This window comes from Rhinopithecus roxellana, chromosome 11 (assembly GCF_007565055.1).
Source record: "Rhinopithecus roxellana isolate Shanxi Qingling chromosome 11, ASM756505v1, whole genome shotgun sequence".
Classification (NCBI taxonomy): domain Eukaryota; kingdom Metazoa; phylum Chordata; class Mammalia; order Primates; family Cercopithecidae; genus Rhinopithecus; species Rhinopithecus roxellana.
This window is the reverse complement of record NC_044559.1, coordinates 33,292,178-33,353,676: the sequence shown is the minus strand read 5'-3', so window position 1 is coordinate 33,353,676 and position 61,499 is coordinate 33,292,178. Positions and strand designations below refer to the sequence as shown.

General features: G+C 44.2%; 2 protein-coding genes across 2 annotated transcripts in view; one reads left to right on the top strand and one right to left on the bottom strand.

Moving 5' to 3' along the window:
• The first annotated feature begins 2,497 nt into the window (after nucleotides 1-2,497).
• On the top strand, nucleotides 2,498-53,775 carry LOC104664442 (guanylate cyclase 2G-like). The gene is given in 25 exon segments (XM_010365934.1): nucleotides 2,498-2,847; nucleotides 2,849-2,879; nucleotides 4,973-5,309; nucleotides 7,323-7,432; nucleotides 9,582-9,671; nucleotides 9,674-9,769; nucleotides 11,789-11,954; nucleotides 14,635-14,795; nucleotides 16,463-16,571; nucleotides 17,268-17,464; nucleotides 19,046-19,096; nucleotides 19,098-19,184; nucleotides 21,402-21,485; nucleotides 22,197-22,262; nucleotides 22,264-22,302; nucleotides 22,821-22,892; nucleotides 30,717-30,872; nucleotides 33,508-33,682; nucleotides 46,206-46,383; nucleotides 48,174-48,314; nucleotides 49,171-49,363; nucleotides 51,180-51,357; nucleotides 52,507-52,627; nucleotides 53,553-53,583; nucleotides 53,671-53,775. Coding segments are annotated over 25 exon segments (3,324 nt in total).
• A 4,855-nt stretch (nucleotides 53,776-58,630) lies between these two features.
• Nucleotides 58,631-61,499, bottom strand: part of TECTB (tectorin beta) — a 19,592-nt gene continuing 16,723 nt past the window's right edge. The window contains exons 9-10 of the mRNA XM_010365919.2: nucleotides 59,848-59,880; nucleotides 58,631-58,722 (exon numbers count right to left, since the gene is read on the bottom strand). Of these exons, the coding sequence (XP_010364221.1) occupies nucleotides 58,673-58,722; nucleotides 59,848-59,880 (83 nt within the window). The 3' untranslated portion in view covers nucleotides 58,631-58,672. The remainder of the gene's footprint in view (nucleotides 58,723-59,847; nucleotides 59,881-61,499) is intronic.

Here is a 61,499-nt window from a genome sequence, read left to right as displayed (position 1 = left end):
TTTATTTATTTGTAATAAATCCCTCAAATTAGAATTTTGAGTCCAATATGCACACATTCTTAAAGTTTGGTGCACATTGAAGAACTGCTGTTAATGAACATTCCTACCGGCCAGTGTATGTCTGTTTCTCAAACTCACAACAACACTGAACACCATTGGTATTTTCTTCTGGTTTTGACCATGCTCACTTGTAAGCATTTAAGAATACAAAATCCTAGGCCGGGCACGGTGGCTCACGCCTGTAATCCCCAGCACTTTGGGAGGCCGAGGCGGGCGGATCACAAGGTCAGGAGATCAAGACCAACCTGGCTAACACGGTGAAACCCCGTCTCTACTAAAAATACAAAAAAATTAGCCGGGCTTGATGGCAGGAGCCTGTAGTCCCAGCTACTCAGGAGGCTGAGGCAGGAGAATGGCGTGAACCCGGGAGGCAGAGCTTGCAGTGAGCCGAGATCGCGCCACTGCACTCCAGCCTGGGGGACAGAGGGAGACTCCGTCTCAAAAAAAAAAAAAAAAAAAAAAAAAAAAAAGAATACAAAATCCTTGTACTTATTATGATTGCTATTAATTTGCATGCCTAGAGGCCTAACACTGTGCTGATGTTAGGCTCCAAAAAGGACACACACAGTCACCTGGCTCAAAGGTTCTCAGGACAAAGGCAATCTGTAAACACAAAGAATCAGAAATTACCCAGTGTGGGAATACAAATCAAAGAAAGGATACATATGGAAGGGGGGAGGGAACACAAAATGCATAGATAACATATTGTTCCCAGTGCCCTAGTTTTGAGATCGTGACGTGTGCAATGACACACTTATTAACAGAATTCCCTTATTGATTCCTAATAAATGTGAGGTGCCATTCTAAGTAATTATACAATCTCACAGTATCTTTATAACATCCCTCCAGGAGGGGTGTTACTCTGCTCATTTTGATATTCAGGAGACTGAGGCACAGATTTAACTGACTTGTCCAGGGTCATGTACACTGGTAAGCGTCTGAGCCAAAAAACATTCATGGGATTTTGCTTATGGTTCCAGTGAGTTTTTGGATTCAGATGATTTTGCAAATTGACCCCAAGCTGTCCAAGCAGAGGAGAGAGAGAAACTGCAGGTCAGGGAAGAAGCAGTTATGATGAATGTGGTTTGGAGAGAAGCAACCCCCCAATCCGTGGGTTTAGAAGTGACCCTCTGAGACAGGCCAAAGCTAAGGCTCCTTAATTCCATCCTGGGGGCTTGCTACTCAAGGAAGATAAGTAGAGAATAGCTATTGGCTCTTCTTTCCCTCTTCTCACTTCAGACTGCCAGGGGTTCTCATACTTCAGTCTACTTAGGGATATATGCAGACCTGTTAAACATGGATTCCCAGAGCAACCTCAAAACATTCTGGTTCAGAGGGTCTAGAGAGAAGCCCTGGAATCTGCATTTCTAACCATCAGGAGAGACTGATGTAGGTGGTCCTTAGATCAAGCCTTGAGACTCATAGCAAGTCGACTGTCCTCACATAATCCTGAGATGAATGTGAGATGCCAGCTCCTTCCCTGCCAGAGTAATCAGAAAGCAAGCCCACAGTTGGTGGGAATTCAACCCTTTATACTCATGTGGATTTTCCTGGCTAATAGCTGGGCCATCTTACTTGGGAGTAGCAATGGCTTCCCAAGGGTCCTGTCATCCCTGTGATATTTCAGACAATTAAGAGCTGCCCCCAGCTCCTTGCCCTGACCTGTGTAGAGGGAGGGTTAGTATTTCATGCATCAATAACCAATCTGTAGCACCCTAAAAGCCTGGGTGAGGGATACAGACTGTGCCAACTTGTCAGGAAACCTTATAGCCGTAAGCTTACTTGTTTCATAAAAATGTCCTAGAAGATGGAATCAGCAAGTGATAATTATTATCACTATTACTGGGATCATCGTCGTCATCAACACCATTGTCAAATCTAACATTGATGGACTGGCTCTCTTTGCCCAGATATTTTGCCAAGGGCTAGTCTTGTATGATCTCTTTTAGTCTTTACCATATCACTTAGGGGAAAACCTCATTACAGTTTTATCCCCGTTTTACAGAGCAGGAGAATAAGGCATAGAAAGGGGAAGTAATATGTCCTACGTCACTTAACTAATGTGTGATGGAGTCAGAATTCCAGCCCGGGCCATCTGACTCCATTTGAGTAGTTTCTGTGGTTCTTATTTTACTGGTGGAGAGGGACAGAGGGATCATGTGACTTGCCCAGGAACGTGAAGTTTGCCAGGGATATCACTGGATCCTACAGGATCCTACTGACTAGCTGCTTCGGCCTCCTTCTGCAAGGTTGCTGCTTCTAGATGGTATTAAGACAGACTCTGAAAAGGGAGAGTTTCGGTTAACTAATGGCACTGAATAGAAAGCAAGCTGTGATCCTCAGGGAACTCTACACTGTCATGTAAGTTCCTGGCAGGAGTAATCAGAAGGCTGAGCCTCTCACAGTTCTGCAGTGATACAGGTGTTAGATGCCATCCATGGCTCTCAAAACATGTCTTGAGGCCCCAGTTGAGTCTGGGCTCTGTTCAGGGATTGAATGCCAGGCTGACCACCCAACACTAGTTCTGATGCTCTTTGCCAGTGTGCTGGTGACTTGCCTTGAGGCTGCTAAACTCACTGTAGGCTTCCAGGAACCCTGGAACATCTCCCATCCATTCAGCATGCAAAGGTTGGGTGCAGGCCTCCAGATTGCCTTGGACAAGGTCAACTCAGAGCTAGTGGACCTTGGAAATTTCAGCTGGGAGTTCACTTACACCAACTCAGCCTGCAGCACCAAGGAGTCTCTTGCTATTTTCAACAACCAGGTCCAGAGAGAACAGATTTCTGCCGTTTGGACCAGCATGCCCAGAAGCAACTGAGGTAGAGCATATATAGCCTCTGGAAACTTTGAGTTTCCATTGGAAGGGGTGGCCTTCAAGATGATGGTACAGATTTGAATAATCTCCTGGCAAGGGTCACATTATTATAACCATAACGGTGTAGATCTTGAATACCATTTTTGAGACACAATTAAACTATATAATTAGAAGAGTTAACATTCTCTTTAAAGAAAGTCTTTTTCTCTCTTTCTTTCTTTCTCTTCTTCTTTTTTTTTTTTTTTTTTTGTTGTTGTTGTTGTTGTTGTTGAGACAGAGTCTCACTCTGTTGCCCAGGCTGGAGTGCAGTGGCTGGATCTCAGCTCACTGCAAGCTCTGCCTCCCGGGTTTACGCCATTCTCCTGCCTCAGCCTCCCAAGTAGCTGGGACTACAGGTGCCCGCCACCTTGCCCGGCTAGTTTTTTTTTGTATTTTTTTAGTAGAGATGGAGTTTTACTCTGTTAGCCAGGATGGTCTTGATCTCCTGACCTCGTGATCCGCCCGTCTCAGCCTCCCGAAGTGCTGGGATTACAGGCTTGAGCCACCGCGCCAGGCCTCTTTTTCTTCTTTCTTTCCTTCTTTCTTTCTTTCTTTTTTTTTTTTTTTTTGAGATGGAGTATGGCTCTGTTGTCCAGGCTGCAGTGCAGTGGCATGATTTCGGCTGACTGCAGCTTCTGCCTCCCAAGTTTAAGTGATTCTCCCACCTCAGCCTCCCAAGTAGCTGGGATTACAGGAGTGCCCCACCATGCTCAGCTAATTTTTGTATTTTTAATAGAGACAGGGTTTCACCATGTTGGCCAGGCTGGTCTCAAACTCCTGACCTCAGGTGATCCACCGGTCTCGGTCTCCTAAAGTGCTGGGATTACAGGCGTGAGCCACCATATCTGGCCAGAAAGCCTTTCAGATCAATAATTGTTCGTTCACCTACCCTCTTCCTCCTCTTGTTGATTGTTTGAATTTAATGCTGTTGCATATAGACTCTTATTGTTCACTCTCATGTTCCTAAGCTACAAGGCTTAGGAAATTAAGAAGAAACAAATGTTTGGTTTTAAATAGAAAACTATCAATTGTTTGAGTAGGCTTTTCTTTGGTGTGTATAATAAATTAATCAGTGAAAATACAAGTAAATGAGAAAGAATCAAGTATGGCAGACTACCTTACCTACAGCAAGAAAATGAGGGAAATGAATGACCTGTATTTGTTTGGTTGTTGGGATGAGCTTTGTTGGTGTCCTTGGGTGTCACGAAAAGTGTTGATGCAAAAGGTGAACAGGAAGGAGCAGCACAGGTCTTACTCTCAACAATATTGTAGAACTATCATTAGCTGGAGCTGCAGAACTAAGTTTACATTTAAATTTGAGCCAGTCTCTCCTGAAATTCCCCATCTGACACATTTCTATCTGTTCAAAGGCTACCTGTCTAAGAGTTAATACCAAATGTCATGGAGCCTTTCTTTATCCCTTCATCTCTGCCCTCCATATCCCTAATTCCCCAATCAAAACTAATTGTTTACTTCTTTAAATGCCTATAAATCTATTATCTATACATCTTAAAGAATATATTTCACTTTAAATCTATTTTTTATATACCTTGGTTCTTGTAATAAACCATGAGCTCCTTCAAGAGCAAGGTCTCCAAAGTTTTTTGTATGTGATAGGCCCCTAATTAAAATGAATGAGAAATGAATAAGGGAGAAATTAAGAAAGAATGAGAGGATGAGTAACTATGAGTGTGGGCCTTGGAACCATACTACCTGAATTCCAACCCTGCTCCACTATTTGCTAGCTATGTAACTTACATCTCTGTGTCTTCCTGTTTTATCTTAAAAAGGGGGTAATAATTACACCTAGAAATGTTGTGAAAGTTGAAATGATATATGGAAGCTCTTAGAGTGCTCAGCACATAGTGAGTGCTCAATTAATGCTCGCTTTTGTTATCTTTGTTCTCTGAGACTGACGTTGTCATCAACATTACAAAAGCGAGGGCCCAGTATGACCCATAGACTCACAGAATCTGAGGTTTATGCAGATGTCTTACACTGGGGTTTGCGTGTACATAAACTCAATTATGCAAAGACATCCTTTGGGTTATTTTCAAGGTTATCGGTTTGCTGGCCTCTGAGTGGAATATCTCCATGTTTGACTTTGTTGGACAAACCGAAAAGCTGTGTGACACCTGTGTGAAACTTGTGCCACCCAAGTAAGACATTGGTGACGTGCTCCAGAAAAGTCTCCAGTACCTGGGCTGGAAACACATTGGGATGTTTGGAGGCTACTCTGGGGCTTCCTCCTGGGATGGAGTGGATGAATTGTGGAGGGTTGTAGAGAATGAACTCAATTCCCATTTTATCATCACTGCCAGCATGAAATACACCAAAAATAGTTTAGTCTTTCTTCAAGAGCATCTTTGGAGGATATCATCAATTGCAGGGGTAAGTAGAAAAGTCTTCTGTTGCTTTTATTTGGAGAGAAAAATGGGACAAGCAGGTTATTTGAAAAAAAAAAAAAAAACTCTTCATTTTTCTCTGAGTGTAAAAGCAGTTGGAAACAAGGTACAAAATTAATAATATATAAAAGCAATTTCCTTTATTGCTTGACATCACTAACAAAAAAAAGTGGGTTTTTTTTTTTTGTTGTTGTTGTTTTTTGTTGTTTGTTTTTTGTTTTTTTGGTCTAAAGTAAAATCCCACATGCTACAGTGTTATGAAACACAGAGTAAGTTCTAGAAGCATCTTCCAGGTGGGCTGGGTCCTGGAGTTCACTATTTGTTTACAGTAGGGGCTCTGCAGACTGACAGACCTAGGTTTGAATCCAGTCTCTGACACTTTTAAACTGTGTCCTCCTTGGGTAAGTACCTTAATCTCTCTGTGTCTCAAGTATCTTATCTATAAAATGGAGACAACCATCCTACCTGTGTCATAGAAAGGGGAGGATTAAATAAGGTTACACCTCTAAAGTGCTTAGCACCATGTCTGGACAAGTAGTTGGTCAACATATGACAGCAATTATTTTTGTGGTGATATCTATAAGGCTCAACTTTCTAGCATGAATTAGTAACTGACTCATTTTTGTTCCTCAAATAAACTCTCTCCAGCCTTGAGACTTTAGGGTTTTCTACTCCCTTGGCCTAGGGTGTCACCTGCACCCACTCCACCCAGTGATGCTAATGTGGGACTCTCAGACACAAGTGGCTCTCACTTCTTTTTCTTCCACAGCCACCTCCCTGTGTCCCTGCTGAAGCTCTAATAAAGAGCTTGAAAGACCAACATACTGATCCAATGAGGCAATTATTATGTGGTCTGAGTCACACTCCACCCTACCCAGCACCTTCTTGAGGGTAGCTTCCTCTCATCCCTGCATCATTGCTGACTAGGTCCAGAGCCCACCTCCTCAGGGAGGCCTTCTCTAATGACTCGATGTGAACTTGCTTCCCCTCCCCACCCATTAGCATCACAGCATCCATTTCCAACCTCACTAATTAGAATCTTCAATGATCTCTTTAATTTGTTCACTTGTATGCTGTCTGTCTGATGGCTCGTTCACTGCTATGTCTGTGCCCAGCACAGTGCCTGACACAACATTGGAGCTCAGATAAATAGACTATAATTTACTTCATTTAAAAAATAAACTAGCCGGGTGTGGTGCCTCACGCCTGTAATCCCAGCACTTTGGGAGGCTGAGGCGGGCAGATCACTCGAGGCCAGGAATTGGAGACCAGCCTGGTCAACATGGTGAAATGCTGTCTCTACTAAAAATACAAAAATTAGCCAGGTGTGTGGTACACGCCTGTAATCCCAGCTATCCTGGAGGCTGAGACATGAGAATGGCTTGAACCCAGGAGGCAGAGGTTGCAGTGAGCCAAGATCATGCCACTGTACTCCATCCAGCCTGGCCAATAGAGCGAGACTCTGTCTCAAAAATAAATAAATAAAAAATAAAACCCACTACTTCATTTGTATATTCTGAAAATGAACAGTGATGTGATTAAATGGCAGAAAAGTACCATGGCCTACTCTGCCCTCCGGCCAGCCCAACTCAGAAAGTCCAAATGCCCTTGATTCTAGGTCCTTTGTGAACTCCTCTTAATTGAGGTGTGGCTGACAAGTCACAAGCCAGGTCTGCTGTTCTGATTTTTGAGCCAAAAAGAAGAAAAAACCTAGAGCACAGAAGTGATCTCAAACTTTTTTGACTTGTACATTGTGAGGAGGCTGCAGCAAAGACTTCAGTGCTATAGCTGCTAGTTTGTACACTGCAGGCTTGGTTAAAGAAGTAAAACCTCAGGGACTAGTTTAGGCATTCCTGTTTCCTAAAACATGCCCAAGGAAAGAAAAAGTTCATGTCTCTTTTACAGTGGCTTTAGGCTAGACTTAGAGAGAGTGAGAGCATGCGTGAGAGCACACACATACACGAGCATGTGCAACTGGCTGACTCTGATTTTCATTCTTATAGTTATCATCTTAATCTGCAGCTCACAGGATGCAAATATTATTCTGCTGGATGCAGAGAACCTGGGACTCAACACTGGAAAATTCATTTTCATCATTTTGCAGCAGTTGGAGGTGGGTCCCGTTGACCACTCAATGGCTCCGGTAATAAGAGGTAGCAAGTATGGAGTACCCGCTATGACCCGGATGTATCAGCCCACTGAGCACTCACTACAACCCTATGAGGTAGGCACTCTTGCGTCCTCATCTTAAAATTAGGAGACTAAGATGGAGCTGGAAGAACTTACCCAGAGTTCTTCTGCACCGCTAGTGAAAGGCTGAACCAGGCCTTGAACTAGGTCGGCTGGCTTGAGGGCCTGGTCCTCTGTACTCCGTATCAGACAACAGCGGTTGAGGAAGAACTGTCATTTCTACCGGGTAGCTAAGACCTTCCCAAGGGACTCTCAGACACAAGTGGCTCTCACTTGTTTTTCTTCCACAGCTACCTCCCCGTGTCCCTGTTGAAGCTCTAACAAAGGGCTGGAAAGACCAACATACTGATGCAATGAGGCAATTCTTAGGTGGTCTGATTCTTTTGGTAATGATGAGAATGGCTAAAAATACAATTGCTTCCTATGAGGACTGAGTTACACGGTTTACACACATGATTGCACTTAATATTCTCAATGGTTTTGCGAGGCAGTTATTAAATGCATTATTTATGTACCTATACCTTTTGTACTTGGTATTTCCAACAGCCTTGGAAAGTAGATATTATTAGCATTCCAACGTACAGGTAGGAAAGCCAAGGCTTAAATAATTAAGGTACCTTACCTAAGATCTCGGAGCTCCCAAGTGGCATAGCTAGTATTCCAGACTGAGCCTTTCAGACGCTGAGCTCATCCTACACAACTCTGCTTTCTGGAGGGTTTATGGAGTGCTGGGCCTCACTGTGAGTGCTTAATATAGTAAAGCTTATTTCAGCTCACAGCCACCCTATGGGGTAGATACTTTTATCATCCTCATTTTACAGGAGAGGAAACTGAGGTTCAGAGAGGTGCCAAAACTTGCCCAAGGCCATCCAACTAGTATGAGGGAGAGCTGGCATTCAAACCCAGGTGGTCTGGGCTCCTTTTCCACCTCTCATCAAGTGCACTGATGCATGGAAATAATGCCAGTAGTATCTGCCTCACAGGGCTATTGCGTCTGTGCTTGTAAGCATCTTACACAATAGGCATCTACAAAAGCCATTTGCCTTTTCCTATGGACACACTGCATTATTTTTCTAGCAGTTTTATCTTTCTAAAACAAGCTTTTTAAAATTATGATCACAAGAAGCTGAAATAGGACAGAAGAAAATAAAGGGAGATATGTAGTAATGTCCCAGATTTTTCCTTCTTTATCATGAAGTCTTTCAGATGCACAAAAACATCTCAGATTTCTTTGGATGGTGAGCTGGAATTCTAAAGGCACGCCAGACTTTCCAGAATACTCGCTTACCTGAGATTTCCATTGTGACCACTTCCCTTTCTCTTTACTTTTCCCCTCATCTCTGCCTTCAGGCAGATGAGGAGAGGAGAGGATGGACCACATTCAGTATTGGCAGGGAAACTTTTCAACTCCCCTGTTGCCTTCTCCCATACCTTGATGATCCAGTTCCAACTGGTGTGTAGTGGCAGAAAATAGAACTAAGAATACAACAATGTCCATGCAATTGAATTCATGCCACTTCATGAAAGAATAGCATAAATCTATTTTATAAAAGTATTCCCAGTATAGGTTTAGGTGGAAAAAAATCAAGCTGCAGAACATTATGGTATGATATCATCATATATATATGTTATGTGTGAGTGTGTGTGTGTGATGTCAAAACACATATGTATATATACACACACATATATATAATGAGTGGGTATATACTATTCATAATAGTAATAATATAGATTATAATGATGATAACAAAACATGCCACAAGTAAAAAAAAAAAAAAGCAAGAATCTATAGTCTCAAGCTTTTTAAGTTTTTGTAATAATTGTTAGTAGGTAAGCTTTCTGCATCTTAGCTGCTGTATCCACCAAGTACATTTTTACTTTTTTATTTGTGGCTTTCCTTCCACTGCTTATATGCCAGCTAGAGAACATGGACCTTGTATTGCAGGCCTTCTGGAATCACTGTGTTTCCAAGGATTAGAATGTAGTGGTTCAAATTAAACATTGCGTTACACACAGTTCCCTTGCCAAGGCATTTCCTACCAAATAACAACATTTATTTCATTACTTTTTAGGACCATTTTTGGAAGGAAGTACTGACAAATCAGAAAATGATGCACCTTCCAAAGATGTATGGGTCAGTGCTTCTCTCATTGCCCTCAGCTCCTACAGAGAAGGCCGTGGAGACGCAGGCTTTTGGAAACAAGTCTACCAAACACTGAGGAGGCCGCCTTTCCGCAGCACCATCTCCTCGGAGGAGCAGGTCTGATGCCGGGTCTTCCAGCTCAGTCTCCCTCCTCCCCTTCTTTGATGATATTTGCATTTGGCTTTTGCATTTCTCCCTCTTATTTCTCCTCATCTCTCCCCACCTCCCTTACACACATGCAGGTGCACACACACACGCACTTCCCCATCTTCCATGCCCAAAATAAACAGCAGTTTGATGCTCTCCTCCTGTGAATTTATACTTCAGAGGTCACTGGGTGAAAGGCCTTTGGACCAGAGGCCTATGCCCCCATCCTACTGCTGCTATTTGCTAACTGTAGGACCTTGTAGCGAATTGCTTAACCTCCCTATACCTTGGTCTCTTCATCTGTGAAACAGGACTCATGATGGCATCTAACTCCCAGGCTGTGGTGTTGTGTATTTAGTAACATTGTCCATGGAACTAGCAAAGCAGATATCTTCCTTTTTTGAGGGAAGGTCTTGCTGTGTCACCCAGGCTAGAGTGCAGTGGTGCAATCATGCTCACTACATCCTCGACTTCCTGGGCTCCAGCAATCCCCCCACTTCAGCCTCTCAAGTAGCTGGAAATACAGACACATGCCATCACGCCTTGATAATTAAAAAAAAATTTTTGTTTTTGTACAGATGTGATTTCTCTAGGTTGCTGAGGCAGCTCTTGAACTCCTGGGCTCAAGCAATCCTTCCACCCTGGCCTCCCAATGTGCTAGAATTATAGGCGTGAGCCACTGTGCCTGGCCGAGAACAGATATTAATGGCTACTCAGACCATGACAATTTCCTTCCCCAGGAGGATGCCAGGACCTAGACCCAGGATGGAGTGGTCACAGATGTGGAGCTAGGACAGGTCAGGGCCAACAGATGGGCTGGAACAGGGAGAAGATGGTCAGGAGGGAGAGGGTCTGCCTGTGGTAATCCCAGTATGTGTGTGATGAGGAGGCACAGTGTCTGGCTCCCACAGAGAATTTTTTGAAGAGAGACCTTTGTCCAGAGCTAGAGCTACTTCCAGTATGGGGCCAAGCTGAAGCCCTAAGGTGACCACAGGCCACTGATGACAAGGAGTTTGATTCGAAATGAGGGGGCCGATCCTGGATCCCAACATACAAGACAAGATAACCAATTAAAGAATATTTGAGGAGCAATCTACTAAGTGTCAGCTTTGTACCTGGTACTGTTGGGAGAATAGTGCCTGGCATTTAGTAGGCACTTGTATTTTCCTTGACTGATCAATAGAAGACATCATGTCCTGAAGACCTACTAAGGGTCAGGGACTGCAATGGATAGTTTACCTATTATGCCTTATTTAACTATTGTCACATTCAACCCAACAGCGGTTTTATCCTTTTTTTTTTTTTTTTTTTTTTTGAGATGGAGTCTCGCTCTGTCACCTAGGCTGAAGTGCAGTGGTGCAATCTCGGCTCACAGCAACCTCCGCCTCCCGGGTTCAAGTGATTCTCCTGCCTCAGCCTCCTGAGTAGCTGGGATTACAGGCACCCGCCACCACGCCCAGCTAATTTGTGTATTTTTAGTAAAGATGGGGTTTCACTATGTCAGGAGTTTCGCTGGTCTCAAACTCCTGACCTCGTGATCCGCCCGCTTTGGCCTCCCAAAGTGCTGGGATTACAGGCCTGAGCCACCGCACCTGGCCTATTCCCATTTTATAAAGCAGTGAGCTGAGATTCAGAGAGGTTATGGAACTTACCCATAGCCAGTAGGGAGCTGAGCTGGTCTAGTTCCAACGTGTACCCTCTTCCCCTGAAACCATGCTCCCTCCCACCTGAGGCCTGAAGGGCGTTCCTGAAGGATCAGGAGATCTAATTGGGAAACGCGGCATTCAGAAGGGAAATGAAGACCACGACGTCTGGGTTTCACAGCGCAGGCGCAGGCGTGTGCTGGGCCCTCTGCAGTGTGGAATGGGGGAGAAAGTACTGTGTGCCACTGTCAGCCGGACGAACAGAGAATCTTCCTAACTTAGTGCTGGACGGTGACTCAAGAGGCCACGAACCTCTTGAGACCCTGCTTTGCTTGTCTTATTGAAGGTGAGCCTTTACTCTGCCTACCTTCACGATGCCGTCCTGCTCTATGCTGAGACCGTGAAGCAGATGGTAAAGGCTGGAGGCGACTTCCAGGACGAGCGGCAGCTGGTCAGCGCTCTGAAGGCACCAGTCAGACCACCGTGCAGGGTAGGTGGCTTACTGCTGGGCGGTGTTCTAAACTCAGACCTGCGGCTCCGGTCGGTGGGGGCTTTGAAATCTTGGGCATGTAATTAAAGGCCTCTTTTAGGGCCTGCCTCGCACTGAACGCCAGAATTCATCTTTCCTGTGGGGATTCCAGTCTTCCTTCTGTAAGGGTAGTTGAGATTAAGACCTCCCAGTTCCCACAGTTCACTCATCCTTCTGGCCGGAGCCTGCCCAGACCAGGAGAGGAGGCTGCTGGGCACCTTATCCCCTTTTGGGAATTCTCCCCCTCAGTTCCATTGAAACCAAGTCCATCAAGAATAAAATTCAGAAATGTGAGAGCCGTCTCCCGGGGTCACTTCCCATCTGCAGCCTCTGTGATGGGGGCCCTGGCGCCACAGACTTCTAAAGATGGGTTGCAGTCTCATTCTTGCTTTCCTGGTGGGGATGAGTTCACTCCCTGGTGGGGAGTGAACTGCTTTCAAATCACACTCAGCTGACCAACTGCTTTGATCGTTCTTGTTCTAGTTTTCTCACCTGTAAGACAGGGATAACACCTGCTACCACATACAGAAATAATAATAACCGACATTTAGGGAGGGCTTACCTTACACTAGCCCAAGTGCTAAGAGCTTCTGAGTAGTACCTAACTGAATCCTCACACAGCCCATGAGGCAGGTACTGTTTCTATCTGTATTATTCAGGTGAGTAAACCGAGGTTACAGAGGTTATGTACCTTGTCTAAGGTCACAAAGTTATTAGATGGTGGAGCCAGGATTCAAAATCAAGCCTGCCTTCTCCAGGGCTCATGTTCTTTGCTATCCTGTAACATAGGCATAATGAGAATATGACATGCACCTGGCACAGAGTATGTGCTCATTAAATAGTAGGTTCTGTTTTTTTCTTTTTGAGACAGGGTCTTGCTCTGTCACCCAGGTTGGTCTTAAACTCCTGGGCTTAAGGGATCCTCCCACCTCGGTGTCTCAAAGTGCTGGGATCATAGATGTGAGCCACTGTGTCCAGCCAAATGGTCCCTATTTTTATACTTTATATTTTACATTTTTCTATTTCATAGAAGCAGGCCTCATTTACCCTGTTGATACCTTTTACAAGTGGAAATATTCACCAACTTCTCTCTCTTCTTTCAGACCCTAAAGCATTTGCTTAAAAAAGGAAGAGGTCACAAGGTGGGGGATCCTTCTTTCTGCTCTCAATTTAATCCTCTCTGCCAGATTAATTAATTCCTCTTTCCTGTGGTTTTAGAAATTATTCATGCTGGAATGAGGGAAGGGTGTGAAGAGCAGTGAGGCCGTTTAAGAGCCTGAGTCATCCCACTTTGGTTCTAGGGCCCGTGGACCCCTTTCAGGGACTCATGACCAAAGGGCCCTCCTCACCCCTCCAAACTGGCTTCTGTTCCTTTATGGGCTACAGGACTAGCCTTGGCAGAACTGGAGTATTTGTCTCTGTTTCCTCTGTTCATTTCTGCCACATGGTGGCATCCACTCCATGGGCCAGTGCCGCAGGGCTTTTGGACCATTCCAGAAGGAAGGCCTCCTCTAGGAGGCCGAATTAGGGAGCAGAACCCCCAAACCCCACTGGCTTTGGCTCCGTGAACGCAATGCACACCGAAAGCAGTGGCCCAGGTTGTCGCAGGAGCTCTGGCCTTTCCCGTGCAAACCTTGGGCTCAATACCCACATTCGGGATGCCCACGGATATGTACACAGAAAGGCAGTGTGGCATGCTGGAAAGAACACGGCACTTGGGGCCCGATAGGCCTGGGTTTGTGTGCCAGCTGTGCCTCTTCCTGGCCCTGGCAGGAAGACTCAAAGAGTGTGTGCCTCCAAGCTTTGCTTGTTGGGAACAGATAGATGATGGTGCCCCCTCTGAAGGGTTAATTAGGATTAGACATGGGACGTCAACACCATCGGCAGTGCTGGGCACTTATTAGGTGCTTTATCAGTGGTAATTTTGTGTCCTGTCCCCTGTGAGACAAAATCAGCAATAGGTCCTTTGTCAGAGCCTATGTACTAGTTTGGGGTGTGAAGGAGCTGTGCTTCAAGTGAAGCTGTGCTTCCGCGATCTCTGATGCATTACTTCAGGAGAGCACATCCTTAGAAATAACAAAGAGCACAGCAGGCCCTGCAAAGCGTCTGCACCAAACCTCTGCAAAGGGCCTGCAAAGCCTTCACACCAAGACCATGAGGGAAGGAGCTGCCATGAGAACAGAGATTGCAAACTTCTGCCCCAGGGCCTGGCAGCATGGAGGCGTGGGGTGGGTGGGGTCAGGGGAGGAAGATGGGAGGAACTGAAGGAAGCAGCTGTCCCTTGGCCCCAGACAACTGCTGACATGTTGTCACATCTGATTGTTCAAAGGAAGCATAAATCTGAGGTTTTAAGTGAGATTAACTGGAAACAAACTTTTTTTTAAAGTGCTGAACAGGCTTCCCCAGTGTGGGCCTGAGAAAATACACCTGCCTGCCCAATGTGGCCCTTTAGCCCTAACAGGATGCCATCTCTCAACTGTCTTTTTCCCTTTGCTGGTCCCCGTTGACCCTGTCTCAGATTCACTGAAAAGGCAGAAACCGTGTCTGGTTTTCAATGGCTGTTGGGGAAGGGGGTTCTGTTGATTTGAGTTGGGGCAGGCTGGCATTTTGAGCCACATGCTGCTCTCCCTCTCCTGACCTTGTGCAATCTCCTCTCTTTCTAGGAATCACCAGCCCTGTGTTTGTGGATGCCCAGGGAGAAAGGCACATCGATTACTCTGTCTATGCCCTACAGAAGTCTGAAGATGGGCCCCTTTTTCTTCCTTTTCTTCATTATGACAGCTATCAGAAAGTAATCAGGTACTGGCAGGACATTTCTGCAAGTGTAGATTGCTCTACAGAGAGACATAGGAAGAGGAAGGCCCTGGGAAGGCCAGCTTGGGATCCAGTCCCTGGAATCCCCCAAGTAGCCTGGTGCTCTTAGAACTCATGAAGATAGCCGGGCGCGGTGGCTCAAGCCTGTAATCCCAGCACTTTGGGAGGCCGAGGCGGGTGGATCACGAGGTCAGGAGATCGAGACCATCCTGGCTAACACGGTGAAACCCCCGTCTCTACTAAAAATACAAAAAACTAGCCGGGCGCGGTGGCGGGCGCCTGTAGTCCCAGCTATTCGGAGGCTGAGGCGGGAGAATGGCGGGAAACCGGGAAACGGAGCTTGCAGTGAGCCGAGATCGCACCACTGCACTCCAGCCTTGGTGACACAGCGAGACTCCGTCTCAAAAAAAAAAAAAAAAAAAAAACATGAAGATAGACTTTGGGCCTTTAAGGTGATTTTATTCCCTTGACTGAGGATATGGCTTGACCGTTTCAGATTTCAATGTAGAACAGAGTACCCACTAACTGCACCTCCACCAGGGCCTGGTTCTCCTCTGGTGTTCCAACCAGTGGTCCCATTGGCCATGGTCTAGGCCAGAGGCCCTGGGCCCAGAGGGAGTGGTGGAGCACAGCATCCTCAAAGGGATGGGTTTGCAGTCCCCGAAACGGCTCACCTAGACATCCTAACTCCCAGACACGTTTGGACACCAGCAACCAGAACACCATCCTGGGTTCCCAGAACCCAGGAATCCCTGGGGGAAAAAAAAAAACGCAGCTCTTTTTTTGTTCTTTCAGCTACAAATCAATGAGAAAACTAAAAGGAAACCTAAAATGTAATTCAATTTCCACTCACCCCCACTGCTACTACCTCCAATCCAGATTCAACTTGAGGCTTTTTTTAATTTTTAGACAGTCTTGCTCTGTTGCCCAGGCTGGAGTGTAGTGGCACAATCTTGGCTCATTGCAACCACTGCCTCCCAACATCAAGTGATTCTCCTGCCTCAGCCTCCCGAGTAGCTGATATTGCAGGTGCGCACCACTGCGCCCAGCTAATTTTTGTATTTTTAGTAGAAACGGGGTTTCACCATGTTGGTCAGGCTGGTCTTGAACTCCTCACCTCAGGTGATCTGCCCACCTCAGCCTCCCAAAGTGCTGGGATTACAGGTATGAGCCACTGCGCCCAGCCAACTTGAGGCTTTTTTCTCCCCTTCTCTTATGGAATTTTAATGGACCAAAATGGGCCAGGAAACAAAGTAACCATAGCAAACTGGGTCCTTAGTATTGTGGGAACAGGCACACTCCACATAGAAGGAGATGTTTTGTTCTGTGAAATGTCAAGCTGCTATATAACAAGATTTCTCTACACCAAACACAGGCGAAAGTCCCAGCAGCATCAACTTGGCATGTCATCTTTTAAGCCAAAACAGACACGGTTTAAGTCAAAAGATTGAGGAAGCTATTTCAACGGCAAAAAGATATTGCCTTCCTTGAATGAGATTACTTGAAAGCTGGATTTGAAGAGCCTAGGAGAGTTGGGCAAACTGGACAGAAGTTTGAATTGACAGACCAGGGCCTGAGTTTTGCAAATAACATGCATTTTTCCGTTGTCCATGCTATACATGAGGTAGAGTCAAATAGAATCAATTGAGCTGACACTGACCTTTATTTTTTTTAAAGACTACAAGGAATTTCTCCAATATGGCCTGGACCCCTGGCTCCCTTCCTGAAGACAGATCTGGCTGTGGATTTTATAATGAGCTCTGTGAAACTGAGCCTGCTTTGATGGGTGAGTGTGGCTGCTTGGAGAAGGTAGCAGGGAAAGACTTTCTATAGTAGGGTCTCTCTATGGCCGGCAGCACTGTTGACATTTTCGGCCAGATAATTTTTGTGTATGGGGAGCCTGGCATTTCAAGTCACACGTTCCTGTATATTATGTTTAGCAGCATCCCTGGCCTCTACCCACAGATGCCTGTAGCAGCCCTCTAGCTGGAACAAAGAGAAATGTCTCCAGATATGGCCAGATATCCCGTAGGAAGCAAAATGACCTTCCTCCCCTGCGGAGAATCACTGCTGTAAGGGAAACTGGTGCCTGAGATTCGAGTCTCAGGAACTTTACCTCTAGGGAGGTTGAAAGAGTCTGGGCAGAGGAGTGTGCCCCAGTGGTTAGGAGTCCAGCCCTGGAATTAGATGGATCATGCCTGAAGAACCACCCTAAGGAGAACACACAGTAAATGTTCAGGAAACACTGGTGGTGGAGTTAGAAGTCATCATTATTATTTCCCTGCAGTGGAACTTTCTATACAAAGTGGGAGGTGAATGCAGTTCCAATGGGAACTAGGGTGGTAGTCGGGGAAAAATTCCTGGAAGAGACAAGTCAGAGTAGACTTCATGTGTCCTAACCCAGACCTTCTGGAGGACAGCCTTTGAGGAGCCTGCTTGGCAGGGCCCAGCTGGGCAGGGATGTACATGCTACTGCTCTTAGGCAAGGCCTGGGTAATATGCCTCTACCCTCCGGGCGTGACTGCTGTGGTTCTCACAATGATGATCCTGATTCCTGTCTTGGGGGCTGCCATCATAGGTCTGATTTTAAGGATGCAGAGGGGAAAACTGCAGAGGCAAAACAAAGACATCTGGTGGCAAATCAATTTTGACGATATCATCATTCTTCCCCAGAACAAGGTGAGGCCACATATGACCCAGACGTCCCCTTTCCTGGTCACTGCTGGAGATTTGTGGAAGGTGCCTCATCTAGGAGCTTATAAGAGCAAGAGGCTAATTTATAAAGTGAATACTTCATGAAGAGTCTCCAGGCCTGAGTTCTGGTTCTGGTTCTAGGCCTCCCACTTGCTTGCTCAATCTGAGAATGTCATTTTACCTCCCCAAGACTCAGTTTCTAAACACTTGCAAATGATTGACAGTCTCTAAAGTTCCCTTTGCTCTGTTACTCTGTGGGTGAGAACTGTAGATACTGTTCAGATATTAAAGCTGTCTCCTGGGGAGGATTTAGTTATTTTACTTTTAGTTTTGTTTTTTTTTTTTTTTTTTGAGATGGAGTTTCGCTCTTGTTGCCCAGGCTGGAGTGCAATGGCACGATCTCGGCTCTCACTCCAACCTCTGCCTCCAGAGTTCAAGCGATGCTCCTGCCTCAGCCTCCCGAGTAGCTGGGATTACAAGGTGCCTCTAACCACGCCCAGCTAAGTTTTTGTATTTTTTTTTTTTTTAGTAGAGATGGGGTTTCACCATGTTGGTCAGGCTGGTCTTGAACTCCTGACCTCAGGTGATCCACCTGCCTCAGCCTCCCAAAGTGCAGGGATTACAGGCATGAGCCATCATGCCCGGCCGGATTTAGTTATTTTCAAAACCACATTAACTCCTTTAATCAATTGATGACTAATACAGTAATGTTCATTTGCTTGGCCATTAACTACAGGCCAAGCATCATACAAGGCATGGGGATATTCCACAAATGAGATGCCTCCAGAGGGAGGCAAGTGTCAGAGAGGTGTTTCCACAGTGAGACGGAAGCCCTGCAGATAGAGGGACTAAAGGTCTCAGCATCTGGGAGACTTTGGAGAGGAGGGGACATTTGAAAAGAGTGAGTTTGCAAGTGGTGAAAAAAAGTGAAGTCACACAGGATATAACGAGATGTGTGATCCTCAGGGCTGGGAAACTTGGCTGGTACCAAGTCAGGGAGGCTTCAACATGCTAAGAGCAGTTGACTGCGATTTATTAGTAACTCATCTCCAAATGTCACTGGGGATTCAGAGACTTACTCTTTCCTCTTCCACCAAAGCAGCTCTGCTTTAATCTACCTCATTTCTACATGAGGGTTCCAGATAAGATTCTCCTTGAAAACAAGATTCCTATGCTTTGAAGATGTTTTCTAGGTGTTGGGAGACACCGAGGGTATTAAACAGAGACAACCTGGTTAGACGTTCCTTAAGAAAATGACTCTAACTCCAGGCCACACATCTAATTAAGTGCCACAGCCAGAACTTGAGTCTGGGCAGTCTGACCTCAGAGCCTTCCCTCTTAACCTACACCTCCATGGTGGTACAGATGCCATAGAGGGCATGGAGGATGGGACGGTGCTGTCTTAGAGTGATGCACGTAGCAGGTCAGAAAGATCAGGGTTCAAATCCTGACTCTCTTATTATTAACTGTCTAACCTTAGCACTCGGCTTCCTCTTCTATAAAATGCATTCCCTTTAGTAGTTGACCTTGCTACTGAGAGTGACCAAATCATTTCCTGTTTTACAGCCACCCCAGAGAGGCACACCTGTGTCAAGAGGCATCAACAGTAACTCATCTAAGTGTGATGATTTCTGTGGACCTCAGCTCTTTTGTCAAGAGCCAGCAGGGGGAAGAACTCTTCTATGCCCCAATAGGGCTTTATCAGGTATTTCTGAGGCCAGGTGGTTGCCTATAGATCTTAGTGTATCTCTGTCCTGTTCTCTGCATCATTTCTGCCAGGCGGGGCATTCTGAATAGGAGAACGTTCTCTAAGCAAAAGCCAAGGTGGTCTTGTGACTCCAGACTAGTGCTTCCCAAACTTTAATGTGTGGAAGGATCACCTGGGGCTCTTATTAAAATGCAGATTCTGGGTCGATAGGTCTGGTGTGGCGCCTGAGAGTCTGCATTTTAAAGAATCCTCTAGGTGATTCCCAAGCTGGCTTCTAGATTAGACTTAGCTTTGTCCGATACAGCCTTCTGTGATGATGGAAATGTCGCAGATCTGCACTGTCCAATAAGGTGGCCACTAGCCTCCTGTGATTACTGAACATTAGTGTGTCTGGGCAACTGAATTTTAAATTTTATTTAATGTTAATTAATTTAAATTTAAATAGCCCCATGTGGCTAGTGGCTCCCTGAATGGACAGTGCAGTCCTAGAGTGTGGATTATTTCATCCTTGTTACTTTGGCATGGATGAATCAGTCGTGGGGCCTGGTGCTTCTGTGGTATAGACAGTGACTGCTGCTGCAGCCTGGAACATAATTCCCGCTTGTCCTTTCTCACCTTCTCTCCTACACCCAGACCATGATTGCTGCCTGTACCTAGCAATCCTTCCAAAATTCAAGTCCCTTTGGGGGAAGAGTATGTACGAAATTGTATTTATTCTTTAAAATGGGGGTCCCAGAGAGTAAGGGCAGAAAGCTCTGAGCAAGGGAAGAATTGTTCATTGCTCTAAATTGGGGTTAGAAAAGGCTAGAGCCAAATTATCCCCTATGCAATGAAACTTGATTTTTTAAATGTTTGCTTACTTGAGTTCTGAAACTACAAAAACCTCCTGGGATATTACCAAATACCTCAGGGACCACCATCCATACAAAACTCTATGTGGTGGTCACGCGGCCACATAAAGAAGGAAGTAGCAACACATAGCATATCACTGTTTGATTGATCTTCCGAAAATATGTCTCCTCTTTCCTCTATCAAACCCCATCACTGGATTCCCCACCTCTGTTGCCTGCATGATAGTGCCCAAACTCTTTAATAAAGGACTCAAGCCTCTTAACTCGCTAGTCCCTACCTATTTTTCTAATCTTTTTTCCCCCCTGCCTTAAATCCTGTGCTCACCCAATTGGTCTTGCTGATTTTGCCATGTATGTTTCACCTTCTGACGATGCCACTCCCCTTCCACCCAACCCATGTGGAACCTTCTTATCCTTCAAGGTTCAGCCTAATCATCACCCCTCCAAGAATCCTTTTCTTCATCCCCCAGGCATTCTTTCCTCCATGCCCCTCCCATCACAGTCCTGAGTCCTTTGCCATTGCCCTCATACGAAACATGAAAGATCTTTGGTTGATATTTATCTTCTCTTATGGCTTACCTTCTCTTGGGTCCAGATTCTATGCCTTTTTCTATCCAGCTCTTACCACATTATGATATGTTTTTGTGATGCCTGATTAAGTGACTCTCTAAAAGCAGACTCCATAGGCAATACAAATAAAATATGCCATTTACTGAAAATTTAATATGTACCAGGCCTTGAGTTACCAGTGGTATTTTAACTGATTTAATGCTCAGAAAACCTTATGAGATGGATGTGTTTTTTTAAAAAAAACTTATTTTAGGTTTGGTGTTATTTTCAATCCCATTTTACAGATGAGAAAATAAAGGCTTAGAGAAGTTAAGAACAACTCAAGCTTGTTCAGGTAGTAAATGGTAGCACTGGGCTTAGAATCAGGCAACTGACTCCAAACCTACACTTATCACTGTAACTCACTATTTCCTCTGAATGATAATGGGATATTATTATATAATAGAAAGTGCATAGTCTTGGAGTCAGACTTTCAAGTTCTGGCTGTACTACCTACAAATATGCAACTTGGGCAACTTTCGTAACCTCAACAATCCCATCTGGAAATGGGCCAATCATACCTACCTTGCAGGGCTGTGATGCCAGTTAAAGGAGATCTTACGTGTTAAGCAGCTAGCTCAGTGCCTGGCCGTGCACAGGGTCACCAAAGGGTTTTTTTTGGGCAGTGAGGAGCTTGATGATTGGCTCCTAGGTGGCTTTCTTTCCAGTTTTCTTGCTCCCCTCCCTAGCCCTAAGTGGAGCTTTTTCTGGTTCATCCTGAGTTAAGAACATTCCACTTTTTCTCTGATTCTAGGGAAACCACATGGCCATCTGCTATGGTGGTCACCAAGCAGAAGCCTGGGTTAGGAAGCTGACTGTGTTACAGGAAATACAGCTGGTGAGGCCCCCTGCCCAGGGTCAGTGGAGAGACAAAGCAGTGATGCTCTCTGCCCCTCCTCTGCCAGCTCCCTGGTCCCAAAGGAGCAGAGACGGGAGGCTGCTTCCCTTAACGTGACCTACCTCTTCCTCCCCTCGACAGCCCAGGCTTTGAATCTCAGACCCCTGGCCTCTCCCAGGCACCTGAAGCCTGGGATCACTCCTACCTCTGTTTCTTCCCCATCATTCTTCCTGGCCTTGATTCTGGTCCTTCATCCTCTATGTCTGTGATGGCTGCTTGCCTGCCTGCCATCCTTGAACCTGGTCCTTGGAGTGAGTCAGGTTCATGGGCCTGACTTCCTGCTCCTTCTCTGTGATCTGCTGTGGGCCCCACACTGGCACTGACAGCCATAAGCATAGAAGCAGGGCTGAGTCCAGTTACTGTGACGTGGTTGAGTTAATCCCCATGGCTGAGGTTAGACTTTGATCATTCCTCTGATTTATTTGCTGGAGACAGACTTCCTGGGTTTACCTCCCAGCTCTGCCATTTATAGGCATTACTTTACTTTACCCTTCAGTGCCAGTTCCCTCATCTGTAAAATGGGATCTGTAACAGTTCTTATCTAACAAGGTCTTTATAAGAATTGACTGAAAATATGCAAAGCACACAGCATGGTCCTGGACATAGAGACACACTCTATACATGAGCTATTGTAACCATGATCATTTCCAGATGGGTGAATTAAGGCATGAGAACATTGTTCCCTTCTTTGGTATTTGTGCCAAACCACCTAACATTCTGCATTGTCACTCAGTATTGCAAAAAAGGAAGTCCTAAGGTAAGGAAAACAGTAAAGTGTACCTTAGGTTTGATTAGTGATAGATAATAAAGAAGTTTCTCAGTGACCTCTGCTATTCATCCAAGGCCAGTTCCTCTCTGGTCTAATTGCAAGACCTGAATTGTCTTGTCAGGCTGCCTTCTGGGAATCAAATTAGCCAAGTGTCTGCTTCTTTTGTTCTGGGGGGAAACTGAGCTTGGTTTCTTCTCTTAAGATGTTATGGCTACTCTTGAACTGTGTTCCTGGGCCCATCCTATTATGGTATGTGATGATAGCTTTCTGTCAGGAACAAGGAAGTGTTTGTTAAACTCGAGACTGCGTGCATTCTCAATATTGAATCAGGTTAGGGTATCTCCTGGGAAGATTTCCAGTTATTAGGTGTAAAGTCTTCCGCCCCACATTGTGTTAGCTCTGGCCAAAAATATAAGCTATGTTACAGTCAAATCTGTTCAATCATTAAAGCTCACTGTGCTTCATGTTGAGTCACTAGGAATCTTTTGAATAACTGTGTTTTTCAGGATGTTTTGAGAAACTCGCATCATGAAATAGATTGGATATTCAAACTCTCATTTGCATATGACATAGTCAATGTGAGTATAACATAAACTTACCAAAGAATAAATGCGATAGTATTTTTGAGTTGCTCTGTCTTGAATTTAATTGAACTGTAATTCTTCTTGAAAATGTTGGACCTCTTCAGATCTCCTCTTCAAGGTGATTCCAGCTCTAAAATCTATCATTTCTATCCGATTTTTTCTTTTCTTCTTCCCTGATTGCAAATAAATATAGAGAGAGGAAAGTATTTTACACTAAAGTTGGAATGGATGCTAAGTTTACCCAATCAGAAAAGAGCAGAATATTTACATTGTAGGGTAGAACTTTCTATCTCAAAGAGCATCTCATCACTAGATTATAAATCGGGCTGGGGGAGGTGATTCCTGAGATTATTCCCTGCTCTCTAGCCCCTGATTTCTTTCCCTAGGAAATGGGGATGCCACATTAACCACAAAGCTGCTGACCTAAGAGGTGGGCCAGAGATGCTGATCAGAGGAGGTAGAATCTTTGCTTTGGCCCAGGGGGCTATGGTGGCTGCAAAGAAGAAGGGAATAATAGTAACACTAAAATATATAGAGTGCCTACTTTGGGCCAGGCACTTTCCAGTACTTTGTATATATTAATTTATTGAATTCTCACAAAAACATAAGGTAGATCTATTGTTACTTCTATTTTACAGATTAAAGAAACACAAAGCACAGAAAGTTCCTATGACCTTCCTGAAGTCTCATAGCTATGAAATAGTGGAGCTGGGATTCAAACCCAGCCATTTTCAAGTCCTATACCCTTAACCCACTGTACCATACTGCCTCTCAGTAGGAAGCACGAGAGCTTGCTTTTGTGTTTTAACACAGGGAGAAGTCAGTCTCACATCTAGAAGCCCATTAGGGGCTGGGGAGGGGTAATTCAGAGGGAGCTGGAGAGAGACCAATTCCTGCTTGTGGCCAGGAAAGCATTGGAAATGCTGAGAGGTGGCAGCTGGATCCAAAGCCCAAGGTGACACTGTCTTGAAAGGCCATGCCCTAGGTATGCCGCTGATGATGAGGGATGGAGAGGGCAGGAGTGGGAGGAGATTTGCTATGGGACGAGCCATGTCAGTGTGGACCAGCATCCTGAGGCTGCTCTCTCCCACCTGCGCTAAATCCAGCTGTTCTTTCTTAAGCTTGCTGCCTGTACTTTTACCACCAGGACAAAGCCAGTGACCTGGGAGTCAGTCTGGTGAGGAAACCTCTCAGTCATGGGCAGCACAGTGAAGGATGGTGGTCCACTGCTAGTCAGTAGTCCAACCGTCAATCAACCAACAGACTCCTGTGGGGAAGACTCACCTGGGTGTTGAGAGGGCAAAAAGAATGAAACACAGGCTGTGCCCTCCTGGATTAATGGGCCACCGACTTATTGAGTGATTTTGCCAAGACACTGCCCCTCTCTAGACCTCGACCTCCACATAGATAGAATGAATGAGCTTGGCCCAATTGAAGTCTAAGGGCTTTCCTTCAACAAGGATTTTATTGCTTTTTGTTTCTAGGGAGCTGAGTCCTATAGCTCTGTGAGACTTTGATTTCCTAGGCTTTAGCAGGAAGCCAGCAGATTGTTGTCAAGCAAAGTTGATAAACAGAAGCGTCTCTGTGATTGGGTCTTCACTGGCAACTGTGGACCACCACTGTTATTATTTCATTAAAATTTTATTGAGCATCTGTTAAGAGTTTATCCTACTCTGGTCACTTTTGTAGGAAGAAAGGACTTGTTTCCAGCTTTGAATGGCTTAAAATCTACGGAAAAATAAAACAGTCTGGAGATGTACATATACAATTCTTTAAGTGGCAGTGGTTGTAAACTGGGAGGATGTGACATGGCATCTTTCCCTACCCTGGAATATTCTCTCCTTCCCTTCACCCACTTTTCCCTTCTCTTCCCACCAAGCATAGAGAAGTATTCTGGACTCCAATTATCTGCCTCCTGCCCCCATCAAAATAGCCTACATCATTTATTTTGGAAGTGAAGAGTAAGCTAGTAAGTTCTCACCAAGCCATGAATGACTAACAGATTTGACCTCTTTAGTGTAGGCATCAGATTTCAAGAAGCATTAACCCAAAAGTTTCTCTGGAAAAACGCTATGGCAGGTGGGCATGGCACTTTGAAGGGGAAGAGCTCCCTGGTGGTCATCACCTACTCTAGCTCACTGAGTCTACCCTCTACTCTGTGCCAGGAAAACAGAGGACAGCTTGGCATTTTTGCTTTGGCAGGATCATTACCTCCTGAGACGAGTGTGCACATTCTGGGATCATGTAGGGTCACTACTGATGACACAATAGGCTAGGTCAAGGCACAGGTAGGACCTTTGAGGTTAATTACTCTGCCAATGTTCTTTGAAGGGGGATTGCAAGTAACAGAAAATGTAATGTTCTCTTAGAGCCTTCCCATGAGTCTGGGCATTGGGCCAAGCTCCATGAGGGCGATTGTACTTTGGAAACAAGTCTCTCGATGTCTATTTGATCAGCACCTCCTCTATATCAGGTACCAGAGGGACTCTAGGATGCCATAGACATTTCAAAGTAACAAACATATATTGATTGAGTGCCTAATTTGGATCAGACCCGATTCTGGGCATAGGAGGCACAGACGAATGAACCTCATTGTCCTGTCCCCAAAAAGTTCAACCCAGTTGGGCAAGCCTGGGAAGGAGTTTGTAGAGTATAATACTCTCCTTGAGTTACAAATAGGGCTTCATGTCTAAGTAAGAGAAGTCTCGATGGATTAAGAGGATGAAGGATAGTTCAGTATAGAAGTTGTCTTTGGAGTTTGAACCCTTACTGCCACTTATTGGCCAGGTGACCTTAACAACCCTGGGCCTCATATTTCCTGTGTGTAAATATAACATCAGTACCTGACTCATAGGGTTGCGTGAGGCCTAATGTATGCAAAATGCTTAGTGCCATGCCCTGCCTGTAACAGGCGTCCAGGAAATGTTGATTGTTAGTAGCAGCAGTAGTATTATCATGATCATAGATAATTCTATTACTGGTATTAAAAGAAGTACATTTTCTTGTTTTAATTTCCCCAACACTCTTATGGGATAAGTCTGCACTGTCCAAATATGATAGCCACCAGCCACATGTGAATAATGAGCACTGCAATTGTAGCTAGTTCAATTTGAGATGTGCTATAAAGTTTATACTGGATTTTGTAGACTTAGCAAAAATAATAAAATATAAAATATCTTGCTAATATATTTATGTTGGTTACTTGCTGAAATAAGATTTTTCAATGCATTGGGTTAAATAAAACATTATAAAATGCACTTCACCTGTTTGGTTTATAACACGGCTGCTGAAAATGTAAAAATACACATGTGGCTTGTATTATGTTTCTATTGGACAGTGATCTCAATAATTAACAATGAACTCCATTATTAATTCATTTTTAGCTCCAATCATAGTAATATTGGAGTAACATGATCTCCATTTCCAAGAGGGAAAAAGTGAGGCTTAGTGAGGTGAAGTCACCTGCCCAGCTGATAAGACACAGATTGGGATTTGTAGCCAGTCTGTCTCCAAAGGCTGTGTTTGCTCTTCTATGTGATCCTTCCTCCCTGCTAAGTACCAGAGAGTACAGATTTGGGCCCAGAGGTAGGAGCCCTGTCTGCCACCCAGGAATTTCCAGTAGGGCAAGAAATGTAGCTAACAGACAGATGATTGAACTGATACTGGCGGGCTAGGGGAGGTCCCCAAATGCTGGTGGGACCTCAACCCCAGCCAGTGTGAAAGCTCCTAACACCATTGTGAGAAGGAATTCAAGGATAAATCAGAAAATAGTGCAAGTATGGAGATGTACTGCAAAGTGAAAAGTGCACACTCAGGAAAGGGGGGTGCGGGCGGACTCAAGAAAGAGGTGCGCAATGGGATTTGAGGCTTCTACCTTCTTGAGTTTCTTTAACCAAGGGGTAGAATATTCATGAGGATTCCTGGAAAAAGGTGGAGATTTCTGGGAACTGCGGTGCTACCCATTTTTACATCAAATATGGCTATTCCTGGAACTGTTGTGGCACCGGTGGGTGTGTGACCTAGTATGTTAATGAGCTTATAATAAGGTCCCAGGTGAAACTTAGGCCAAATCCAGCATCATGTTGGGTCCAGTTGGTCTTAGCCTGCTTGGCCCACACCCTGTTCTTTTCAGGCTCTTATCAGCCCTGAAAATAATAGCTTATGCAGCTATTTCAATTCCTTTTTGCTAGCCATGTGTAACAGACCTGGAATTTTCTGTTCTCCTGCGGTCACCCTGTGTTATTCCTGTCTCAGAGCTGCCAAAAGTGTATAAAATCTGACATGTAAATAATAAATCCTTTCGTAGCTCTATCTGCTCTGTGACAATATACATAAAAATCATACATTTCCATCAAGATAGAAAATAAAGACATGCGTGCCATCTCTTAGAGAGGAATGCACACCCAGGATTCCAAGCATCCCTCAGCATGTTGTTTTCACCCTAATGGAAGGAGTTTTGCTAAAATCCTGGAATGTAAAATCATTGACTGTAAAATATCTCATACTTGAGGTAGGCCTGGAACTAGCAAGGGCAGGAGGAAAGCAGAAAAAACCTTGTGTGTATCAGGGATGTTCTGTTGAATGGAGAGGTCTCCTGCTGGAATCAGAGGGAACTCTGGATGAGACACAGGTCTCACCGGACTTCAAGCTTGGACCTTAGCCTATTGGAGCCTCCCTGGGGAAGTCCCAGAGGCAACCCCAGCCAGGCCCCTCCAGGTCCAGTTGAGTGGGCGGCAATTTCAAAACGTGATTCAACGTTACCATCTAAAAACAAATAAGGCACTTTGATAAAGGAACATGGGGTAGGGGGTGGAGAGTGATTGGGGCAGGGCTGGGGGCATGTATCCATTCTCCTGGATGTTTTCTGTATTATCCCATATTTCTTTTTTGTTGTCATTATTTGTTTTTTGAAACAGAGCCTCACTTTATTGCTCAGGCTGGAGTGCAGTGGCGGGATCTAGGCTCACTGCAACCTCCGCCTTCTGGGTTCAAGTGATTCTCATGCCTCAGCCTCCAGAGCAGCTGGGATTACAGGCACCCACCACCATGTCCAGCTAATTTTTATATTTTTAGTAGAGACGGGGTTTCACCATGTTGGTCAGGCTGGTCCTGAACTCCTGACCTCAAGTGATCCACCTGCCTCGGCCTCCCAGAATGCTGGGATTACAGGCATGAGCCACTGCGCCCAGCCAACTTGAGGCTTTTTTTTTTTTTTTTTTTTTTTTTTTTGAGACGAAGTCTCACTCTGTAGCCCAGGCTGGAGTGCAATGGCACAATCTCAGGTCACTGCAACCTCCACCTCCTGGGTTCAAGCAATTCTCCCTCAGCCTCCTGAGTAGCTGGGATTATAGATGTGTGCCACCATGCCAGGGTAATTTTTGTATTTTTAGGAAAGACAGGGTTTCACCATGTTGGTCAGGCTGGTCTCGAACTCCTGACCTCATGATCCACCCACCTTAGCCTCCCAGAGTGCTGGGATTACAGGCATGAGCCACCATGCCTGGCTCCTATCCCATATTTCTAATGCAATGTTGGCCTCAGGGCTCTGGCTCAGGTGGGATAGTGACTTGGCCTGTCAAGCACTACTGGAGGAAGAGGTGCCCCCCTGTGCTGGTGAAGCTGGTTGTTGTCTGGGGTAAATATCTGAGGTTCGTGGTATCACGCCAAGGAAATCGAGTACTCAGACACACCAGAAGTGGGTTTAGGAGCACAGGTTTAATAGGCAAAAGAAAGAGAAAGGAGAATAGCTCTTCTATGCGAGAGAGGGGGTCCACAGTGAAGTGCACCAGATTTTATAGACTGGCTTGAGGAGGCGGTGTCTGATTTACATAGGGCCGAAAGATTGGTTGGACCAGGTGTGACGTTTACGTAGCCAGCGATGAAGCTGGCTGCCCCACCTTAATCTTCTATTATGCAAATGAAGTCTTTGCCCACCTGGCACCATGTTGCCTGCTCCTTACTGTATACGTGGTTTACAAGGAAAAGGGACCACGGAGCCCCTATCTGAACAAGGCTACTCCCTAGATAGCCCCTTTCCTGTTAGCACAGCTGCAGGCATTCACCCATGCAAGCTTCTAGCCTGGCTTTCTATGTCTGCAGCTCTATTCTACAGGCTGCTTTTTGTTAGAAAAGAAAATGATTTGGGGGCTGTCATGTGTGTCCATATAGAAGACCACCTAAATACGCTTTGTGTGAGCAGCAAGGCTGTTTATTCACTTGGGTGTAAGTGGGCTGAGTCCGAAAAGAGAGTCAGTGAAGGGAGATAGGAGAGGGGCAGCTTTATAGGACTGGGGTAGGCAGTGGAAAGTTACAGTTAGAGGTGGTTATCTATTGTTAGCAGGGGAGGGGGTCACAAGGTGTATGGTGGGGAGATCATAAGACTCATTGTCCAGAAGAAGAAAGTCACGGGGTCGATTCATCAGCCGGGGCAGGCTATGAACAAGTCATAATGGTAGAATGTCATAAGGTGGGTTAATTAGTTAAGGCAGGAACTGGCTGTTTCACTTCTTTGTGGTTTTTCAGCTACTCCAGACTTCTTGGCTCCTACAGGCCATCTTGGCTCCTGCAGGCCATCTGGACGTATATGTGCAGGTCACAGGGGTTACAATGGCTGAGCTTTGGCTCAGAGGCCTGACAGGGGCTGCTTTTCATTTAAAGGAAAACCGTACCGAGGACTCCCATACACTCACTAAGTGTCTAAATAATTTCTTCATCAACTCTTTTTTTTTTTTTTTTTTTTTTTTTTGAGAAGGAGTCCCGCTCTGTCGCCCAGGCTGGAGCGCAGTGGTGCCATCTCAGATCACTGCAAGCTCCGCCCCCCAGGTTTTTTTTTTTTTTTTTTTTTGAGACGGAGTCTCACTTTGTTGCCCAGGCTGGAGTGCAGTGGCACGATCTTGGCTCACTGCAACCTCTGCCTCCTGAGTTCAAGTGATTCTACTGCCTCAGCCTCCCGAGTAGCTAGGATTACAGGTGTCTGGCATGTAAAAATTAGCCACCATGCCTGGCTAATTTTTGTAGTTTTAGTAGAGATGGGGTTTCACCGTATTTGTCAGGCTGGTCTTGAACTTCTGACCTTGTGATCCACCCGCCTCGGTCTCCTATAAACTGCTGAGATTCCAAGCATGAGACATCATGCCCAGCCTCTTTATAACTCTTATGTCACTGGTGCCCAAGAGGCCCAAGACCCTGTCCCTGGGTTCGCCTCTCTGTTCAGGATGTTCCCCCCACCCCATTCCTCTTCAGGACCTCCTCATAGCCCCTCCCACACATGACTTCACTGCCCCTTCTCAGCTAGGTTGTGTAATTGTGTAATTACACATTAGAGTTGTGTAGTTGTGCAGGGGGAGTATGTGCTTTGACCGTCCTTCCTCCCTCTTCCCTCCTCCCCCTTTTTCTCTCCCATCACCCAGGGCACAGGGAACAGGAAAATCTAGTGGTTTAGAAGCAAGGCTTCTAACCCAGTCCCACCTGGGTTTATATCCCGGCTCTGGTCCTGACTTCTTGTGAGCAATTTAACACTACAGATTTACTCCTCCTAGCCTGATCACTAGGATGTATTTATTTTAAGCTGGCCTGGCCTTCTTGGCTTCACACTGAGGAGCTGGAAATAGTTTTCTCCATTTTGGGTGTCCCAGCCCCAGTTGACTCCAGGGACAAGGAGCTATGCTGGTGGCTCCTGAACAAATGAACACAGAGATGGGCACATCCCCTGCCCAGGCCTCTCTGTCTGTGTTTCTGCCCATCTGTCTCTGCCTTGGTTCCTTCCAGCAGTGTTATCAGCACCCGGTCTCCCTCATTTGCTCATTTTCACCCTTGCAGGGCATGCTCTTCCTCCATAGGAGCTTCCTGGGCTCCCACGACAACCTGAAACCTTCCAACTGCCTGGTGGATGATCGGTTGCAGGTGAAGCTGTCAGGATTCGGGCTGTGGGAACTCAAGTGTGGCCGGACATACAGAACATATGATGAGACAGTGGTTGATTTTGCACCCACTAGCTTTGGCAGCATGGCCAGAGGTTCCTAGCTCCACCTTTGCTTCCTGATGCTCATCTGTGCAGGTATCCACACGTGGGCCTTCCTCTGGAGCTCTTGATATCTGGCTGTTCTGTTCACCTGAGGAGAACGAGAAAAAAAAAAAAAAAAATAGTCTCTGCAGGTGGCACCAGTTCGTAGGGTGATGTCTGGGTTTGGAGACTGGTTCTCGTCCTAGCTTAGTTGGGCCACCTGGAGCAACGATTGCCCGTCTCTTTAATTCTCTTTGTTCCTTCCCACATTTATCCTATGTTCTCAGCTTAGAACATAAGATTTGTCAGACATTTTAGAGATAATCGAGTTCTATAGTTCTGTCTTCTAGGTGCCTGGTCCCACCACCCCCGACCAACTGTCAACTGAATCAGAATATCTGAAGATGGGGTCTTGGCCTCTGAATTGTTTTTTAAATGCTCCCAAGAAATTCTGTGCATCTGAAGACAAAACCACTGCCTCAAGTCCACTTTTCCCTTCCATATGTGCCAAGTGGGGTTCAATGACTCTTCCTACCTGTCCGGTTAATTGAATGCCCTGGATTGTTACCTCTGCATGTATCCTGGGCTCCTTTGAGACCAATGTTCTTAGCCCCGATCCACTTTTTGCTGGAGCAGCATGTCACCAGCAGCTTTTTTGTGTCAATTTGGGAGGTTTCTATAACATATGATGGGATGATGTCTTACAGAAAGACAAGGGGGATGGGAGTGGTGGCTTATGCCTGAAATCCCAGCACTTTGGGAGGCTAAGGTAGGAGGATTGCTTCAGTCCAGGAGTTTGATACCAGCCTGGGGAACATAGTGAGACTTCCCCCCAATACCTATACTTAAAGAAAAATTAGCTGGTGTGGTGACATGTGAGGCTGAGGTAGGAGGATCACTTGAGCCTGGGAGGTCGAGGCTGCAGTGAGCTGTGATTGTGCCACTGCACTCCAGCCTTTAGAGACCCTGTCAAAAAAAAAAAAAAAAAAAAAAAAAAAGACAAGGGGAGAAATTTTGTTTTTATTATTAATTAAGTAATTAATTAATTATGGGACAGAGCCTCACTCTGTTGCCCAGGCTGGAGTGCAGTGGTGCAATCTTGACTCATTGCAAACTCTGTCTCCTGGGTTCAAGCAATTCTCATGCCTCAGCCTCCCATGTAGCTGGGGATTACAGGCATACACCATCACGCCTGACTAATTTCTGTAATTTTAATGGAGACGGGATTTCGTCATGTTGGCCAGGCCAGTCTTGAATTCCTGACCTCAGGTGATTTGCTGTCCTCGGCATCCCAAAGTGCTGGGATTATAAGCGTGAGCCACCACGCCCGACTGAGACCTGCTAGCAGCTGTCCTAGTTCCCCTTCCACATCCTCTAATATTTATCTTTTCTTTTGATGACTGTGACCTATAATGACATAAGCCTTTAGACTTCACTGCAAAAAAAGGTGTGTGAAATATCTAGAATAGACAGATACATCTATAGAGACAGAATGCAGGTTGGTGGTGGTTACCAGGGGTTGGGGGTCGGGAGAACAGGGAGAAACTGCTTCATGAGTAAGGAGTTTACTTTGGAGTGATGGAAATGTTTTGGAGCTAGATAGAGGTGGTGGTTGCACAACATTATGAATGTGCTAAATGCCACCGAATTGTTCATTTAAAATGGTTATTTTATTTTATTTTATTTTATTTTTTTTGAGATGAAGTCTTGATCTGTTGCCCAGGCTGGAGGGCAGTGGTGCGATCTCGACTCACTGTAACCTCTGCCTCCTGGGTTCTAGTGATTCTCCTGCCTCAGTCCCCCGAGTAGCTGGGAGTACAGATGTGCTCCACCATGCCTGGCTAATTTTTGTATTTTTATTTATTTTTATTATTTATTTATTAGAGACAGAGTTTTGCTCTTGTTGCACAGACTGGAGTGCAATGGCGTGATCTTGGCTCACCACAACCTCTGCCACCTGGGTTCAAGCGATTCTCCTGCCTCAACCTCCCAAGGTGCTGGGATTACAGGCATGCGCCACCATGCCCGGCTAATTTTGTAATTTTAGGAGAGACGGGATGTCTCCGTGTTGGTCAGACTTGTCTTGAACTCCTGACCTCAGGTGAACCTCCTGCTTTGGCCACTCAAAGTGCTGGGATTATAGACATGAGCCACCATGCCCAGCAATTTTTGTATTTTTAATAGATGAGGGGTTTCACCATGTTGGCCAGGCTGGTCTGGAACCCCTGACCTCAATTTATCCTCCCGCCTCGGCCTCCCAAAGTGCTGGGATTACAGGTGTGAAGTGCACCCAGCCTAAAATGGTTAATTTTATGTTCTATGAATCATACCACAATTGTTTTTAAAAATAAAGGCAATACAGAGAAGGAACATGAACATGAAAACCAGCTGTAATTTTAGTCTTGAGTAAACCACGATTAACATGTTAGTGCACATCCTTCCTGCTGATTTTCTCCATATTCACACACACGGACCCCTATTTGCTCTTCAAATCAGACATCATTGGGGCTGATGGCTCAGGGCTGGATGCCTTCCTTTCTCCTATGCCCCCACGGATGAAGGGGTGGCTTTTCCAGTTTTGACCAGCAGCACCCTCACTCCATGCAGACATCCCATTGCTTGGCAGAGCTCTACTGGACTGCTCTGGAGCTGCTGCGGCTCCCGGAGGTGCCCTGGTCAGGTACCCCACAAGAAGATGTTTATAGCTTCACCATTCTGATGAGGGAGCTGATCCACCACTGGGACCATGGGCCCTCTGATGACCTCCATGAGGCACCGGATGGTAAAGCGGGAGAACCTACTTGGGAAGTTTTGGTTGTGTGGGCTAGCTTTGAAATGCTGGTTTTTAAAATTAATTGTTTTATTAATTTACAATTTATTCCATTATTTTTTGTTGAAAAATTCATGTTCTTTCCCTCGCATTTAAATTAGAGAATGAATTCCATTTTGGTTACCAAAAAAATCAAGGGACCCCAAATTATATAACTTATTGTATTACAGCAGCCAGAGGGATCCTATTAGAAAATGAGGCAGATTATGTCACTTCTCTATCAGAATCCTCCCTTGGCTTCCGATCTGAGGAGTGAAAACTAAGCCCTCCTCATGGCCAACAAGACCATCAAAGGCCTTGAAACCGTGTAACCTCTGTGGCCTTCTGGATTAGTTTCCTAGGGGGGCATAACAGTGACCACAAGCTTGGTGGCTTGAAACACCGATGTTTATTCTCTGGTGGTTCTAGAGGCCAGATGTCTAAAGTCAAAGCGTTGTCAAGGCTCTGCTCCCTCCGGAAGCTCTAGGGAAGGTTCCATTCTCTGCCTCTTCCAGCTGCTGGTGGCTGCCCCAGCATTCCTGGGTTTGTGGCCACATGGCCTCAACCTCCGGCTCTGTCTTCACATTGTCTCCTCCTCTGTATACTTATCCTGGCTGTGCCGCTTATGAGGACATTTGTCATTGGATTTGGGGCCCACCCCTATAATTCAAGATGACCTCCTCAACCTGAGATCCTTAATTCTATTTGCATATTTGGTTTATATCCCCTTTCCCAAATAAGGAAACATTTGTAGATTCTGGGGGTTAGGATTTGGACATTTCCCTTTAGGAACCACGATTCAGCCCACTATACCTTCCTACTGTCATCTCTTATGGCTCACTCCTTTCAGTCATGCTGGCCACTTTCATACGTTTCCAACATAGACAAATCCATAGAGACAGAATGCAGGTTGGTGGTGGTTACCAGGGGTTGGGGGTTGGGAGAACAGGGAGAAACTGCTTCATGAGCAAGGGGTTTACTTTGGAGTGATGGAAATGTTTCTACCACTCCGGACACATTTCTACCCCAGACCCTTTGTGTGTACTGTTCCCTCTCCCTGGGCACCTCTCGCCTCATATTCCTATGTACACATCTGCCCTATTCTTTCTTAAGGGCTTACAACATTTTTCATTGTGAGAATATGCCATAAATGGTACCTTGATACACATTTTGGAAGTTGCTGCAATGAGCAGCTCTATATCTTTGCACACATGGGTGAATGTTTCTTCAGGCTAGATTTGTAGCCATGAAATTGAGAAGATAAATACATTTTATTTTTTTTTTTTCAATCTATAGCATCTTATTTAATTGCTTCTCACTGTATAACAAAAGTACAGCTAATAAAAACGTTTGTGGGGAGTCCCTTGAAGACTGTAAAAATTATATGTTCTCTCAGTGGTTTTGGGATCTCTCTTTTTTTTTTTTTTTTTTTTTAATTTATTTATTTATTTTTTTTATTATACTTTAAGTTCTAGGGTACATGTGCATAACGTGCAGGTTTGTTACATATGTATACTTATGCCATGTTGGTGTGCTGCACCCATCAACTCGTCAGCACCCATCAATTCATCATTTATATCTTGTATAACTCCCCAATGCAAGCCCTCCCTCCTCCCCCCTCCCCCCTCCCCATGATAGGCCCCAGTGCGTGATGTTCCCCTTCCCGAGTCCAAGTGATCTCATTGTTCAGTTCCCATCTATGAGTGAGAACATGCGGTGTTTGGTTTTCTGTTCTTGTGATAGTTTGCTAAGAATGATGGTTTCCAGCTGCATCCATGTCCCTACAAAGGACGCAAACTCATCCTTTTTTATGGCTGCATAGTATTCCATGGTGTATATGTGCCACATTTTCTTAATCCAGTCTGTCACAGATGGACATTTGGGTTGATTCCAAGTCTTTGCTATTGTGAATAGTGCCGCAATAAACATACGTGTACATGTGTCTTTGTAGTAGAATAATTTGTAATCCTTTGGGTATATACCCAGTAGTGGGATGGCTGGGTCATATGGTACATCTAGTTCTAGATCCTTGAGGAATTGCCATACTGTTTTCCATAATGGTTGAACTAGTTTACAATCCCACCAACAGTGTAAAAGTGTTCCTATTTCTCCACATCCTCTCCAACACCTGTTGTTTCCTGACTTCTTAATGATTGCCATTCTAACTGGTGTGAGATGGTATCTCATTGTGGTTTTGATTTGCATTTCTCTGATGGCGAGTGATGATGAGCATTTTTTCATGTGTCTGTTGGCTGTATGAATATCTTCTTTTGAGAAATGTCTGTTCATATCCTTTCCCCACTTTTTGATGGGGTTGTTTGTTTTTTTCTCGTATATTTGTTTGAGTTCTTTGTAGATTCTGGATATTAGCCCTTTGTCAGATGAGTAGGTTGCAAAAATTTTCTCCCATTCTGTAGGTTGCCTGTTCACTCTGATGGTAGTTTCTTTTGCTGTGCAAAAGCTCTTTAGTTTAATTAGATCCCATTTGTCAATTTTGGCTTTTGCTGCCATTGCTTTTGGTGTTTTAGACATGAAGTCCTTGCCCATGCCTATGTCCTGAATGGTACTACCTAGATTTTCTTCTAGGGTTTTTATGGTATTAGGTCTAACATTTAAGTCTCTAATCGATCTTGAATTAATCTTCGTATAAGGGGTAAGGAAAGGATCCAGTTTCAGCTTTCTACTTATGGCTAGCCAATTTTCCCAGCACCATTTATTAAATAGGGAATCCTTTCCCCATTTCTTGTTTCTCTCAGGTTTGTCAAAGATCAGATGGCTGTAGATGTGTGGTATTATTTCTGAGGACTCTGTTCTGTTCCATTGATCTATATCTCTGTTTTGGTACCAGTACCATGCTGTTTTGGTTACTGTAGCCTTGTAGTATAGTTTGAAGTCAGGTAGCGTGACGCCTCCAGCTTTGTCCTTTTGACTTAGGATTGTCTTGGCAATGCGGGCCCTTTTTTGGTTCCATATGAACTTTAAAGCAGTTTTTTCCAATTCTGTGAAGAAACTCATTGGTAGCTTGATGGGGATGGCATTGAATCTATAAATAACCTTGGGGAGTATGGCCATTTTCACGATATTGATTCTTCCTATCCATGAGCATGGTATGTTCTTCCATTTGTTTGTGTCCTCTTTTATTTCACTGAGCAGTGGTTTGTAGTTCTCCTTGAAGAGGTCCTTTACATCCCTTGTAAGCTGGATTCCTAGGTATTTGATTCTCTTTGAAGCAATTGTGAATGGAAGTTCATTCCTGATTTGGCTCTCTGCTTGTCTGTTACTGGTGTATAAGAATGCTTGTGATTTTTGCACATTAATTTTGTATCCTGAGACTTTGCTGAAGTTGCTTATCAGCTTAAGGAGATTTTGGGCTGAGACGATGGGGTTTTCTAAATATACAATCATGTCATCTGCAAACAGGGACAATTTGACTTCTTCTTTTCCTAACTGGATACCCTTGATTTCTTTCTCTTGCCTGATTGCCCTAGCCAGAACTTCCAACACGATGTTGAATAGGAGTGGTGAGAGAGGGCATCCCTGTCTTGTGCCAGTTTTCAAAGGGAATTTTTCCAGTTTTTGCCCATTCAGTATGATATTGGCTGTGGGTTTGTCATAAATAGCTCTTATTATTTTGAGGTACGTTCCATCAATACCGAATTTATTGAGCGTTTTTAGCATGAAGGGCTGTTGAATTTTGTCAAAAGCCTTTTCTGCATCTATTGAGACAATCATGTGGTTCTTGTCTTTGGTTCTGTTTATATGCTGGATTACGTTTATTGATTTGCGAATGTTGAACCAGCCTTGCATCCCAGGGATGAAGCCCACTTGATCATGGTGGATAAGCTTTTTGATGTGCTGCTGAATCCGGTTTGCCAGTATTTTATTGAGAATTTTTGCATCAATGTTCATCAGGGATATTGGTCTAAAATTCTCTTTTTTTGATGTGTCTCTGCCAGGCTTTGGTATCAGGATGATGTTGGCCTCATAAAATGAGTTAGGGAGGATTCCCTCTTTTTCTATTGATTGGAATAGTTTCAGAAGGAATGGTACCAGCTCCTCCTTGTACCTCTGGTAGAATTCAGCTGTGAATCCATCTGGTCCTGGACTTTTTTTGGTGGGTAGGCTATTAATTGTTGCCTCAATTTCAGAGCCTACTATTGGTCTATTCAGGGATTCAACTTCTTCCTGGTTTAGCCTTGGGAGAGTGTAAGTGTCCAGGAATTTATCCATTTCTTCTAGATTTTCTAGTTGATTTGCGTAGAGGCGTTTATAGTATTCTCTGATGGTAGTTTGTATTTCTGTGGGGTCAGTGGTGATATCCCCTTTATCATTTTTTATTGCATCTATTTGATTCCTCTCTCTTTTCTTCTTTATTAGCCTTGCTAGCGGTCTGTCAATTTTGTTGATCTTTTCAAAAAACCAACTCCTGGATTCATTGATTTTTTGGAGGGTTTTTTGTGTCTCTATCTCCTTCAGTTCGGCTCTGATCTTAGTTATTTCTTGCCTTCTGCTAGCTTTTGAATGTGTTTGCTCTTGCCTCTCTAGTTCTTTTAATTGGGATGTTAGAGTGTCAATTTTAGATCTTTCCTGCTTTCTCTTGTGGGCATTTAGTGCTATAAATTTCCCTCTACACACTGCTTTAAATGTGTCCCAGAGATTCTGGTATGTTGTATCTTTGTTCTCATTGGTTTCAAAGAACATCTTTATTTCCGCTTTCATTTCGTTATGTACCCAGTAGTCATTCAGGAGCAGGTTGTTCAGTTTCCATGTAGTTGAGCGGTTTTGATTGAGTTTCTTAGTCCTGAGTTCTAGTTTGATTGCACTGTGGTCTGAGAGACAGTTTGTTATAATTTCTGTTCTTTTACATTTGCTGAGGAGTGCTTTACTTCCAATTATGTGGTCAATTTTGGAATAAGTGCGATGTGGTGCTGAGAAGAATGTATACTCTGTTGATTTGGGGTGGAGAGTTCTATAGATGTCTATTAGGTCCGCTTGGTGCAGAGATGAGTTCAATTCCTGGATATCCTTGTTAACTTTCTGTCTCGTTGATCTGTCTAATGTTGACAGCGGAGTGTTGAAGTCTCCCATTATTATTGTATGGGAGTCTAAGTCTCTTTGTAAGTCTCTAAGGACTTGCTTTATGAATCTGGGTGCTCCTGTATTGGGGGCATATATATTTAGGAGAGTTAGCTCTTCCTGATGAATTGATCCCTTTACCATTATGTAATGGCCTTCTTTGTCTCTTTTGATCTTTGATGGTTTAAAGTCTGTTTTATCAGAGACAAGGATTGCAACCCCTGCTTTTTTTTGTTCTCCATTTGCTTGGTAGATCTTCCTCCATCCCTTTATTTTGAGTCTATGTGTGTCTCTGCATGTGAGATGGGTCTCCTGAATACAGCAGACTGATGGGTCTTGACTCTTTATCCAGTTTGCCAGTCTGTGTCTTTTAATTGGAGCATTTAGTCCATTAACATTTAAGGTTAATATTGTTATGTGTGAACTTGATCCTGCCATTATGATATTAACTGGTTATTTTGCTCGTTAGTCGATGCAGTTTCTTCCTAGCCTCGATGGTCTTTACATTTTGGCATGTTTTTGTGATGGCTGGTACCGGTTGTTCCTTTCCATGTTTAGTGCTTCCTTCAGGGTCTCTTGTAAGGCAGGCCTGGTGGTGACAAAATCTCTAAGCATTTGCTTATCTGTAAAGGATTTTATTTCTCCTTCACTTATGAAACTTAGTTTGGCTGGATATGAAATTCTGGGTTGAAAATTCTTTTCTTTAAGAACGTTGAATATTGGCCCCCACTCTCTTCTGGCTTGTAGAGTTTCTGCCGAGAGATCTGCTGTTAGTCTGATGGGCTTCCCTTTGTGGGTTACCCGACCTTTCTCTCTGGCTGCCCTTAAGATTTTTTCCTTCATTTCAACTTTGGTGAATCTGGCAATGATGTGTCTTGGAGTTGCTCTTCTGGAGGAGTATCTTTGTGGCGTTCTCTGTATTTCCTGAATTTGAATGTTGTCCTGCCCTACTAGGTTGGGGAAGTTCTCCTGGATGATATCCTGAAGAGTGTTTTCCAACTTGGTTCCATTTTCCCCCTCACTTTCAGGCACCCCAATCAGACGTAGATTTGGTCTTTTTACGTAATCCCATACTTCTTGCAGGCTTTGCTCATTTCTTTTTCTTCTTTTTTCTTTTGGTTTCTCTTCTCGCTTCATTTCATTCATTTGATCTTCAATCGCTGATACTCTTTCTTCCAGTTGATCGAGTCGGTTACTGAAGCTTGTGCATTTGTCACGTATTTCTCGTGTCATGGTTTTCATCTCTGTCATTTCGTTTATGATCTTCTCTGCATTAATTAGTCTAGCTGTCAATTCTTCCACTCTTTTTTCAAGATTTTTAGTTTCTTTGCGCTGGGTACGTAATTCCTCCTTTAGCTCTGATAAGTTTGATGGACTGAAGCCTCCTTCTCTCCTCTCGTCCAAGTCATTCTCTGACCAGCTTTGATCCGTTGCTGGCGATGGGCTGCGCTCTTTTGCAGGGGGAGATGTGCTCTTATTTTTTGAATTTCCAGCTTTTCTGCCCTGCTTCTTCCCCATCTTTGTGGTTTTATCTGTCTCTGGTCTTTGATGGTGGTGACGTACTGATGGGGTTTTGGTATAGGTGTCCTTCCTGTTTGATAGTTTTCCTTCTGACAGTCAGAAGGACTGTCTGTTGGTCTGTTGGAGATTGCTTGAGGTCCACTTCAGACCCTGTTTGCCTGGGTATCAGCAGCAGAGGTTGCCGAAGATAGAATATTGCTGAACAGCGAGTGTACCTGTCTGATTCTTCCTTTGGAAGTTTCCTCTCAGGGGTGTACTCCACCCTGTGAGGTGTGGGGTGTCAGACTGCCCCTAGTGGGGGATTTCTCCCAGCTAGGCTACTCAGGGGTCAGAGATACACCTGAGCAGGCAGTCTGTCCGTTCTCAGATCTCAACCTCCACGTTGGGAGATCCACGGCTCTCCCCAAAGCTGTCAGACAGAGTCGTTCGCGTCTGCACCGGCTCCCGCTACTTCCCCTGTTGGTCTTCAGCTGTGCGCTGTCCCCATAGGTGGAGACTACAGAGACAGGCAGGCTTCCTTGAGCTGCTGTGAGCTCCACCCAGTTCGAGCTTCCCAGCGGCTTTGTTTACCTACTTAAGCCTCAGCAATGGCGGGCGCCCCTCCCCCAGCCTCGCTGCTGCCTTGCGGATAGATCGCTGCAGACTGCTGTGTTAGCAGTGAGGGAGCCTTCGTGGGCGTGGGACCCTCCCGGCCAGGATTGGGATATATTCTCCTGGTGTGCCTGCATGCTTACAGCGCAGTATTGGGGTGGGAGTTACCCGATTTTCCAGGTGTTGTGTGTCTCAGTTCCCCTGGCTAGGAAAACGGATCCCCTTCCCCCTTGCGCTTCCAGGTGAGGCGATGCCTCGCCCTGCTTCAGCTCTCACTGGTCAGGCTGCAGCAGCTGACCAGCACCGATTGTCCGGCACTCCCTAGTGAGATGACCCCAGTACCTCAGTTGAAAATGCAGAAATCACCGGTCTTCTGTGTCGCTCGCGCTGGGAGTTGGAGACTGGAGCTGTTCCTATTCGGCCATCTTGCTCCGCCCCCCGATAAATACATTTTAAATATATTTAAAATCCATGATAAATGCTGTTCAGTTGTCCACTTACAAAGGATATTTTCAGACTTTTTTTTTTGGCTGGATTGTTTCTTAACGGCTGATGCCTGGATCTCAGCCCGAGATTCTGATATCATTGGTTTGGGGTGCTGCCTCAGTGTCAGGGTTTCAAAGCTCCTGGCGTGATTTTAATATGTAGCAGCTCAGGCTGCTTGGAGAGAAGATACCAGTGTGTGTGTGCACACATGTGAGTGTGAGTTTCTAAGTAAACTCAACCCACTTTCTCTCTTGATTTTTTTTTTCTTGCTTTGCCTACCATTTCTAGGCTATCCTCAGTGGCCTATCTCAAACCTCAGCTTTAGATCATTATCTATTACCTGGAGACTTTTTGAGTCAGGAGCCCATTGTGAGGATATGCAATTGCTCTTAGACCAGATTCCAGTTTCTAATTTCCAGCTAAATAAAGCAGAGGTGAGATTAATCCAAAAACGGTAACTCAAAATCCAAGTGCATCTAATTTTGGCATCAAGCACACACACAAATATTCCCAGACTGAGCCCAGGCAGGAGCCCACCCACAGTCCTTCAGCCTCATCACCGCCTAGTTTTGCCAGTTGGGTTCTGTAAGGGAAGATACTGTGGACAATCAGTGTATTTCCCCTTCATTGTTGAGCTCACAAAATTAACTGAGAGCTGGCTACATGGGACTATGTATTCACAGGACTGCAACCAGGAAGAGTACAGTATATACCTAATTTATGGGCAAACGCTTCTTCAATTAACTTCTGACGCTTTCCTACAAACAAAGCTTGTCCTGGGAACGGAGTAGCTATTGATTCTCTGGGCACGCAAGACTATGGTTCTCAAACCGTGGCGGGCATCAGAATCACCGGGAGGTGGTTAAAACACAACATTGTTGGGTTCCACACTTGGGGTTTCTGACTCAGGAGGTCTGGGGTGAGGCCTGAGAATGTGTGTTTCCATCACCCTCCCAGGTGATGCTGATAAAGCCACAGCTTGAGAGGCACTGACCTTGGTCCTTGTGGTCCTTGGACCAGCAGCATCAGCATCAGTTGGAAACATGTCAGAAATGCACATTTTCAGGCCCCACTCCTGAGGAATTGGTCCAGAAATCTGTGTTTCAGCAAGCTCCCCAACGATTCTGATGCACATTGCCAAAGCAAATGAGCAACAGTGCTAACATATCTAGTAGACAGTTAAAGATTATAGGATGGAAACAGCTGGCTAGAAGTTACTAGGTAATTCACACATGTTCTCTGAAGTGCAGACCCGTGGGTTTGAATTTGCTCTCGAAGTCCTGTATCATTTTTCTGATTCTTTCATTTCTTAGAGCTAAACACAGAAAGCAGAAGATGCCATAGTAATTCAGTCACTGCTTTTGAAGCCATTGCTGTCTCATGTCTCAAAATGTACTTCATTTGGGAAGTAAAACACAGTTTTCCAGAGTATTTTTTTTTGGGATGGAATCTCTGTCACCCAGGCTGGAGTGTGATGGTGTGATCTCGGCTCACTGCAACCTCCACCTCCCGGGTTCAAGCGATTCTCCTGCCTCGGCCTCCTGAGTAGCTAGGACTACAGGCATCCACCACCATGCTTGGCTAATTTTTATATTTTTAGTAGAGATGGGGGTTTGCCATGTTGCTAGGCTGGTCTCAAACTCTTGACCTCAAGTGATCCCCCCTGCCTTGGGTTCCCAAAGTGCTGGGATTACAGGTGTGAGCCACTGTGCCTGGCTCCTAGAGTGCTTTTTAATGCACATACTTTCAGAATAGTTTTAGGCGTTAAACATGTACACTTAAACAAGATAACATTTTATGCACAGTTTTGTAACCTGTATTTTTTTTATTATATTAAACTAACAGTCATATATTATTCAGATTTCCTAGTTCTGGCCTAACGTCCTTTTTCTGTCTCTGAACCCCACCCAGGGTACCACATTACACTTGGTCATCATGTCTCCTTAAGCTTCTCTGGGAAAATTTCTCAGACTTTATTTTCAATGACCTTGACACTTCTGAGGAGTACTGGTCAGATATTTTGTAGAAGTTCTTTCATGTGGAATTTGTCTGATTTGTTTTTCTTTTCTCGTGGTTTGGCGTTTGTGTGTTTTGAAGGATGACTGTACAGGTAACTTGTCCTTTTCATTGATTATTGCTGTTGATGTTAACCTTGATCACTTGGCTGGGGAAGTGTTTGTCAATTTCTCCACCATAAAGTTACTCTGATTCCTCCCTTCCATACTTAGTCTAGGACTAAGTGAGGAGTTAGGCTGGGCGTGGTGGCTCACGCCTGTAATCCCAACATTGTGGGAGGCCAAGGAGGGAGGATCGCTTGAGTCCAGGAGTTTGAGAGCAACCTGGGCATACAGGGAGACTCAGTCTTTACAAAAATACAAAAATTACCCGAGTGTGGCAGCGTCCCAGCAGCTACTCTGGAAGCTGAGGCGCAAAGATTGCTTGAGCCCAGGAGGCAGAGTAAAGATCCTGCCACTGCACTCCAGCCTGGGTGGCAGAGACCCTGTCTCAAAAAAAGAGAGAAAAAAAGAAGAAAAAAGGTGGGGATTCAGGCTCCACCTCTTTGAGGAGGGAGTATTTGGAATTATTCTCCGTGGGAGATTTGTCTACTCTGCCCATTCATTTATTTCTTCAAGTACTTATGTCAGCATGAACTCATGGATATTTATTTTACTTTGGGTTATAACTGAATATCACTTTATTTATTTTGTAGCTTAAATTGTTCCCATTTTGGCCATTCAGTTTCAGGTGGCTTCTGTGTCTCTTTGACGTGTAGCCATCACTGTGGTGTTTTGTCTTGTTTCTGCATATTTCCTTACTTTCTGGTAAGACAAGAAAGTCTCATTTTGCATATCCCCTGCCCCAGTGCTAGAAGCAACCAATTCTCTCCAACAAGCCCTGGCTTCTTTTGTTGGAGAAAGGTATTAGAAAGTTAGAGCTGACACTAGATGTGCTCATTGCTACCGGGGGGTTGTTACTTATGGGCCCTCTCGGTGGACAGAGTAAGGAAATATGTATGTGTACTAGCCCATATATATACATATCTCTATAATTACACATGCACACATACACATATATCTGCATCTACATTAAACTAAACATGAGTTCCCATTGACGTCTCTAAACGTAACTCATCACCATCATGGTTCATTGCAGTCTTCCCATTACTTTTCTGTAAATTCCAACATTGAGATCCTGGCTCCCACCATCCACCACCCATGTACTTTGTTCAATCCCCATATGTGTGTTCAGTGATTTCAGACTTGTTAATCTGCATCCCCATGAGAAACAGTTTTACCAACTAGAGTACGATGATTATGAACAGTTCCTTTTGTCTTTAGTCTTAAAGTCTCTAGTCATTTCAGAAGCGATGTAGGTCAGCATTCTTTCTCACTCATCCCATTCAGTAAGATTATGCCACATATTTGTAACACTGATAGATTCTTTTATTGCTGTCTGCATTCTGTCTTGGGGTTGCATAATTTCCCAATTGGTATATTTTAAAGTTTGCTTTCCTTATGGCTTACTTTTGTGCTATAAAACTCTATGGGTTTTGGCAAATATATAGTGTAATCTATCCACCACTGTAGTATCCTACAGAAAACTTTCCTCATCCTAAAAGTATCCTCGGCATTTCGTGTAGTCAATGCTCTCTGCTCCCCAAACTCTTGGCAACCACTGATCTGTTTTCTGTCTCTAACATTTTGTCTTTTCTAGAATGTATATTTCCTTACTTTCTGGGAAAACAAGAAAGTCTCATTTTGCGTATCTCCTGCCCCAGTGCTAGATAGAAGCAGTCAATTCTCCAAGAAGCCATGACTTCTTTTGTTGGATAAAGGTATTAGAAAGTAAGAGAATCACAAGGTCAGGAAATCAAGACCATCCTGGCCAACATGGTGAAACCCCGTCTGTACTAAAAGTACAAAAATTGGCTGGGCATGGTGGCACACGCCTTAGTCCCGGCTACTGGGGAAGCTGAGGCAGGAGAATTGCTTGAACCTGGGAGGCGGAGGTTGCAGTGAGCCAAGATCGCGCCACTGCACTCCAGCCTGGGCACTAGGGCCGGAGTCTATCTCAAAAAAAAAAAAAAAGAAAAAAAGAAAAAAAGAAATGACACCAGATATGCCCATTGCTGCTGGGGTGTTGTTGCTTCTGGGGTGCCATGTAAATAGAATCATACAGTACACAGCCTTTTCTGACTGGTTTCTCTAACTTAGTAATAATGCATATAAGACTTATCCATGTTGTTGCATGCACAGTATTTTTATTATTTTTATACCAAAACATGTATACATTTTTCTCAAAATATTATTCCCTTGACAACATCTGGTTAAGCAGAATGTTTAGCAAATGTCAGTAGGAGCCAGTGAAGAAGTGGGAAAAATTAGGTTTACAAAATTGGACAGAGAGGCAGGACATGATGGTAATATTTATTATGTGTTAAAATAACATTTATGCAACATATTGCAGAAAATTTAACAAAATTGCATGAAGCGCAGTTTGGGGGTTTCCAACACGAAATGCCTATACATTCCTGAAATTATATGGAGATATGCTTCACATCAAGCAAAGTTCTATTTTAAAAAATCGTGATTTGAAAACTAATTAGGAGGGTGTTTATATGTTTTTCATTAGAATTGTTCATTTTCCAGGCAGATTCAGAGTATCCTATTAAAATATCCAGATTACTTTGGAATTCTAATGTGTTCTATTTATTTAAAAACTCAGTTTACAAATATAAGAGCACAATTACTATTGAAAATGAAGTATAGTAAGTGGCACAAAGCTCTGATGTTTGGCTTTCTAAACCCAACATGAATTTCAGAAATCATCAACCAAATCGAAGACCCTGCAGCAGCAGTCCCACTGCGACCTTCCCTGCCCAAGGAGAAGGGCAATGAAAAGATCATGGCCATGGTGAGCGTATGTTGGGAGGAATCTCCGGAGAAAAGACCCAGTTTCTCTTCCATCAAGAAAACTTTATGAGAGGCCATTCCCAGAGGGTGAGTTAGATGTGCAACAGATATTTACTGTCACTCAGTTAACCATTAGGATTTTAGAGCTGCCAGGTATGGTGGCTCATGCATGTAATCCCAGTGCTTTAGGAGGCTAAGGCAGGAGGATCCCTTGAGGCCAGGAGTTCAAGACCAGCCTGGTCAACATGGTGAGATTCTATATCTATAAAAAATAAAATAAAATAAAAAATTAGCCAGGTGTGGTGGTATGAGCCTGTAGTTCGAGTTTCTTAGGGGGCTGAGAATCGCTTGAGCCCTGGAGGTCAAGGCTCCAGTGAGCTATGATTGTGCCACTGTACTGCAGCCTGGGTGACAGAACGAGACCCTGTTTCTAAAAAACAAAAAAAATTTAAAACTATGTGGCTGTGATTGGTTCTATGCGACTCATTCCCTCCCTCCCTCCCTCCCTTCCTTCTTCCCTTCCTTCCTCCCTCCCTTCCTCCCTTCCTTCCTTCCTCCCTCCCTTCCTTCCTTCCTTCCTCATACACTCACTCAGGGCTTACCATACACAAAGCACTGTACTACATGCTGGTTGCAGTGGAGTGAGAAATTCTCCCTTTATTTCATAGATGCCACAAAAATGGATCAGATATTAATAATTTTACTACCTTCTTTGTCTATCTCAGATGTCACTAATCAATTAAGGTCCTTGTTTCCAGGGAGTTTTGACATGGCTTCAGAATCTGTTTCAAATCAGCATTCCAAGGGTTAGGCTAATCACTTTGGACTGGACTATGAGATAAAAATTACTCACCACCTGTAGGGTAGGTTATGACTTAAATCATTAATGCGTCTCCAACAACTTTCTCAATAATAGCTTCCTTCACACCAGATAATTGTATCATCTTTCAGTACATGAATTTAGGAAGACATGCCCATGTTAGAGGTAGCTTGAGTTGGTGGAAAGAGCCCCAGGCTGGGAGTCAGGTGTCTACTCCTAATTTGGACCTTCAGCTATGCATTCTTTCTTTTTTTTTTTTTAAACAAAACATTTTTTTGGGTCAGGGTCTTGCTGTGTTGCACAGGCTGGAGTGCAGTGGTGTGATCTTGGCTCACTGCAATCTCTGCCTCCCGGCTTCAAGTGATTCTCATGCCTCAGCCTCCTGAGTAACTAGGACTGCAGGTGTGTGCCACTACACCTGGCTAATTTTCATATTTTTAATAGAGACAGGGTTTCGCTATGTTGGCCCGGCTGATCTCAGACTCCTGACCTCAGGTGATCTGCCCGCCTTGGGCTCCCAAAGTGCTGGGATTGCAGGCGTTGAGTCACCACACCTCGCTTCAGCTATGTCTTTTTTTCTTTTTCTTTTTCTTTTTTTTTGAGGCAGAGTCTCTGTCACCCAGGCTGGAGTGCAGTGGTGCAATCTCGGCTCACTGCAAGCTCTGCCTTCTGGGTTCACACCATTCTCCTGCCTCAGCCTCCTGAGTAGCTGGGACTACCAGTGCCCGCCACCATGCCTGGCTAATTTTTTTGTATTTTTTTTTAGTAGAGACAGGGTTTCACTGTGTTAACCAGGATGGTCTCAATCTCCTGACCTCGCGATCCACCCACCTCAGCCTCCCAAAGTGCTGGGATTACAGGCGTGAGCCACTGCGCCCGGCCAGCTATGCATTCTTAACGCAATAGCCCCATGTTCTGCATTTCCAAGCTCATAATAGTTTTTAAACTTTAAAAATTATATTAGAAATATTTTCCTGGAATGTGTAGTTGGAAGCTCTGTTCCACTGAGGCCCTAAGGGTCTTGGGAGAAAACATCAATGTCTGGTTTCTTTTAAAGCCATGTAAGCATACTGGCCAGTATGATGAGTAAGTTGGAAGTGTATGCCAATCACCTGGAGGAAGTGGTGCAAGAGAGGACCAGCCGGCTGACGGCAGAGAAGAGGAAGGTGGAGAAGCTTCTATCTACTATGGTGCCCAGGTATTTGGAAGCAGTGGGGACTTGACGAAGCTGCAGCATCACCATCTAGCAGCCCCACAGAGGCGGGATAACTTCCAATGATTACTTTTCTAAGAGGATGTCAGGTTCTTCTAAAAAGAGCCAGGCATTTTTTGTGCAGTTTGGTACACCTGTAAAGGGAGATAGAAGCAAACTCTCCTGAATCCATAGGAATAGAGGCTGCAGTCCCTCTTTTACGTGGAGGGTGGCGGATGCAGCAACAGGAGAGTAGCCACTAGATGGCGCCCTCGTTTCACGAGTCTGACTAATTGCTACCTCCCCTGTATTTGATTGTAGGTCCAAAACCTCTGCACAGTTTGATATGTACCTGTGGCTTCACATTCAAAGATTGCTCCATTTTTGGTTCTGTTTCTACATGTTCACTCTCTTAACAGAAGTATTTGCTGTTAAAATTCCTGTGCACTTCTTGCATGGCTAGACCAAAGAAGTGGGGGCAGGGATTTTTAGTGAGATTGGTTGACTGAAATGAAATTGATTTGTGGATTGGTGAATGGTTATATTTGCTTCTACAACTGCAGAGTCTTTACACTCTAACTCGATAACCAATATACCTCAAGAAAATCCTTTTTGTAAGGGCATTATGTGACCCTCTCTCCTACCCTCCCCCTCACCATTTATACCCATCAATTAAAATATCTCTTTAGAGAGAATGCAAGTGGAGAAGTGGATGTTGAAAGAATTCCTCTAGATAATGAATTTTGTTAACCAAAAGCTTGGCCATTGAAGCAAAAGGACCAATGAGGACAATTTCGTGGGAGTCTGTAGGAGATGAGATGAATAAGATCCATTCAAAAATGATCTCTTTCTCCGGTTTCAGTTTCACTGGAGAACAACTCCTAGCTGGAAGGTCCGTGGAACCAGAACATTTCGAGTCTGTACCAATTTTTTTCTCTGACATTGTTGGATTCACAAAGCTATGTTCTCTCAGCTCCCCCTTGCAAGTCATCAAGCTCCTCAATGACCTGTACAGTTTATTCGATCACATCATCACAAATTACGGTGAGTATAAGGTGAGACGTCTCATCCTGGCTGTGAGGTCATGCGTGCTCCTTGCGGGCTGTCTCCGGGGCCTGACGGAAGATGGAACTGATTCCAGACATCAGCCAGGAGGAAACTCCATTTCAGTCTATGTCACTTCATGGCAGAAACTCAATATTTTATTTGTTTGTTTTGTTGGAAGAGGTCTTGATTAGTCACAGATGTATGTGCTTGTCAAAAATCACCAGTTTCCTCTGTTTTTCCTCTGTTTCCTTCCATTATTTCATCTCACATTAAACACTTTTTAAAAAGAGGTATTGATCTTCCACTGGCTAATTCTTTCCCGTCTTTCCTAAATACATTTCCTTCCGAGGCAGAGAGTCTCCTGTTTACTCTCCTACAAAGATTGTCCTTGGATCTTGTGTGGGTCTCACCTCTGTTGTCCTGATCCTTAGCAATTCAGAGTGAAGAAAGACTCCCAATTTTAGACTATCAGACTCATGGCTAAAAGGGGGGCAGCAACAATTACCTGCTGGGTCCTACTCTGGGAGACAGAAGGACACGGTCACCTAGAGTGAAAACCATTTTTGATGGGGAAAACAGAAACATTTTGGCTCTTCATGACTGCCGGGTGGTGGTGGTGATGAGGGCTGCTTTCTGTGTGTTCTGACTCTTTAGAAGGGGTCAGATCATGACTCCAGGCACAGTACCATGTGCCTGTGCTCATATATGCCTGGTGGGCAGCCACAAGTGCACCAGCTCCGACCACAATCCCAGGGCCCTGCCTCTGCCTGTGGACCTGGAGACAGCGAGATTTGGAGGACAGTGTGGTCATATGGTCACATATCTCAGTGACAGAGTGACACATCTTCAATGTTTGTCTCCCAGTGTTCCCCACAAATGATGCCTCTGTTCAAGGGTGAAAGAAAGGATGGTTTAGATAACCTTGAAGAGCAGACCACACACACCCAACAAAATCAGAACCTGCCCTGCTTAGGAGGACGTCTTCTGGGATTTTCCTCTTAGTATTACCTGCTCAGTTGTGTTTTGCTTGAGCTCATTTTAAAACTTAGTTTGTATTTCTAAAGGATGTTATCACGGTGGGGAGAGGGAACCCAGAAGCAGGTGATGCTTGTTGACTGGTTGACTTCACATCATTTCGGGGTCACCAGAACAGAGGTGTTCTTACCGTCTGGCTGATGCCTGCAATTCAACCTTCACCACATCATCTTTGGATTCTGCTAAAATGCAAATGTGTCTGGAAAGGGCTGTAACTACTTGTCATTTATTTCTCTATTGTGAATGACAGATCTGAAAACTGATTTTATTAGGAGGATGGAGGGGGAAGAGCACAGACAGGCAGATACATACTATATATATATGAATACATTTTGTATAATGTGTAATGCGTATCCATATATAAATGTGTCCAAGAGCCCTTGTGTGGGGCGTGGACATTTCAAGTTGGGGGAGCTGGTCTCTGCTTGACCAATCCACCTCACCGTTCCAGGTTGACTCCAGGAGCACACTGCTCCCTGTCTCACTGGTTCTGAATCTGGGCTGGGGAAATATAGTCACTGCTGCCATTGGATTTCAGAGGAGGAAACAGTGACTGTGGGGAGGGAGGCTGGGGGAAGGAAGGTGAAGTGGGCGTTGTGGAAGAGCCATTACAAGGGCAGGAACTGAAGAAATGCTGGAACTTGCATGGGGCAGAGGTCAGGCAGTGTGACACATCCAGAAACAGGGCCTCGAGGCTGGGGACAAATGAGGGGCCTTCATCTCTGACCCACCCCGACCCTTGGCCTCCCTCTTGGGAAACAAAGGGCCACTCTGTCGCTTTGTTTTCAGGTTGAGACCACTGGAGACGCATACGTGGTGGCTAGCAGACTCCCTATCCGCAATGGAAGCCAGCATGTGGCTGAGATTGCCACCATGTCCCTGCACTTCTCAGTGGCACCATTCATTTGCTTCCAGACTGGGCACTTGCTCCAGGAGGAGCTCCAGCTTCGGATTGGCTTCCACACAGGTAGACAACACTGATGGCCTGGTGGAGCTCCAGCTTTGGATTGGCTTCCACACAGGTAGACAACACTGATGGCCTGGTGGTGCAGGGATGGCGGCAGGTCGTTCTGGGTTCCATTCCTACATTCAAGGTTTTTAGGAACCCGGACATTGAATGGTAACCTCTTTAGGGGAAATAAAAGATTGAATTGTCTCTGCATGTGTGTTTCTATTTAGCTAGGTTGCTTGGTAACAACAAGGACACAGAGTGGCTTCAATGTATTCAACCAAAAATAAGGACTGGGCGCGGTGGCTCACACCTATAGTCCTAGCAAATTGGAAGGCCGAGATGGATGGATTGCCTGAGCTCAGGAGTTTGAGACCAACCTTAGCAACATGGTGAAACCCTGTCTGTACTAAAATACAGAATACCAGCCAGGTGTGGTGGCAGGCACCTGTAATCTCAGCTACTCAAGAGGCTGAGGCACAAGAGTTGCTTGAACCTGGGAGGCGGAGGTTGCAGTGAGCTGACATTGTGCCACTGCACTCCAGCCTGGGCAACAAAGCGAAACTCTGTCAAAAAAAAAAAAGAAAATAAAAGAAAAAGGAGAGAGGAAAAAAAGGAAGAGACCAAACCCCAGGACGGGTTATATAGGGCTACTTTTCCTCCATGCCTCAATATCAAATGCCCTTTGATGTGGTCTGTGTTTGCCAACTCATGGGCATGTGATCTGTGCAGAAGTGGTCCATGCTTCGTTTCGTGCTCTTCTGTTACTGTCTGGAAATTCTTAATCATCTTTGCACAAAGTATCCCGTGTTTTCACTCTGTATCTGTTCCATCAAATTTTGTAGCCAATTATGCTACTACCTATCTTCCAGGGCTCAACAAAAACAAAACCCAAGCCTCAGAATGAATTGCTCCCATGTTTGTGCTGCTGTTGGCATTGTTCACAGCTCTAGTTCATGAGTGACACGGTCATTTAATGACTGTGATGACGTCGCTTTCCAGCAGGAGTTTGTGGGTTCTGTTGGTTTCCTTTCTGTAAACCCTAAAACCTATTGCCAAACTTTGCCCCAAGAGGGCGCATCACTACATTTGTTGATTTGATGCGCATCGTAGAGTCCAGCCTTGGGCAATGCAGAGCAGTTACGGTCTTGGTTCTCCACTCTTCAGGTCCTGTGGTGGCTGGTGTGGTGGGAATTACCATGCCCAGATACTGTCTATTTGGAGACACTGTGAACATGGCATCCAGAATGGATAGCAGCAGTTCGTGTGGTATCACCGATGACGCTTTGTAAACACAATATTGTTATCCCTCCAGGCCCCTAGCTTTAACTAGGGGATAGTTTTATAAGATGCATTTGCTTTTTGCCTACTGTTTTCCTTCTGGAGGATAAGAGCATTATCCACTTCAGGCAACACTGATCACACACTTTATAGACAGGGTTTTGCACTGTGCGCTCGTTAGAACCATGCAAATACACATACCCTCCTTTCTTCTGTGACTTTCCATTCTAAGCAATCACACATGCATATAATAAAATCACTTAAATGAAGAGCAGGAGTTGGAAAACTTTTTCTTTCTTTCTTTCTTTTTTTTTTTTGAGATGAAGTCTCACTGTGTCACCCAGGCTGGAGTGCAGTCGTGTGATCTTAGTTCATTGTGACCTCTGCCTCCTGGGTTCAAGGGATTCTCCTGCCTCAGCCTCCCAAGTCGCTGGGATTACAGGCATGTGCCACCACACCTGGCTTTTTTTTTTTTTTTTTTTGATTTTTAGTAGAGACTGAGTTTCACCATGTTGGTCAGGCTGGTCTCGAACTCCTGACCTCAAGCTATCCACCCACTTCGGCCTCCCAAAGTGCTGGGATTAGCTGGCATCAGCTACTGTGTCTGGCCTGGAAAACCTTTTCTATACAGGGCCAGACAGTAAATATTTCAGGCTTCAGGGGCCATAGAGTCTTTGTTGCAACTACTTAACTGATGTTGTAGCTCAAAAGCAGCAGTAGACAATATGTCAATCAACAGGCATGGCCATGTTCCAATAAAACTTTATTTGCAAACACAGGTAGTGGGCTGGATTTGGCCCATAGGTGATAATCTGCCCTTCTCTGAGGTAGAGTATATTCTTGGTGGTAGAGAAGAAATCTATAGCCAGGACCTCCAGGGAATATTACATCCTTTTGCTTTATAGTAATTTTCTTGCATTGACCATTGCCAGGCACTTGTATGCTGTTTGTCAGTTGGGACATGTAAAAAAGAATTACTCAGTGATGTAAGTTTCAAAAAGGTTTAGATGATTAACATTGTTTTGTTTTAAATTTGTAAATTTTCCACAGGGCAAAGGAGAGCAAACAATTTTCTGGTTGAAAGGTAAAGAAGGCTTCACTCTTCCACTCCCCAGATTTACTCAGGAAAAAGCCAAAGTCCCAGAGATATTGTGAGGTGAGTGTTTTCTTTCAAGATGTTTGTGGAGTCATGTGAAAGTCTTTGGGAACCCTTCTTTGAGACGCAGTCAATATCCCATTTAAGAGGTGTGTTTCCGGGGCATTGATCCAGTCTCCCACTAGGGGGAGCCTTCTAGCTGGCCTCCTCTTCCAATCCCGGTGTTAGCTCCCAGCCTGTGCCTCCAGCAAATGTAGGCTTGGAGGAGCTGAAGATGGTGAACTCATTTCATGGGGTGCCAGGGCTGGCCTCTGGCTCTCAGCCCTGTGCAACTGCCCTAGCTGCTAGATATTTACAGCCCATTAACCTGAGAATTTGCGGTGAACCCAGTTTCATTCTGCAGGAGGGGAAAGTGGAGAGGATGAAGCCTGTCTTTCCTGTGCAAGGTGCCTGCTCTCTAACCTTTGGTGTTGATTTTCCTTATCAGTTAATCAGCTTGCAAGGAGATAGGAGCCCATATCTGACAGCATCTTGAGAATGTGTTCAGGAAAAAAAGCTCTAAGGCATGAGCAGCCCTTGAAATCCAACAGGGCCGAGACTATTTCAAGCAGCCAGGCCCTCTGCAGTTATTGAAAAGCCTGGTTCTGAACCCTGAGTTACTGTGAGAGGGACAGCTCCCAAATGCATAATGCCCTCTTCCCAATGTATTGCCTAATTTCTTTCCTACTCACCCAGCAAAAACTCCTGCAGTCAAGGCTTGAATTTTAAGAAGAATTTCTCAGTCATTTATGAAGACTTTAATTTAAAAAAAGTTCCAGTAGACAAAGACAAACCCATCCATTCCTGCTACAATAGTCTTCCCTTCTACATAATGAATAGGATTCCATGTTGTTTTATTGAGTGGATCTTTTAATAGATTTGCTGAACCACTAATGCATTTATAGTACTTCTTTCTTCATCTCTTGCAACTCCTCACATCCAGATATATTTCGTGTGGTTGCTCCTGAATCTGGCAGAGCAATTTGAATGAAATACTGTGTTTGAGACCTTTCCTGTTGAACTTCCCATGATTGAAGGAGCGAAAATCAGTAAGACCAGAAATAGTTTCTTTCTTGCTGGGTCTCTGAGCTGCCTTTGCTGAGATACTTTTGAGACCTGTATGGGAAATAAACTGCTTTTTGGTTTATTGAAGCTTTTGACACCAAATTATATAAAAGATTTGGTGGAATTCTTGCCTTTCTTTAGGAAGAGGGACACAAAAGCACTTTCACTTCCCAAATAATCCAGTCTTCATTGAGCTCCTAAGCATTTCCATTAGCAGTATTTTGCTTCTGCCCAGAGAGGGAAGACTGAATTATACATCCATCACAGGCTCCGTCTTCTATATGAAAATTTTGTTTTCATTGTGGTAGGCTTCACTCCTCCCCAGAGGCCTTCGGCATTGGGGACTGAAAGCTTTAGACTGATACTTAAAAGGAGAGAAGGCAGAAGATGTTTATGTGGAGAGGAGAGGAAGGCTTTCTCCTGCTACTTTAGCGTGGAGACAGTAGGCCAAATTTATCTTCTCATTCCCCCATAACTCCTTTTCTTGAGATAATGGCTCTGGATTCCAAACACCTTGCTCAACCATGAAAGGAAACAAGGCCACCTCTACTATGAGGCCTCCTAGAGAGCTAGGATAGTCCTCATCCATCCATCCATCCATCCATCCACTTATCCATCTATCCATCCATCCATCCGTTCATCCATCCACCCGTCCACCTATTCATGTGAACATTCTTTAATCCAAGGAGCATTTATTAAGCACTTACTCTGTGCCATTCTGGGGTACTCAAGAGAATATAAACTTTCTCTTGATCTTTAGCTTACAGTCTAGTTAGGGAGAAGAAAGCATAATTGCATTGCATAAAGCAATATTAAGGACTAATAGAGCTATACACAAAAGCGTAGCAGTAACTAAGCAGTCCATCACTGTGATATTAAAAGAACATTAGAAAATAATATGCAGATGAAGGAATGAGGCCAGGTAAGGCAGTTGCCTATTATTATCATGTCTTTGTATTGTGTGTGTGTGTCTTTTTTTTATTCCAGCCCTAGCCCATATACTTACATAAGTTATGTTCCTGTAATGCAGATTTAGTTCTGCCTTTCTTATTGAACATCGTAACATAAACATTTGGCATCTAGACACTCATACACACAAAAACACATGTGTGCACACACAGACATCCATATGCACACACATGCACATATATATATGCACACCCTCATATATATACACACACACATGCATACATACACACACATATGTACATGGAGAAGGAGAAAGCGAGAGTGTCTTTATGGATCACAACTAAGACTTTTGATAAGAACACTTTTCTAAATCTATATTCAGTATTTTTTCTATGTCAGCTAAGGATACCTAGGGGAGAATTACTTTTCTTCTTTTTCTTAATGTTTCTATTGTGTTTAGAACTAATGAGAATTTACAAGAGATTGTTTTGAGAGTACTTTATCTTATTTTCTCAAAGGAGAAGTTATGAGAGAAGAAGGGTAATCAAACATCATGAGGCTGTTAGTTAATGTCAAGTCAAAACACATCCAGTTGCTGGTGAGAGACATTTGGGCTTTATAGGCAGGGATGACCCAAAGACCTTTTCCCCAAAATGTTAATCAATGTCTTAACCATCCTGGCTAACATGGTGAAACCCTGTCTCTACTAAAAATACAAAAAATTAGCTGGGCATGGTGGCGGGCGCCTATAGTCCCAGCTACTCCGGAAGCTGAGGCAGGAGAATGGCATGAACCCGGGAGACGGAGCTTGCAGTGAGCTGAGATCGTGCCACTGCACTCCAGCCTGGGTGACAGAGCTAGACTCCATCTCAAAAAAAAAAAAAAAAAAAAAAAAGTCTGTGGCATACATGCGAGTCTAAGAAGTTCTAGTTGTAGAAACCCCTGGGAGAATTGAGGAATTAGCTATCAACATGATATATTAACACTGTAAACTGTAGTCCTAGGTTGTTTATTTTAAGGCATTTTATTTATTCCATAGCACCAGGTAGAGATACAAGATCATAAAACACAATGATGAAATACAGCAAAACTAATAGAACATTGGTTTATTCTGACAGCAAAGGATTTGAACATGGCTATGAGTATGCTATTTAAGAGTTTTCTACTAGAACCAATAAAATATGTCTTCTGTTTTTCCTGACTACAAAAAATCTGAATTTACAGAAAGAAGAGATCCTAAACTCATTGGAACTCCAGCTTAGGGACCAAGTCTAGACTAGATTGAGTCATTTCACTCTAGCCTATTACTCAACAAACATATACTTCATGTATCTGGAGATTTCATAACTAGTTTAATTTCTGAGTTCACTAACACAAGTTGTAAAAGAATCATCAAACTGCAGATTGCAAAACTTCTCAAATACATTAAATACAGAGAGACAAACGCACGTGTTGTTTTCAAATTATAAGCCTCCTAATTAAGTCTTTACTAAACTGAGAACTTAGAACTCTGTCTTTTCCTATCACCATCCAGCCAATTCTCTACCAGAATTTCAGTTTGTATTTTGTTGACAGTGTCAATCATTTTTTTTTTTTTTTTTTATTTTATTTTATTTTATTTTATTTTTTTTTTTTCAGAGCCCCCTTCCTGCACTTTATTCTTTTTTTTTTTTTTTTTTTTTTTTTTTTTTTTTTTATTATACTTTAAGTTCTAGGGTACATGTGCATAACGTGCAGGTTTGTTACATATGTATACTTATGCCATGTTGGTGTGCTGCACCCATCAACTCGTCAGCACCCAGTGTCAATCATTTTTATGGGCATATTCTGGATCACTGGGGTGGCCAGTTACCAGGATGTGCTACTGCATAATTTCATTGGCCACATTTGCATTTGTGTTTCTGATTTTGTGTTAGCTTCATTCTAATCATCATAAGTGAATGAGACAAAACCAGATGTAAGCTTCGATGTTTAAGTGAAAACTAAATGAGATCAGACTATTTCTTATCAATGAAGACTTTTTAGTAGAGCAAATAGAGAAAAATAGCATTGAGTGTCACAAGGCATTTATTTGTAGGATTGAGTCACCAAACTCACAACACTTGTGTCGTTGGAGTCACTTTATAGTCATGTTTCCAGCAGCGGTTTCACTGGGGCAATGCCATGTTATTAGGTTAAATTAATGTGAGTTGTATTCTTCTTGTGGTTATTCTTTTTGCAAATATTTCTATTTAATTTGTAATTTTATTTTGACTTTAGAAGTATATATCTGCTATAAAAACACAGAGTTTATACCTATATCATGTTTATATATTTAACAAATGGTATAATACATACAAATTAGGTCAGTACTAGGTGTTTTCAAGAATCCATTTCCTTTATATAATTAGGTTTGAGCGAAACTATTGTATTCCACTCTGATTCCCACACCATCTCCCATCAGTTGAAAGGTTGGAACCCCCTGACTGGGAGCTCAGCTCTGGTCCTTAGGTAGAATGATACTGCCTCAATGACAAAGCCCCTTTTCAGCAAAGTCAGCTATTAATGTGTGTTCTGTATTTAGCATTGACTTTGTAGTTGCACCCTATATTCTCTTCAAAATGCTCAGCGGTACTTGGTTGGGTATGCTAACCTTTTAAAGTTAAAATAGCTTTCAGAAGAATTCACTGCAGCCCTGACTTGAGTATGGAGAAAGGAGACTCCTCCCACAGCTTTAGAAGGACTGTGAGATCTAAGGGCCATGGGAAATAACCTAAGTTTTCTTAGAAAGAAAAAAGCATCACCGAATTCACAGAAATGATTGGAGCGCATATTTGGCAAAGTGCTATTCTCTGCTCCCCAACAATGTGGTCTTCTGTTTGTTCTTTTTGGCAGCACAATAAACACGTTTGTCATTCACTGAGGATGATTATGGGTGAAGGAGTGGCAGCGTGTGGCTAACTCCTATAATATGGCACAAATCCCCAACATCATGATGAGGTGGTGGAGAACATCTGTGGACCAGAAGGGGAGGGAGATGGCACTCAGAGACAGTTCTGAAAGGGTTAACAAAAGAATTAACTCAACAAGAGTCAACTCAGAGGTCTTCATAAAATTCCATACATTTTAGACAAAGTCGATTTTGTTCATCTCTTGGGGATTCTGTAGCTCACATTTATCAGTTCAAAGAACCTGACAGATAAACCTAGGTTGTGGACCTCTAACAAATAGAAATCAGTGATGGTACATTTTACTCTAGGGCTTTCACTAGAGAACTTAAAAATGATGAGAATCTAGGACTGGAGTTTTAGAAGTTGATTTACATGATTTTCCTGTAATGATGAGAGCAAAATCTGGCTGTGAGATTATGAATAAATGAACTGTCTTACCCCATCTCCTCACGTAGTTGCTTCCTTCGTATTGAGGTGAGATCTTGGGTCTTAGCTGAAATGTCTCTTCCTCTAAGGGGCTTCCCTGGCCACTCTCTAAATCACGTCCCCCATTGTACCCCAAATACTTTACACATACTAGCAAAGGAAGAGGCTTTGTCTGTCTTGTTCACGGCAGTAGCCACAAGACCAGCTCCTGGTACAGTCATCATGATCATGGCTCACCCTGACTGGGTATTTGCTGTTTGCTGGGCATCGTTCAGTGCCCTTAGCTGTAATTAAATATCTATACCACAGCCATGTAGATAGGGGCAATTATTAGCCTAATTCCACAGAGGAAACTGGGGTATGGAGGGGTGAGGTCATTGCCCAAGGTCACTCAGTTAATGAAAGACAGAGCCGTAACAGGAATCCAAATATTTGTTGAATGAACACATCACTGAAAATGTTGTTCTCCAAATGCTGGAACCCAAGGGAAGCCATCTGGGGATGGCTTTATTGAGACGGGGAAGTGAGGTTCAGTTCTGCTTCATCCAATTTACCTTCAGTTCCTCCCTCTCTTCAGAGTTAAGGGGCTGGTCAGAGGGAAACCTCTTGATCTCGCCCCCTCTGCCCCACTCGGGTGTGCTTTAAACTATAATTTTCAATCCTTAAAAGTTTTGCTGGGGCCAAAGTTAAGCTTCTCTTAAAATACTCACGCCTTTTAACAGCACAGCCCCACGAAATCCCAGAAGTGTCTCTTTTCCTTACCTGAGAAGCTATAGAGACTGGAAAATCCCCTGCCTGTAGTGAGTAAAGAGAGAGAATGCAGAAAGTTTAAGAAAAGATCATGGAAAGGAGAAGTCTCAGAGTGATGTTTCTAAAACACAAAACCTGGCTGGGGGCGGCGGCTCACACCTGTAATCCCAGCACTTTGGGAAGCCAAGGTGGGCGGATCACTTGAGGCTGGGAGTTTGAGACCAGCCTGGGCAACATGATGAAACCCTGTCTCTACCAAAAATACAAAAATGAACCGGGTGTGGTGGCACGTGCTTGTAATCCCAGCAACTCAGGAGGCTGAGTCAGGAGAATTGCTTGAAGCTGAGATCACACCATTGCACTCAACCTGGGCAACAGAGCGAAACTCAGTCTCAAAAAATAAATAAGTAAATAAATAAATAATAAATAAATAAGTAAAACACAAAACCTGACCACAATCCTCCCCTGATTAAACTATCAGGTGCTCCATTGCCTTTCAGACAGTTTATACTGGGGGTTTACAGAGTTTCATCTCACAGCACTTGCTCTCCAAGGCAGGGGTTGGTAAGCTTTCTGAAAAGAACCAGATAGTAAAAATTGTCAGCTTTGCAGGCCATACCATCTCTGCTGCCACAAATTCACCCTGTAGTTGCAGTGCGTAGCTGTAGACAGTATCTACGTGAACGAGTGTTGCTGTGTTCTAATAAAACTTTCTTTAAAGGCACTGAAACTTGAATTTCATATAATTTTTTTTTTTTTTTTTTTTTGAGACAGAGTTTCACTCTTGTTGCCCAGGCTGGAGTGTAGTAGCGCAATCTCTATTCACTGCAACCTCTGCCTCCCAGGTTCATGTGATTCTCTGGCCTCAGTCTCCCATGTAGCTGGGACTACAGGTGTGCACCACCACTCCTGGCTACTTTTTGTATTTTAGTAGGGACACGGTTTTGCCATGTTGGCCAGGCTGGGTCTCGAACTCCTGACCTCAGGTGATCCACCTGCCTTGGCCTCCCAAAGTGCTGGGATTACAGGCATGAGCCACCAAGCCTGGCCCTGAATTTCATATAATTTTTACATGTCACGAAATATTGTTGTTTTGATTCTGTTTTTGAACCATATAAAAATGTGAAAACTATTCTTAAATTGCAGGCCACAAAACCAGGTGGCACCTGGGCCTTGGCCCTTGGCCCTTGGCCTTAGCTTGGTGACTGTCCTCTAAGATCGAGCCGCTACTGCTTCCTGCCTTGCCACAGGTTTTGCCCACCCTTCATGTCACACTATCCTTCGGGTCTCACTTGGAGATTGTCAGCAGAGCTCTTCTGCAAAGCTCTGCACTAGGTTGAATCCCTTTGCTCTGTTCAGGATGAATATCCCTTATCCAGAATGCTTGGGACCAGAAATGTTTCAGATTTCAGATTTTTTTTTTTTTTTTTTGGAATATTTGCATTATACTGGTTGAGCATCCCTAACTTGAAAACCTTAAATCTGAAATCTAAAGTGCTACAATGAGCATTTCCTGTGACCATGACCTTCGAGCATCATGTGGGTACTCAAAAAGTTTCAGATTTGGGAGCATTCGGATTTTGGATTTTCACATTAGTGATGATCAGCTGTGCAACCATGGCACCAGCCCACCGTCACCCCCTTAACAGTAATTTCTCTTTCCC